Source organism: Alnus glutinosa, chromosome 7 (genome assembly GCF_958979055.1).
Source record: "Alnus glutinosa chromosome 7, dhAlnGlut1.1, whole genome shotgun sequence".
Classification (NCBI taxonomy): Eukaryota; Viridiplantae; Streptophyta; class Magnoliopsida; order Fagales; family Betulaceae; genus Alnus; species Alnus glutinosa.
Genome location: NC_084892.1, coordinates 28677931 through 28750019, shown reverse-complemented (window position 1 = coordinate 28750019; position 72089 = coordinate 28677931). Strand labels below are relative to the sequence as shown.

The window sequence follows — 72089 nt, the reverse complement described above, 5'->3', positions numbered from 1 at the left end:
ACTTGTTTGAACACCTCCAGAATGTCCTCGAACTTTCCTCCCTTCTTTGGCGCGAGAAGTCTATCAGGGAATGGCGCCTTAGGTACGAACGACCTAGGAGGGGTCTCTATGGTCGGAGCTAATGTAGATGGCTCAGCATCTCTCTTCTCTACGCTCATGCTTCCTTGTTCTTCTTGTACAGCAGGGTTCTCCTCTAGGTGAACCACTTGGTTGTCTACTTGTTTCCCTGACCTCAGTGTGACAACGGCTTGCACATGCTCCAGCCCATGCACTGCATTTGATGAACTTTCCTCATGGAACTGTAACTTTGGATTCGGCACAGGCTGACTAGGGAGCTTTCCCTTCTCTCTCTCCCCCAGGTGACTAGCAATTTGCCCGATCTAGGTCTCCATCTTCGCAATAGCTTGAGTGTTCACCATGGTAGCATTCTTCACGTCATTGATGGATTGGCCTGTGAGCTGGATGAAAGCTTTAAGAGTGTCTTCCAAAGAAGACTGTGAAGAAGAGGCAGAGGCTTGAGTAGGGGCTTGGTATGATGGTACTGGCTGGGATGGAAGGCTTTGATGGTGAACCGACTGATGAAATCCAGGGGGGTATTGAGTATGGGATTGGTGAGGAACTCCCTCTTGAGCCATAGGCTGGTTTTGCTTCCAAGAAAAGTTAGGGTGGTTCCGCCACCCTGGATTGTACGATTCGGAGAAAGGTCCATTGGCTTGCTTCCTATAGTCGTTGAAAGTGTTCACTTGCTCTATTGGTGACTCGACAAAAGCCGGTAATGATGGGAAAGTTTGTGCTAAGTGCATGGGACTAGCACAAATGGAACAGCAGTCAACATGGAATGAGTTGGCAGCATTCATGGATTTGCTAACAACTAGGGCTTCGACCTTTTTGGTAAGGGCATCTATCTTCATTTTCAATTCTATGTCCTCCTTAACCTTGTAGATGCCTCCCTTCTTCTGAATGCGAGCAGCTTTATCTCGACAGCTTGAAAAGTCCCACTATTGGGAATTGTTGGATAACTGATCTAAGGTCCTATACGCCTCCTCTCCCGTCAAACTCAGAAATGCGCCTCCATTCATTGACTCGATCATGCTACGATTGGATTGAGTTAATCCTTGATAGAAAAATTTCACCAGTCTCCATTTCTCGTATCCATGTGGAGGGCATTTAATCAGCATATCTTGAAATCTCTCCCAACTCTCAGAAAATTTCTCATCTTCCTCTTGAGTAAATGAGCTTATCTCCTTCCTACACTCATTGACTTTGGACATGGGGAAGAATTTGTTGTAAAACTTGTTTAGCAAGTTTTCCCAAGAAGTGATGGAACCAGGCATGTTTAAATCCAACCATGCTTTGGCCCTATCATGGAGTGAGAAAGGAAATAACCTAAGATGCACAGACTCTTCAGAAAAATTTTGAAATTTGAAGGTGGCACAGATGTCCTTGAATTTCTTCACATGGCTATAAGGATTTTCGAGGTCCAAGCCATGGAATGCAGGTAGGAGTTGGATGAAGTGAGGTTTAAGGTCAAAATGAGTGGCATTGGTTGGGGGTAACACGATACATGAAGGAGAATTTGTTGCAACAGGTGCAAACAAATCCCTAAGTGTCCTAGTATGATCAACGTTTTCTCCCCGATTCCTCTCATTCTCATTTGCATGCAAGTTATCTCCCATCTCAACAGAATTTCTAAGATTTCTCCTAAGAGTTCTTTCAATTTCGGGATCTAAAGGTGTCAAGTCTAGGTTCAATGATCTTCTACCAAGCATACACCAAGCATACACAAATGTTTAACCAAAAGACAAACAAACAAAAATAAAGAAAACAATTTGCTAATGGGAAACAAAGTTCTCCAAAGTACAATCTAGGCTAATTCCCAGGTAGGTGAGGGGGGTCACAACGGACACACTTAAATCCCATGACCAATCCTTGCCAGAATTCACCTTGTCATTGCCCTTAGATAGCTAAGTAGACCCACACTAGCAAGAAATGTTTTTTTTTTTTTTTTGAAATAAAAGAAAAATAACACAACTAAGATAAAATGTAAAGACTAACACAAATGCATACAATTTACACAAAGATAGCAGCAATAGTAAAAATAAGAATACTTACAAATTGGGACCAAAAAGAATTTTTTGGTGAAAATTTCTGCTACTGATCTTATCCAGGGACTGCCTTCTGAGTTGAGGTCGATCGATCGGATGTACTGGTCGATCGATCGAATATTCGAAATTTTTGCAGGGCCATGAACAGAAACAGAAATATAACAGAAAATCTCTTCTTTTTTTTTTTTTTTTGTTAGAACAAAATAAAACAAATTGAGGATAATATAAAACACAAACTACACAGAATTTGAACTAAATTATAATGAACTAAAAGAAAATTAAACAAACAACAAAATACTATTAAACATAAACAAATTATGAACAAAAAAACGAACAAAATGGACTAAAAGAAGTACTGGAACAGAGATACTCACCTAGTTTCGAGCTGCTGCTGTGCAAAAAGTTCGCTCGATCGAAAGTCGATCGATCGAATATATTGTCGATCGATCGTCTTTATTTAATGCAGATGCTAATTCGACCGATCGAAAGTCGATTGATCGAATTTATTTTCGATCGATCGATTCTTCAGGACACCCAGTAAGTTGCAGAAGCTGCAGAACAGATCCGGGAAAAACAAAGAAAGAACTTAGAATGCAGAACAGAAGCTAAACAACAGTAAAATGAAACAAAAAATCTATCTAACTAGTAGAAAAACAAAATCAATCAAACAAAAACCAATTTTTGAACCGATTTCCCCGGCAACGGCGCCAAAAACTTGATGTGTGTTTTAAAGAGTACTCGCAAGTGCACGAATCGTTTGCAATATAGTGTGTGCAAGTGCGAGGTCGAATCCACAGGGAAATGGTCAAGTATTGGTGTCCTGTTTAATCAACCTCATTTTAACCTAATTCCAAAGGTTTGAAGATTGATTCAAGAACAAAAGACTAAATAAAAGAGATTGAATGAAATATGCAAATTAAAAGGAACTAAGGCTAAGGAATCCACCAAACCAAATCCAACAACTCACACTCTTGGTTTCCACTTGAACACCCAAAGAACATTAAGCTTAGGGTGTCATTCAAGTTTCTCAACCATAAACCCGAGAACCATTAAATGAATCCAACACAAAGACAAATCACAAAGAGTACCCGTTGAAATCAAATCATCCAATGTATCATTCAATCACAATGAATATCATCATTCAAACTGATAAAACAGTGTATCCATCGGTTGAAACACATAAAATGTCCTATTTCCACCACTAACCACATTCATTGCAAAAGATAAAGCTTAAAATGAATGGAACTTGAACAACTAAAATGATATATCATTAAATGTGCAAGTGGTACATCAAGATTGTGAGTGTCATCAGTGGAAAGGTTTCATCCTCAACCGTAGTTGAGGTTACTAGCCTTCCATGACTAAGAACACCACAAGAAAATGATGAACAACCATGGAAATAAAAGAAAAGCTTTACAAAGAGAAAGTGTCTGAGAACAAAAGCTACTGAAATACACTACAAAATGCACGAAATTAAACCTATCTATTGTTCTATACTCTACTCTACTCTCTCAACAAGGAGGCATGGCTATGGCTTTTATAGAAGAAAACTAGGGCTAGAAATCCATGTAAAATGACTTCTCTACCCTCCTCTAGGGTTCCTCTGGTGCTAGAGACCAAGAACACGAAACCAGCGTGTTCTGCTGCGAAAATCAGAGGGAGAGCTGCTTTTTGCTTCTGATTGGGTGTTTTGGCGCGCTCTGCAAAAGTAGATTCTGGGCAGTTTCGATCGATCGACTTTTCAGGACCTCCGAATTTCCAGTCATTTCCTTATGAAATTTGCCATTCCTCTCTTATTGTCCTACAGAAACAGAAAACACAAAAACTAGCCAAAACATTAGAAAATAACAAGGCTAAAGGTCTAACTAGTGCAAAGCAAGGGGTCCAAATACACAATATTTGGCACTCATCAAATACCCCCAAACTTACATTTTGCTAGTCCCTTAGCAAAAACAAAATGGAAAACAAAATCAAGCATGAAACATAAGTCCTCTTTCGTAGGAGAAACGATTGCATTTAGCATATGCAACAAGCCTTTTAAACCCCTAGGACTCCCTAGTGGACGAGTGAAGTCTCGTGAGGGTTTGCCAGAAATGATACCCACAAACATTGAAATGCCGTATTGTTAATTGAGCAAAAATCCGCATTAAAACACATGGTTCACACATCATGAGCATGTTTAACAAAATGAATATCACATTATCATGTTATCAAAAATCGATCAACTCATAGATGGAAAATTGAGACAACACATGTTCAAAAGTGTATGGTGTGAATAACATAAAGTCATGGGGTTTCGATTTTCCTCAAAGCACATATATTCAAAAATTTGCAGGACTTCCATCAATTAACCAAGGCTTATCTTACATTCATTATTATTTATTTATTATTTTTGTGTTGGCTGTGCAATGCTTGTCTCCTTTAAGCTTTCTAATTGACCCATGTAGCTAGTGTTGGGCCAATGACTCCCAAACTAGATGATTTTAGGGCACTAGATGTAAAAACATCCCTAAGGGCTTAATTACTCAAGTCAAAAAGGCTACGAAGTCAAACTAGCCAAATAATCATCCAAGCTGAAATTTCATCTTTTTACGCGAACACCCAATGCTTAATGAGGCAAGGGGCCCAGTTACTCAATGAGAAGTCAAATTGGTGATATTATTCTAAGCAAATTTATATATATATATATATATATATATAACAATAAGCCAAGGTTTCATCAACAAGTCATCCTACAAATCTCAAGACACATAAATTTTAATTCAAATCTCATACCCCGCAGAAACAATGCTAATGTGCTTGTGATAAACAATTTAAACATGTCAAGTCTCTCTAATCCAAAAATGAGTCAAAAGATCTCAGATTTTAATGATATGCAAAATTCAACATGTTAAACAAACCAATGAGATGCAAACCATAGTAAGATGTAGCCATGCTCAACTAACAATAAAGTGTATATATATATATATATATATATATATATATATATATATATATATATATATATATATATATATATATATATATATATATATATATATTGAATGAGTATTAACAAGGAAACAAAGCAAGAATTAAATGAAAACAGACATAAATGTCTACCCCACCCCCAAACTAGGACACATTGTCCCCAATGTGGCTAGAGATACAATACCGAAAGGTGATGCAAGTTGGGCACACTGTAAGAGAAGCGCTCCCCCAAACTTGAATGGCAGACACTGTCCTGAAAATCACAACTAAAACACAAGAAATAAAATCAAATGATAAGGAAAAAATGACGAGGGTTGCCTCCTACAAGCGCTAAGTTTTCAGTCTTCAGCCAGACTTTCCATCCTGACGACAATCACTCCGAGTAACTCGGATCCTCTAAATGGGTCGTCTCAACCTCCGAACTCTGTAACTCCAAAAATGGCTTCAGACGTTGCTCGTTCACTTTGAACGTGCTGTCATTTTTTGGATCCTCAATTTCAATGGCCCCATAAGAAAACACTGATCGAACTATGAAAGGGCCTGTCCATCGAGATCGGAGCTTCCCTGGAAACAGATGCAGACGTGAATTGTAAAGAAGGACTTTCTGACCGGGCTCAAAAGATCGTCTCAATATGTTCTGGTCGTGAGCCTTCTTCATCCGTGTTTTGTACATCCTAGCACAGTCATAAGCATCGTTCCTCAGCTCTTCCAATTCATTGAGTTGGAGCTTCCTCTGTGAGCCAGCCTTTGTGAGATCGAAATTCAGCTGCTTAATGGCCTAGTAGGCTCTGTGCTCCAACTCCACAGGCAGATGGCATGCTTTCCCGTACACGATACGGTAAGGCGACATGCCAATCGGTGTCTTAAACGATATTCGGTATACCCATAATGCATCGTTCAACCGGATAGACCAATCTTTCCTTGACGGATTCACCGTCTTCTCTAAAATCCTCTTGATATCTCTGTTTGAAACCTCCACTTGTCCACTCTTCTAAGGGTGATAGGGAGTGGCAACCTTGTGCGTGATGCAATATTTCTTCATCCGGGAAAAAGGAGCAAGCAACAGTTCAAACATCCGAGACAACCATCCAACAATCCGTATGCACGGCCCGGTCCAAACAATTGTTTCAAATGCAAGCAACCAGGACATAGATCTCATCAATGTCCCCGGAGACAGATGGTGAACTTGATCGAATCTGAGCCAAAAGAAGGATCCGAGCATGGAGATGATGATACACCCAAATATGAGGAAGAGGAGTTGGCTGACGCTGATGAAGGAATCCCACTTTCCCGATCCTTAGTAATTCAACGTTTACTCTTGACCCCGAGGCAAGAAGATCAATCTCAAAGGCACAAGATTTTTCGTACTTACTGCACAGTCAACCAAAGGGTATGTGATGTGATTATTGATGGTGGTAGCGGGGAGAATGTAATGTCAAAGGAGATGGTATTGAAGTTGGGTTTGAAAACTGAGAAGCACCCTGCTCCATACAAGATCAGATGGATCAAGCGAGGAACCGAGACACTAGTAACCGAGAGAAGTCGTTTCACATTCTCAATCGGAAAACATTACTCAGATTCGATTTTATGTGATGTAGTGGAGATGGACGCATGCCACTTAATCCTGGGAAGACCTTGGCAATTTGATGTGGATGCCCAGCACCAAGGAAGGGCTAATGTTTACATTATCTTTCGGGATGGTCGGAAGATAATATTTCGACCCTTACAAGAAGTTGAAAATTCAACTCATTCCAAGGGTAAGCCGGTCCTCCTATCCACTAGATCAGAATTTATAGAAGAAGTTAAGGAGGCCCGAGACATCGTAGCATTGGTGACCGAGGGAACTTCGAGTTTCGTCTCACAAGAAGTTCTGGAGATAATGCGACCGATGTTAGAAGAATTCCAAGACATCATGCCTGAAGAGATGCCCGAAGGACTGCCGCCCATGAGAGATATCCAGCATTGTGTTGACTTAGTGCTAGGAGCAAGTCTCCCAAACTTGCCACATTATCGAATGAGCCCAAAGGAGAATGCTATTTTGCAAGAGCAGGTAGAAGGGTTAATTCAGAAGGGACATCTGCGCGACAGTATGAGTCCATGCGCAGTACCAGCCCTACTTGTACCAAAGAAAGATGGAAGTTGGCGAACGTGCGTGGATAGCCGGGCAATAAATAAGATCACAGTCAAGTATCGATTTCCTATTCCCCGAATAAGTGACATGTTTGATATGCTATCTGGGGCTAAGATTTTTTCAAAGATTGACTTGAGGAGTGGATATCACCAAATCCATATACGACTAGGAGATGAATGGAAAACTGCATTCAAGACTAAAGAGGGGCTTTACGAGTGGATGGTGATGCCTTTCGGTCTTTCAAATGCACCAAGCACTTTCATGCGACTCATGAATCAGGTACTAAAACCTTTCATCGGAAATTTTGTCGTTGTCTATTTTGATGATATTCTTATCTATAGTCGCAACCCGATGAATCACATGGATCACATGAGAAAAGTGTTGGAGGTCTTCCGTGAAAATAAGTTGTTTATCAACTTAAAGAAGTGTAGCTTCATGATGGATCAATTAGTCTTCCTCGGATTTGTGGTTAGTGCCGATGGAATCAGAGTGGATGAAGAGAAGGTGAGAGCCATCAGAGAATGGCCTACGCCCAAGACAGTGGGAGAAGTAAGAAGTTTCCATAGGTTAGCAACTTTCTATAGAAGGTTCGTTCGGAATTTCAGCAGTATTGTAGCACCAATCACCGAGTGCATGAAGAAAGGAAAATTCAACTGAGGTCACGAAGCCGAGTGAAGTTTCTCAATCATCAAAGAAAAACTATGCACAGCACCTGTACTTGCCTTACCCGATTTTGACAAATTGTTTGAAGTTGAATGTGATGCATCGGTCATCGGGATATGAGCTGTGTTATCTCAAGAAGGGAAGCCAGTGGAATTTTTTAGTGAAAAGCTCGGAGAAGCAAGACAAAAGTGGTCAACATATGAGTTGGAGCTTTATGCTGTCTTAAGAGCTCTCAAAGTGTGGGAGCACTACCTAATCCAACGAGAGTTTGTCCTCTATACCGATCATCAAGCATTAATTTTCATCAATAGTCAAAAGAATCTGAATCAGATGCATGCTCGGTGGGTTTCTTATATCCAACGGTTCACTTTTTCTCTTAAGCACAAGTCGAGAAAATTGAATCGAGTAGCTGACGCTTTAAGCCGCTGAGCTACCCTACTGATCACCATGAAAGCTAAAGTGACTGGATTCGAGTGCCTAAAGGAGTTATATGAGGAAGATGAAGATTTTGGTGAGACCTGGAAGCGTTGTAAGGCGGGGCAACCAGTTTCTAAGATACACATTCAGGAGGGGTATTTATTTCGTGGGAATCGGCTATGCATTCAGAGGAGTTCCTTACGAGAACAAATAATCCGAGAATTACATGCTGGAGGCTTGGGTGGTCATCTGGGAAGAGACAAGACTATTGTTCTAGTCGAAGAGCGATATTACTGGCCGCAACTGAAGAAAGAAGTAGGTAATTTTGTTCGACGATGCCAAACTTGTCAGGTCGCCAAGGGACAAACTCAAAATACGGGATTATACATGCCTCTACCAATACCGGAAGCACCATGGGAAGATGTATCTATGAATTTTGTATTGGGTCTCCCGAGAACCCAACGAGGAACAGATTTTATAATGGTAATTGTGGATAGATTTTCCAAAATGGCTCACTTTGTTGCTTGTAAGAAAACATCTGATGCTGTTTAAGTGGCCAATCTATTTTTTCGAGAGGTGGTTCGATTGCATGGGATTCCAAAGTCTATCACTTCTGACCGAGACACCAAGTTCTTGTCTCACTTTTGGTGAACATTATGGAGGCGGTTCGACACAGCATTGAACTTCAGTAGCACCAGCCATCTGCAGACAGACGGGCAAACGGAAGTTGTTAATCGAACCCTAGGTAATTTACTTCGTTGTATTGCAGGCGACAAACCGAAGCAGTGGGACCTGGCTTTAGCTCAGGCTGAGTTTGCCTACAACAACATGGTGAATCGATCTACGGGGAAGGCACCATTCGAAGTCGTCTATGGGAGAACTCCAAGACTTGCAGTAGATCTGGCAGCTTTACCTAAGTTACCAGGAGCAAGTGTGGCAGCGGAGCATTTAGCAGAACGAGTGAAAGCTACCCAAGAGGGAGTTCGTCAGTATCTAGAAAAATCCTATGCTAAGTACAAGGCAGCAGCAGACAAGGGTCGGCGATCAAAGATTTTTCAAGAAGGAGATCTTGTGATGGTATATCTACGCAAGGGGCGATTACCGACTAGTGTTTCTGGAAAGCTGAGGAATAAGAACTACGGTCCATGCAAAATACTTAAAAAGATTAACGATAATGCATATGTCATTGATCTTCCCGAGGACTTGGCGATATCTTCAACATTCAAGTGGCAGACATTTTTGAATATTGCCCCTAAGCGGAGTCGGAATTTAACTCGAGGACGAGTTCTTTTCAAGAAGGGGAGACTGATGTAACACATGAAGGTCCCTAGAAGTTTCTAGAATGTCCCTAATAAATAGTTTTTATTTATTTAATTTCCTTTTAGAATAAGGTTTACTTTTACTACTAGGATAAGGTTTACTATTGTTATTAGAATAAGATTTACTATTACTATTAGGATTATGATTACTTTCTCTACAAGTATTTCTCTTCTATAAATAGGTTTGCTTATTATGTAAAAACTCAATCAATTGAAGTTTTATAAAATTAGAGAATTCTCTCTCAAATACTCTGCGGAGTTTTATATTTCTTTTAGCCTGCGAGCTTGTTTTATCTTTTTGGGGTAGAAGACGAAGACGCTTCTCCTTGCAGAATCAAAAACGCTGCTCTTTGATTAGTTACCTTAGTCTTCCGCTACATCATATGTGATAACCTATAAGGTGATGAGTCAAATAGGTTTTTCAGTACTTATTCCAAAGATTGCTTTAAAGGTTTGTAAAGTACTGATATCAATTGAGAGTGGAATTATGAAACTTGGATAGTGGTACTAGATTTGTTCACTAGGTGTTAAAAGAATCAACAACATAAACTTTTAGTGATATCATGTTCATCCTTTATTTCCTTTTCTTTTTGTTTACATCTTGGTCTTGTTTACGGTTTCCAGAAATTTTACACGCTGATGGTACTAGTATGGAAGCATTTGCCATTTTTTTTTTTTTTTCAACTATGTTTTTAGCCCTCCAAAAGCACTTGAAGTATTCCGTCAAAACACTAACGGAATATGTCAAGTGTTTTGACAGAATTTGTCTGCAGGCCTGGGTGATTTAGTTTTATAAATGTATATTTTTAATATATTGATTTTTTTTTAGTAAGAGTGACACGTATCATTTTATTGTTGTTGACGTTGATACTAACAGAATCCATCAAGTATTTTGTCAGAATTTTACTACAATGACTAAATTGTTATTTTTTGCCTACCTTGAAAACTTTTGAATTATTTTTTATTCCGAAGTGAGAAATTTGTAATTTAGGCTAATCACATGGATTGATTTTGCATTTATCTTTTCTTTTCTTATTTAACTTTTTCTTTTTTAAAAAAAAAAAAAAAAAATTGTTTTGTTTTGTTTTTTATTTTTTTTAAGAGAATAGGGATATGATAGAAATATTTCGATAAAAGTAGCATTTTTTGCACACTTTGGTAGTTTGATGGGTCACATCAGTATACTTGAAAATTCATGAGGCTATTCTAAAATCGGATGTTAGTTCAGGAAACTTTTTATATGGTAGAGAAATGTGAAATAAAGGTATAATTTATTTCATCAATAGAAATGATAGCAAATCATATGACCAAAGGACTGCCTTTAGATAAATTCAAAGAATATATAGCAACAATGGGATTGAGATACACCTAAGTGATAGCTACATGGGTTGACGCATAGTCGAAAGGATCCGAGGACGCCTAGAAGAACGATTTTACGCACTTCTGCTCAATGCCGAAATAATTAATGGTCAGCTAAGGACAGATGACACTGACGAGGTACGGATACTACATCTCACATAGATGTAAAATCCATTGAAAGGCATTATGTTGAGATTGGGTAATATCTATGCTTTGAAAGTGTAAAAAGACGCTAATAAGGTGCATCACGGAAAACCTCATGAATGGTAATTTTCTAGGAAGTACTTGATCGAAAATTTAGTGCAAATCGACACATGATTTTGTATATGACTGAAGTTATCAATCGTGGAATGGGTATGGACTATACTCCAAATCAAGAAAAATTGATGTCTTTCGTTTGTAAGATAATGAAATGAAGTCATCCCTAATATGCAGTCAGATAAAAATGACAAAAACGTGCACATGTAGAATCATGTCAAGATATGACGCCAATCTGTAGGTTTTATAGATGGGAGTTAGCATGGATCAAAATTATTACTGTCATGGTATTTATACTTTACTAAGGTTTATCACCAAAATATTATAATCTGATCAAGTGGGAGATGTAAATGTAGGAGTGATCACACCATAATTAATTAGTGTAGTCATCCCACACCTAATAATCCTCGTAGAAGGTAATAACTTTTATGAAATTTATAGAAAGCAATACATATATATATATATATATATCTCTAAGAGCACTAGTTGCAGTTACCCTATAATAGTTCCCTTCTCTATATTTAGGAAAAATTTCATGAAAAATATCAAAAAACCTCCCACAACAGATACCCTATATTTAGATGAGGGGGTTGGGAATGAATAATAATTCTCTATATATACCTGTCTACTATCCATTTCCAATATATTATTTTAATATAAAAGAAGTATAATTAATTGATATAGGAAAGAGAAAAAAGGTAGGAAAGAGAAAAAAAATAATAAAATAAGAATAAAAAATAATATTTAATAGATATAGAAAAATGTAAAAGAATCTATTATAAAGTATTTTTTTATAAACAAATAAAAATTAATTTTATTTTCTAAATATAAAAAAAATAGTTAACATCTGCTCTGCTAGTGCTCCAACATAATCTATCATTTTGTCTTTCTTTTTCTTTGATCCTCCATCGAATTTCTACCGTTCTACGTTAGATTTATAACAATTTTTTTCTAACATTTACGGTATGCTTGACTTTTCAAAAAGCAATCGACGCGTTTTTGGTTAGAAACCTCCGGCCGGTGCTATGTAGTTGCGTCATTTCCACGACCACAAATACAACAATGGTTTGCTTGACCTGGAAAGTCTTCCAATTAACCATTGAACGCATTTTATTTTGAAAAGCTTTAAAAATTATAAATATGATTATTTGACTAAATAGCTTTTTCTCTACCGTTAATTACCTCCGGCTTCATCCAAAAATATAAGTATATAACAAATTAAATTAATGAGAAATATTTTTTAGCAAACTTTCGTGCCATTGAGATCACATAATTTTGAGTGTCACGTCATTTTAATTTTATAATAATTTATTAAATAATATTATTTAAAATTAATTAATTAGCAAAAAAAAAAAATTAACACTAAAATCGTAAAAATAAGCAAATTATATACTTCCTCAGCTTCTTCCTAAATTTTCAACTTTCAGTACTTCCTCAGCTTCTTCTTCTACTTCTTCAATCCTATGGGTCGTCGTCTGCTACTCTCCGCCACCGTACTCACCCTCCTCACCATCTCGTCTCTCTCAGGTGATCACACAAACTCTGAGACTCTTACCCATCACGAAAAAGACAATATTATTCTCTAAATTATATTCCTCCGTTTCCTGCTAACCTCCACTTCGTGTTTTTTCCATTTTTGGTCCTCACAGAGGTCCGCTCTGCTTCCTTCAAGATAGTCAACAACTGCCGGCGCACGATATGGCCGGGACTATTCACCAGCGGCGGCGGCGGGATGGGACAGCTCCCCACCACCGGGTTCGCTCTCAAGAGCGGGGAATCCAAGAACATATCCATTCCCACGCCCTGGTCGGGTCGGATATGGGGTCGGACCTACTGTGGCCGAGACTCTAGTGGCAAGTTCACGTGCCTGACCGGCGACTGTGGATCCGGGGCCTTAGAGTGCGCCGGGGGTACTGGGCCTCAAACACCCTCCACGCTGGCAGAGTTCTCGCTAAACGTCTTGGCAGGGATGGACTTCTACGACGTGAGCGTGGTCGACGGGTTCAACCTCCCAATCCTCATCGTGCCCAAAGGGATAAGCGGTGCACGTGCATGCGGTACTACCGGGTGCTTGGTGGACTTGAACGGCGCGTGCCCTAAGGTGCTCAGCGTGGAGCGTGGAGATGGGAAGGAAGGTGTGGTCGCTTGCAGGAATGAATTCGCCGACGAGTTGTTCAATATTGATCCCAGCGAGGCGTCCTATTATGGGCGGTCGTTGTACTCGCGGTTTTTCAAGTCCGCTTGCCCACGCGCGTTTACTAACCCGTACGAAGATAGGGCTGCCACATTGGCGTGTGCCTCGGCCACCGACTACATTATCATATTCTGCCCCTCACCGAATACCGGTAAAACTACCGAATAACCTTATGGTATGAATTATTTTGTGCTGAAAGTGGGGTTTGTTCAGTCGTTTGTACGGATGCGTGGTTTGCCACGCTGGCACTTCCAAGATATTACCGTCTTGTATGAATAATAAAGTGGATAACGACGTTATGAACATTATTGAAGCGTGAATTTGTTTGGTTAACCATCTAATCTAATGGCTACTAGGTCTTGTGACCTTAATTTGTAAGGTAGTTATGGAATGTTTACATAGTACTCTTAAATCAACTCTCGTTCAAAAATAAAAATAAAATTTGAGAGTGGATTAACACTTTCACATTTGCATAATAAAATAGGCGTTGGTGTGGTATATAATATTATTTATAATATCAAGTCATAGTACTCCTAGACTCTCAAAATTCTCATCTCATTTCTAATTCTAGCTAATTTATAATCGGGTTTAGATGTTGTAAATTCTCAAAATTACGACCTGAAAATGAATTCACGCCTAGAAATTGAAATCCAATGCATAGAGGACTTGAAATTCAAAATTGGGTACCTTAGATGCATGAAGAACAAGAGAAGAAAATGAATGCCGAGGACACAAAGTGCGTGGCAGGTTGGGTCGACCTGATCGATCATGAGAAGTTGCAGGCTTCAGCTCTTGGCTCAGAGTTTCACTCTCCAGAGAGGTACGTGCTAGTGTGCTTGGAAGGAGACGTACAATTCAAGCACGTACGGCTTAAAGACTAAACGATAAATTATTAGGGTTTGTGGTTAATGTTTGGGTTTGAGAAATGTTAGGTCTTTTAAATTCTTTTTAAAAAAAAAATTAGTTCTCAAATGATATGTTAGTTGTTACCATTTTATGTGATTTATCATTTTAGTAAATAGAAGCATAAGATAATGGGATGTACGTATGATGAGCACTTGGTTTTCCATGAGTGTATGTAGAGAATATAATGGGGAGAGTCCGCACACCATTCTCAAAGAGATAGAAATGCTAGAAATTAATTTTTTATCTTGTTTTGTTAATGTATTACTGTTAATTATAGTTAAAAAAATTAAAAAAAAAAAAAAAAAAAAAAAAAAAAAAAAAAGAGACCGGTCATGTCACATTAATAAAATAAGACAAAAATATGATGTATAACATTATTCATTTGAGAAATGTTATTTAGTATACCCCTCCCATTTTCTCATCCCACTGAACTACTATGCCAATACTTTAGCCTACTTCTATGCCTTAATTACCGCCATCTCATTGGGATGGCATACCAATGCCCAGTCAGCCTTACCAAATTGGCCCTTATTTAAAAAAAAAAAAAAAAAAAAAACGAAACTCAAAATCAAGCACTAACACATCAACCCAAGTGAGATTCCTAAATGGCATTTCTATATATATTTTACTAGGATAAGTACACTTTGCTCTTTCTCCCTACAACTATCAACCTAATTATATTAAATGTTTTTTTTATTATTATTATAAGTATATCAACAAAGAAATTACATCAAAGAAAAACATAGCTCTGGACAACCTAACAAAGATCTCCGAATTAACCTCATCAGTTTAGGTAAACAAAAAAAATAAAATAGATTACATTAAATAAATGGCACGACCTTATATGTTCTTGGCACGAAAATCAAGAAAAAGCGATATGGCAAGGCTTACCTTGAATGGCACAACAGAGAGGTACAAGAAAGATCATAAACCTCCGAAGATCCAATAACCTGATTCGTAGCCTAACAAAGAAACAAATGTAGTGGCACACCCAAAGGTGAAGCACTACAGTAAAGAAGACACTAATAAGGTAAAAAATGAAGCTTATGATAGAGATAGGTTTAACCGCCCGAAACAAACTAGAATAAGAGCACTAGTAGCAGTTATCCTATAGTGGTTCCCTTTCCTATATTTAGGAAAAATTTCATGAAAAACATCAAAAAACCTCTCATAGCAGATGCCCTATATTTAGATGAGAGGGTTGGGAATGAATAGTGATTCCCAATGTATACATGTCTACTATTCATTCCCTATGTATTATTTTAATATAAAAGAAGTATAATTAATTGATATAGGGAATATAGAAAAAGTAGGAAAGAGAGAAAAATAATAAAATAAGAGTAAAAAAATAATATTTAATTGATATAGAGAAAGGTAAGGGAATCTATTGTGGGGTATTTTTTTATAGGGAAGCAAAAAGTAGTATTGTTCCCTAAATATAGAAAAAATGGTTGAGAATCTGCTGCTAGTGCTCTAATAAATAAAAACATAAAACAGAACATTGACAGCTGGCGGAGAGGAAGGGGTTGAAGGGTCCTGGCGTGTGAAGGCCAATTGTCAGCGCGTAGGCACATGAAGACCATACGCCTACAGATGTGGTCGGAAGGAAGAGGGCCACCAAGAACAACAAACGACAGTAGCAAGGGAAGGAAATTTGGCTATTAGTTTGAATGAGGTGCCAGCCGTTTTTGCGAGACCGTTTTGGATGAAAATGATGTTTAGCAATAATGATAAAAAAAAAAAAAAAAAAAAAAAAAAAAAAAAAAAGGGGTAATCATGCAACCACCTTACCACCCCACCCAAGCCTCAGCTTGACTCTCCTCTACGAGGACAATTCCATAATTTTGGCCCTTAAGTTAGAATATTTTTGGCAAACAAAACAACTCATATATGCCTAACTAGCAAGCACGTGTGACATTTTTTAATCCAAAACTAATGGTCAAAATTGATACAGGGATAACTTGAAACATTTGGGCAATTTATGAATCTAAATTGCAGTGAGTCATAATTTGAAGGTGTAAGTGCAAATTGAGTGATAATTTTCTTTTTATTATTATTAGTAAATAAAAAGATTACAACTAAGATTAAAACATTAGGGTTGGACAACCCAACAAGAAGCACCAAAACAATAAGAGATCGAAAACAAAAAGTAAAAGATAATACATCAAATGAATGACGCAACTCTTTTGATTTTTGGCACGAACACCAAGAAACGAGACCACCAAAAAATGTGGTCAAACAATGAGTAAATTAGGGCATGACCGTCACAAGACTCTTCAACCTTATTCGAACCCCCTTAAGAAAGGGACTCAGATAGAGGCATGACCCTCGTGATAGCCTTTCAACCTACCCAAACTCCTAAGGGGAACAGAAACAACAAACACACATAAAGAGAGGGAAAGAAATTTAAGAACAACAAGATTACAACAAAAAAGCCTAAAAAAAACAAAAGCAACACAACAAGACAAGCACAGGGTACAAACGAAAGGTTGCTGTCTTTGATCCCACGCTTCGACGCGTGGTGGCCATGCTCCGGATCAAAGTGGCCGGAAGAGAGAATACCACCTTAGGAGACCTGAAGCAAAGGCGGAAGACAACGAAGGAGGTGATAGGAGGCAACACGTGCAGCGAAGGGTTGTCCACACGTTGGCACTTGTACGCCACGCGCCAGTGAGTGGGATCTACTCGTGGGCACGTGTGGGCTATGCGCCAATGCATATTGGTCAGATGGAGACGAGACTGGTGGCGAATGGAAGCGGTGTGGATGAGGAGTAAGGTGGAGTGGCACATCTGAGGGTGGAGCTTCTTGAATTTGATAGATCTGAGTTTGAAAAACCTAAATCCAAAAACTTCAAAGAAGTGGTGGATCCATAGATGAGAACAGCTGGAGGTGGTGGAATCCGAACGATTGGTGGTTGTAGAGGGGCTGGCAGAGCTGGTGTACATATATAAATTGCCATAGGCGATGGATAATACCTCAAAGGAGGCGGACAAGGCTTTCAATGAGGCTGATAAGGTCTCCAAAGATGCAGGTAGGACCTTCAAGGAGGCAGTTAGAGCCTCAAAAAAGGCGGAAAAATTAGGGGAAGGAGGAAGAGGGGAATAGAGGGGAATGGGAAAGGACACTCCCTCCTTTTCAGTAGTCATGGGCCCCGGGGCGTTTGCTTTTTGGTATCAGAAGAGAAAAGAGATCGTTTCATAACTGCGCCTCACCTTTTTAGTCCTTAATTTATTTTGTTATTACTTTATTTACTAAGGGTCCGTTTGAATTTGCGATTTCAAAAAGTGCGATTTAAAATAATGATTTTAAAATGTTCGATTTGAAAAAAGTGATTTTTAAAAACGCAATTAAGCGTTTGGCAAAATCGCAGTTTAGCCTTTAAAATCGCAAATTAGCCTTTTAAAAATATGCATTTTCAAAAAAGCAGCCTCTTAATTACAATTTGAAAAAATAGATTTTCTGCATTTTCAAATCGCAATTTTTAAAAACGCAGTTCCCAAACAATTTATGTTCTGCGATTTGATTTAAAATCGCACTTATTGTCTACGAAATCACAATCCTAAACGCACCCTAAGTTACTAACCAAGTTAATAGAAAGATGGTGCTATCATATAGAAAATGCATAATAAATAGCTTTTTGTCCTTTTTTGTAAGATGTGAGGTTGGTATAGAATTATATCATATTTGAATATATACACCTTTAAAGGTTATCTTAAAAACAGATAATAAAGTAATGAAGTAATGTAGCTTTTTCTCTCCATTCTTCCTGTCTAAGGAAAAAACCAAAAAGCCTTCCCGTTACAGAACCTGTTTAACCAGGGAGGGAGGCCTCGCCTCCCTCCTCCCGGCTGTGTTTTTTGGTCCTCTCAGTCTTTAGGACTGTAGAGTTTTGCTCCCCCCGGTTAAACCGGTGGTGGTTGTGATGCCCCTAGCTCTTTGGGCTATGGTGGATTTGTTTGTCTTTTTTTTTTTTTTTTTTTTTTTTTTTTTTTTTCTTTTTCTTTCTTGTTTTCTTTCTGTGTTGGCAGGATGACTCTTCTTAAGAAGTCTAGGGTGGAGTGAGGCCGATTTTAGTGTCGTCGACGGTGTGTTTCTGGCCGGACTTTCATAGTTTTTTCTCGGATTTTTGAAGCTAGATCTACGCACGTCCATCGACTTCTAGTGGACACGCGCCACCCAGCCGTGGTCCCTGCTGTATTTCGCCCTTGTTGCTGGAAGCTGCGGTCGTGTTGGTCTTCGAAGTTCGGCGCTTGGCCTTCACGCGCCAAGGCGCCTTTGTTCTCTGTCTGCACATGTAGGCCACGCTCTGCTTTTTCAAGCCGTGCTTGGCGGTGACTGGGGTCCCCGGCGACGAATCTCTACTAGGTGCGTCCGGATGCGACGCGTGTCTTACACGCGCCGTCACTCCGGTGAAGCTGCCTCCCTACTCCACTGCCGACGATTTTTTTAGGGTTTTCTGCCATTGTGTTGTGTATTCTCATGTTTCTATGTACAGTTTGCCTATGTGTGGCTCAAATTTTATTGGAATTTTTTATTGTAAGGGGGCTTAATTGTAATTCTAGTGAGATTTGAGATTCCGCTTATACAGCTGTTTTTAAGCCAGATCTTTCTGGCTTAGAGTATGAGGGCTCTGTCCCTCATTTCTCATCTTGTATGCCTTCGGGCTTTTTAATATCAATGGTTAGCACATGCTAATCTGTTCCAAAAAAAAAAAAAATGGGTTTATCTTAAAGATTGCTATAACATGTAGATCCTACATAATTATATGATTTTTTTTTTTTTTTCATAAAAAAGGCTCTTATACAAAACAATTGAATACAAAGTTATGATACTCTAAAATTGGCATAGTCAAAATTAACTTGGCAACTGAAAATACATATCACCTTTATAACTCAAATTATAGTAGTTGATGCAATAGTATTATCAATAAAAGTAATGTTATTCTTTACAACTATTTATCACACACAACACCATTATGTTTTAAGTTGCTAATATGACCTTAATAATTTAACATTTTGTTTCTATAACTATGTTAACAAATATAAATTTTTCTATAGCCCATAGAGGGTCCTCTTAGTTTTTTTATTCTTATATGGTAATTAGACTTTGATTTATAGAATGCATAGTCTATCCAAAATATCCTTTGTATTGTTGTATTTTGAAGTCTTCTACTTATTTTAAAAATGTCCAAAATCATCTAAAATAAGCCATTAAAAGAGGTTCAAGAAATGTCTAAAACACCAAAATAGGTCTATTACTAACAAACGGTTATGCATGAGTTTCAATAACTACTAACTGGCAACTATTTTAAAACCGTTAACAACATAAAGCGAAGTGGTTGTGGTTGACGGTTAGATGCAATAACTGCAAACTGTAACCACTTATACACGTGCCCCTACATTTAGTGACTTATGCATTGGAGGTACTAGGTCTTTCAAAATCGACAATCTCCTTATGATTTTTTCCTTTTTTTCTTATTTTGCAAGAGACCTTCCCCAATCCAGTCATCCAAATATATATATATATATATATATATATATATATACAACCTTTAGAAGTTGTATAATAATCCTTCTTTTCGCAAACAACAAGACCCCCCATCAGTTAGACTTGAACTATAAGTCACTGGTTTTGTTTGGCAAAAGCATGTACAGAACAGAGTAATGGGTAGTTAATTTTAAAATTAGTAAAAAGTGATAATGTGATATAAAATAAAAAGAATTTGTATAAAAAAGTGAAAAAGTTTTGTATTGTAATGAATTTTGTTATTTGAATAGTAATAAAAAATTAATTATTAATGTGATGTAAAAAGTGAAAAAAAAAAAAAAAATTAGAGTGTTTTGATGTTGATTGTTATTAGAAAATGTTAAAAAAGTGAGGAAAATAATGAAAATAGTACTATGCACTACTATGTCTAAAAAAAAAAAGTTGGACTTGGACTATAGATTGTCTTACTTAATAGACCAAGACCAGGGCTAGCTCATTGTATTTTGGAGCCTAAGGCGATAATTTTAAACAATGCATTTTTTTATATAAATATAAATATAATTTATTTAATTTTTATATTATATTTTTTATAGCTTTTGAAATTTAATATAATATTGCTAGTATCAAATTTATATAATTTATTTTGAGTTTCTGTTAATTTATTTATTCTTCTATTTTTTAAAGTTTTTTTATATATTCAAATGCATTTTTTTAGCAAATATTTATAACAAAAATTATTTATAAATAAAATAAATATTATACATGATATAATTTTTTTTTTTTTTTTAAAAAAAGAACATGATTGATCAAACATCTTTCCAACTTCAAGGTATATTAATGGGTAAAATGATATGGGGGTATTTTGGAGAATTCCCAGTCTCTCTTACAGCTGGAACACATAATAAGTGGGCACAAATTACCCACGTCAACACCTGTTATTGCACATGCGCCACGTGGAAACTGAGTCAACATGTTCAAACACCTGAGCATCGTCTAGAAGAGTCCAGGAAAAACCAATTGTTCAGCAAGGCAAGAACCCAGACTTCTCCGGGATCTATCAAAAGCTGGAAGAAGCGAGCTCGTGCTGGTGTTCAGCAAGCGAGCGTAGAGGTGAAGGAGCCAACTGGGTCAGAGAAAATAGGACGAGACCCAGCCCGGGAATTGATTTTTTGTGAGAGAGATAATGAACAGTTTTTTTCTTTTGGTATGTAATGTTGTGTTCTTGAGCCCCTAATTATTAATTTTTCTACGGAAGTTTAAGAGTCTTCAAGTAGAAATAATGAACTTTTTTTTTTTTTTTTTTTTTTTTTTTTTATCAAAATAGTTGTAGAGGCCTATTTTTTTTCTTTTTTCTTTCTTTCTACATACTTATTTATGAGGCATTTTTTTTTTATCAGGGTGGGGCCTTATTCTTTCGTTTGCATAGGCCTTAATTTTTTTTTTTTTTTTTCAACAAACTTATTTTATGGGGCTTCTTCCACTTTGGGCCTTAGGCGGGTCTGAATACTGACTTCAATTTCTAACAATTAAAGAAAGGGGACCCATGAGAAACGTGTGCCTTCTGGAAATGACGAGGAATTGAAGCTATTGAATATTACTGAGGACCTAACCAAAACGCGTTTATTAATTGCTTTTTGAAAAGTCAAGAAGAAACCCACGAATTTCTTAGCCAGCTCCTTAACTATCAACATTTTTCGTTCCAATTGAAGCAAAGCCTTTGCTGCATCTTCTTCTACCTCCTAGTTAGCCTCACGTGACAATTTCGTCTGGTTTTTGGTCTGCCAACACATCAGATACTGTTCATCTTTCTTAATTACTCTCCCCAAGAAGCATTGATTTCATCAAGTACTCTTCAATTTGATGTTGTTTGGGTCTCTCTTGTTGCAGCCTCCAATGAAAATTTCATTCTTTTCATGGCTTTTCTTGATACCCATATGTTCACTTCTCCTCCAGTACTTTTGTATCTTTATGGCGTCTGGTCAATATCTTGGCGATCAGCAATCGTTGATGCTTCAATTGAAGAACAGCCTCCTATTCGACAGTGATCGGTCCACAAAACTGGCGCACTGGAGTCAAAGTAAGGATTGCTGTTTGTGGGAAGGTGTAACCTGCAGGGAGGGGCATGTTATTGGTCTCGACCTTAGCCGTGAATCCATCTCGGGTACACTTGACAATGTCAGTAGCCTCCTCTTCAGTCTTCAATATCTCCAATCTCTTGACTTAAGTTCTAATTCACTAAAAGGAAGTATTCCAATTTCTCTGTTTTCTGTTCCATCATTGCTAGAATTACAACTTTCCAATAACCAATTTTCTGGTCAACTCAAAGAATTCCCCAACGTTTCTTTTACCATGTTGGACACCCTAGATTTGAGTAGCAACAAGTTGGAAGGGCCGATACCCATGTCTGTTTTTGAACTCAAAGGTCTTAAGATCCTCTCACTTTCTTCAAACAACTTTAGCGGCTCCTTGGAGTTTAATGTGATTCAAAAGTTGACAAGTCTTTCATATCTTGATCTTTCATACAACAGCTTATTGATTGAATATGATGAAACTACTCCTTTATCCACCCTTCCCTGGTTATGGACATTAAACTTGGCTTCTAACAAGTTGAAAATGTTCCCTGATTTCTTGAGAAACCAATCTGAATTGATTCATCTAGACCTTTCTCACACCGAGATTCATGGAGAGATACCAAGTTGGATATGGGGACTTCGTAAACTTTACTCATTGAATCTTTCTTACAACTATCTGGAGACTCTAGATTTGCCTTTACTCAACATGTCTTCTGTGAGTATCCTAGACCTTCACTCCAACCTGCTCCAAGGGCAGCTCTCGGTTGTCCCATCACATGCTATATACTTGGATTTCTCAGGGAATAACTTCAGCTCTGTCATACCAGCTAGCATTGGTAACTCCCTTACTTATGCTTATTTTTTCTCTCTTTCGAGTAACAAATTCTATGGGAGTATTCCTGGATCAATATGCAATGCTTCAAATCTTCTTGCTCTAGATTTGTCTGATAATTTATTGAGTGGCACGGTTCCACAATGCTTGATTGAGATGAGTAACACTCTAGGGGTGCTGAATCTAAGGAGAAACAATCTCACCGGCACAATTTCTAATAGGTTTCCAAGCGATTGTGGCTTAGAAACTTTAAATCTTAATGGAAACCAACTAGAAGGAAAGCTACCGAATTCTCTAGCCAATTGCACATCTTTGAAACTTTTAGACCTTGGGCACAACCAATTCGAGGATACCTTCCCTTGTTACTTGAACGACATATCCATGTTGCAAGTCCTTGTTCTGCGATCTAACAAATTTTACGGGCCCATTGATTGTCTAGATCCTAATACCACCTGGTCCATGCTTCAAATTTTAGACCTAGCTTCAAATAATTTTGTTGCTAAGTTTCCAATAAGATACTTTTCTAGCTGGAAGGCAATGATGGGAAATGAAAATAAGACTCGGTCTCAACTTAAGCAACTCCAATTTGAAGGTTTGCCTTTGGATGTTTATTATCAAAATACGGCTACAGTTACTGCCAAAGGTTTACAGATGGAGCTGGTGAAGATCCTAACTATCTTCACCTCACTTGACTTCTCATGTAACAGTTTTTACGGGCCTATACGTGGAGAAATAGGTGAATTCAATTCACTATATGTCCTCAACTTGTCTCATAATGCTTTCACAGGCCAAATCCCACAATCTTTAGGAAATTTGAGTAATCTTGAGTCACTAGACTTGTCAAGCAACAAGCTTACAGGTGAGATTCCATTCCAACTTGCAGAAGGTCTTACTTTTCTATCGGTCCTTAACCTTTCGTTCAATCAACTGGAGGGAAAGATTCCATGGAACAAACAATTTGGTACATTCTTGGAAACTTCCTATGAAGGGAACATAGGATTATGTGGCTTTCCTTTGAAAGAAAAATGCATGAATGAAGAGCCCGGATCTCCACCTCCAAAATCTCAAAAAACTCCTTCGAATTCTGAGAATACAATTGACTGGAACTTCTTAAGTGCTGAACTGGGATTTATTTTTGGCATTGGGATTGTTATTGGGCCTCTTATGTTTTGGAAGAGGTGGAGGATATGCTACTACAAACATGCTGATGATATCATTTTCAAAATGTTCCCTCAGTTTTATATTAAAATGGAAAATCGCCTAAGACGAGGACACAGGAATCAAGGACGGCGGGCACAGAGGAATCAAGGACGAAGGCATTAGTGATAGATATGAGAAGCAATATGGTCAGGTTTGACTTTTGTTTCTTTTTTTCTTTTTTCTTTCAATAAAAGTAAAAATAATAATAATAATAATAATTAAAAAAATAAAATTATATATATATATCATGCAAGTGGATGTGAATGTTGTTTTAAGTGAGTTTGCAATTATCAATCTATATATAATATTGAAATCTTTTTCTGATATTAGATCTGCAGGTGATTTATGAGACGCCTACGGGATGTGGAAGCAAAACTGAGCCATGCTGTCACACTTGCCTTGATCACTTTTTTATGTTTGTATTCACCTTTTATTGTAAGATTTGTATTAAATGAACCTATTTTCATATAAGACTAAATTTACATTTTTATTTTTTTTATTCCTTTTTGTTCTTTTGAAGTTTTCATTGGATTATATCTATATTCTTAATTGAGGACTGAGATTTTTTTATAATTGGAGATTTTTTTTTTTTTTTTTTTTTTTTTTGTTGGATGAATCAAGACTTTTATAACCAAACACAGCAAGAACATCACTCCGATAAAACTGGATACACCCCAAAACAGCATGGAACTACTCACAATAAGTACAATTCTTCAACTGAAACATTAAACAGTAGAAGAATCAAACAACACACAATACATCAAAACAGGACTATAACATGTTAGAAAAGATAAACAAAAACAGAAAAACGAAATGCTCCTAAGGCGCGTTACAATGTCGCTTTATTTAAGAAATTATTTGCCCCCACCAAAAAGGTATGCAAAAAGGTTACAGCAAATATTTCTCCAGGATACAATGGAGCCCAGAAACCTCTGTTTGTTTAATTGCGTTTTGTACAAACGAAAAATTAAACCCGAACACTTTCAAATTTTTCTATTTTAGCAAGAGACAGACAGAGACTTTTTTAATTTTAAATACAGAAGGTATCAGAAAAAGCATTGAAGATAAAAGAAATTTTGTTATTTCTTTTATTAAACACTGTACAACAGTTATTTCTGTATATTTCTGATAACTTGACAACAGTTACTTTTATATAATATTTAACAGACACTTAAATCTGACCATCAGATCAAATAATTGTCTATGATTGATTAATAATAACCATTGGATCGTTATTAATTAATCTCAACCATTAGATCAAATGTGATTTGACCTTACAGTTTATTTATTTGATTGTCCAGTAAATCCAACCACTGGATTTATCTAAGAAGCATTCTATGGTTTAGATTAAACCACTAGATCGATTGATCAGGACCATCCAAAATCGAAAGGTCATGATTAGATCGCTCTGAGCTCCGATGCCAAGTGCGCCATCAAAGCTCCAGTAGCGCCCTACAGCCCACTGCCACGCGCGCGTGTGCGTCCAGTGCTTCGCACCGTACTAGAATATATCAAAGCTCCAATAGCGCCCTACAGCCTACTGCCACGCGCGCGTGTGCGTCCATTGCTTCGCACCGTACTAGAATATACACGTTAGAGTATACACCCAAGCATTACTTTAAATGCTTAAAGTGTGTTAGTTCTTATAAATGCCAACTTCAGTTTCTCTTTTTTCATGTGAGACTATCTTCATTTAATGCTCTTTAACACCTTCCTTTTAAATCATTCCCAAGACACAAAATAAATATATATACATATTAATTTTGAATATACTTTAACATAACATCCACACTTTTGAAAGCCTAACAGAGAGAGGAACTCTTAGACTTTCGGTTAGACATCACTCTAGTCCTAACCTCCCATTTAATACAAGCAACCAAGGCTTCTTCCGACAAGAGAGAATTGCCAAAGCAAAGATCATTTACCAATCTCCACACATGATACACGGCAGCAGCCAAACTAAGTTTGCAAAGGATAACCTGCAACTCTTTTCCCTTCAACTTGTAGTACCAACCCACAATATCATCCCAAATGATACTAGGATTAGAAATCAAACAAGCCTCCATCAAATTTCTCCATATCCTTCGGCTGGCTGAAGCTACATTGGAAAAATAAGTGCTCAATGGATTCTTGATAGTGGAAGCAGAATCTGCATAAGAAGTTCCCCGCAAAGCCCCAACCACACATCCATTTTTTAGTTGCAATAGCCTTCCTAAACACAAGCCACAACATAAAAGCGTGACGAGCTATAGCTAGTGGACACCACACAACCTGCCACCAAGGAACCACATGGAACTTGGTTCTAAGAAGGTTCCAAGTCTCTCCACAAGAGTAAACCCCACTCTTAGACTTCCACACAGGCACATCCACTTCTCCAATCTCAATCCCTAGCTAGAAGCATGATCTGGATATTAACCAGGTCATCCGAGCACAAGTCAAATCCAGTTACCATTATGCAAAACAGAGGACACTCGAGCATCAAGGCCAATTCCAGTATCATAGACCATCGGAAATCCATAAGTATCAATCAACCTTCCAGTAGGGTGCCAAGTATCAAACCAAAGAGAGATATATATAGCATGACCCTTCCCGACTCTAAAGCTCAAGAACTCCTTGGCAACATTCCAGAGTTTAAGTATCGTTTTCCAGCTCCAAGAACCACTCTTAGGAACTGGAATCTGTTGACCTTTTTATCTATTTGTAACGATTATTGAGCCTAACTATACAGAATCTACATGATTAAAAAAAAAAGGGTTAACGGCAATCTACTACTCTATCAATATCGTAATGATATATTAATCAATATACTTATACAATTACTAGGTCATAACAAAATTTAAAATTACACTTAAATATTTATTTAAATATGGTAGAAATTGAATTGTCAAAATACCCTTCATAGTTTTTGAAAGATCTATTACTATTACTTACAAAAAGAATGTAGATCATTGCAATATGTACATTAAAAAAGATAAATAGAACGCTACTTAAATATGATCCAATGGCATTCTATATATTTACAATTTAAAATTTAAAATAATATTAGTAGGATATTTATGTTAACGCATTAAAAATAAAAATCAAGAGGACCAAAAGAGATTTATTATGCATTCCATACGGCATACGATGCCCGGATGGGTGCAATACGTCCTTTAAGTTCATTGGTGGATTAAGTAATAATAAAATATAGGAAAAATTGTTCAATACCTCTTTAACTTCGTCCTATGACAAATAAAGAGTTAATTAAAGGCCTCGTTAGGTATAGGTTTTGGAAACACAATTTTTTTTATAATAATAATAATACACTTTTGTTCAAAACCATTAACAAACATTTAAAACACAAAACAACTTCTTTTTCATTTAAATGAAAAGGAAAAAAAGCAATTACCCATGCAATTGGATTTAAATGTGATGTTTGTAATTATCAAGTTATGCATACTAATGTTCCGTTTGTTTTGGCATAAAATATTTTTTATAAAATACTTTTCGTATTTGTTAGTATTTGGTGCGATCGAAAATATTTTCGATTTAACCAAAAAAAACTTCTTTAGTTTCAAAAAATAATTTTTATTTTTAAATTTCGTAAATCATTTTTCGAGTTTGAGTTTTTCCTTCACAAACCACTGGACCACCATCGAGCTACCCCATACCACCGCTGATCCACCCCAGACCATCGCTGAGCCACCCTTAGACCACCTACAAGCCACCCCCAACCATCATTGAGCAACTCCCGAGTCACCATTGAACCACCACCGAGCCATCCCCATACCATAACCAAGCCACCCCCGAGCCACCGACAGGACTCTACCATGCCACTATCGAAAATCAAATTATTTGGTTAATTTTTTTTTAATTATATTAATATTTTATGTTGAGAATAAAAATTGGTTTTTATAGATTAATATGATTGAATGAAAATATAAATGATATTTGTATTATTTGTACACACCAAACACCGAAAAAAAAAAAATTCAACGAAAAATATTTTCCTGAAAAAATAATTTTCTTAAAAAAAAAAATCTGCAAAAAAACCATATTACACTGAAACGAACATAACCTAAGAAATTTTTTTCTTATATTAGATTTGCAGGTGACTTTCTAAGAACTAAGAAGCCATGGGATGCGAAGGCAAAACTTGCTCGTCTTGTCACACTTGCCTCGGTCCCTATTCACATATGTACCCGACTTTCAGTATAAGATCGATTTATATTGAATGAACATGTTTTTTTTTTTTTTTTTTGCCATACAATAGCCATTTTTTCACTTTTTCTTCTTTTGAAGTTTTCATACTACGTTTGTAGCCTTTCTACAAGGATAATATGGCAGTGTTAAATAGTCTTTAATATATATTTTTTTTAACAAGGCCTAATTCAAGCATCGATGACACTACTACATCAACTTGGTGAGATGGAAGTGAGATAAGAAAGAAGTATGTAGCATTACTCTTATACATATTGCCGATTTACTTTTAGGTTTTACTGCATTTAGAAATGGGGTCGAAAAGAAAATGAAAGTCATTATATATATATATATTCGAAGAAGTTTGTTGAAGCATGCATATTTGTGGGATTCTCATTTTTTTCTAGAATTTTGCCATTTCGGATTCTCATTTCATTTATACTAATCTCCCTAGTTTTTTAATTAGGGATATTAGTATCCAACAAATCTGTTTTGTGATCATGAATTGGGAAAGCGCTATTTGTTAGCAGTGACAGAACTTAAGGGCCTGGCAGGGCCATGGCTCCTCGCTAGCCCCCACCTCAAAAAAAAAATAAATTAAAAAATGTTATTTTATCTTTAAATTTGTTAAAAAAAAAATAATTTAGATTTTTTTTTTTTCTTATTTTGGCTCCTGATTTTTTGTATACCGCCCGGCCCCCTTAGAATTAAACTTCTAGTTCTAACCCTGTTTGTCAGGACGTTGGAAAGTGTTAGTCACATTTGCTTGATACTTTAAAAGGATTAGAATCGATCGTCGCATAAGCTTTGACAGTTTTCCAAGCCACTACTTTTTGCAATGAGATAGGACAATAAAATATTATTTTGGAAAGTAATACACTCCAACTGGTAAAAGCGGTGAACTCTACGTGACAAAATTGTTGGTAAAAGAGATATTAGTATCCGACACAACTATTTTGTAATCATGAATTGGGAAAGCGCCATTTGTCAAGACCTTGGGACATGTTAGTCACATTTACTTAATTCTTTAAAAGGATTGGTCACAATTAAAACTCCATGTAATCACTTATATAGTATAGTTGAAAATAGTATAAACAAAATGTGGGACTTAAAACATCTTTACAATGCTTCTAGTACAATTTAATCTAAGATGTATAATACAATAACGTCACACGCGTTTTTTTTTTTTTTTTTTTTTTGAAACGAATAATTCTTTATTAATAATCTCAAGTCATACAATCAAAAACAATTGAGATCACATAATAGGGATTGGAAATTCCCTACGGATAAATCATAAATGAATGGAGGAATTTTTTCCACCCAAACAATATTTATGACATGATCGGCCGCTTCTCTATCAAGTTGGTGAGCATCTAAGTTAGCATTCGTCACGTGTTATATATAATAATCTTTAAAATAACTCCTAATTAAATATGTATATAAAAAAAATAGTAGTGTTTATATATTGAAATAATGTAGATATAAATACTAAAAAGAATGTAGATCATTTCAATAGGCAAATAAAAATAAATCAAATAGAACTCTACTAAAATATGATCTAATGGCATTCTATATATTTTTTAAATTGAAATTTGTATTACTAGTATATTTATGTTAAAACTAATTCCTAATTATTTTATTTTGAACTTAAATATCTATAAACTTTTATATAAATAATAAATTATCAGTTAAAAAGCTTCATGATGCAGGGTGAAACAAGAATAAATTTGTCGTTTTAGTTTGTTTAGATTATTAGTTTTATTTGAATTTAATTATGGGTTTAGCCCAAATAAATTTACGCTAATTTAGAATCTCACCAAATTAACGAAGATCAAAGAACAAACCAGAGTCTCACTGGCCTTAATAGCGTCTCACCACCAAGAAAGAAGAGATGAGTCACACCTCATAAGAACAAAACTGTTTTCTTAATTTATCATAAACTATCTATTAAAATCGAATATCATGCTTAAATAGGCTCATAGACTAAACCCTAACCTTAACCTTAATATGACTAACTTTAGGCAAAGGGCCAAGCTCATTATTAAATAACAAATAACCTAAGCTAATGTGACTCACTTTTAGGCTAAGCCCAATATTGAACAACAAATTACTTAAAACTTTGGGCTAAGCCCATAATTAAATTCAAATAAAACTAATAATCTAAACAAACTAAAACGACAAATTTATTCTTGTTTCACCCTACATCATTATTCATCATAAACTGTTTATTACAATCGAATATCATGCTTAAATAGGCTCATAGACTAAACCCTAACCTTAACCTTAATATGACTAACTTTGGGCAAAGGGCCAAGCCCATTATTAAATAACAAATAACCTAAGCTAATGTGACTCACTTTTGGGCTAAGCCCAATATTGAACAACAAATAACTTAAAACTTTGGGCTAAGCCCATAATTAAATTCAAATAAAACTAATAATCTAAACAAACTAAAACGACAAATTTATTCTTGTTTCACCCTGCACCATTTCAACTGTGAAGCGCGCAACGCATTAGGGGGCAACATGGGTTTTAACTTTTAATATCCATGGGCGCGATGTTGAAGAGGCGAGACTCATACCCTCTTAGGCAACATATTTATTAGAGCAATTTGTCGGTTAAGTTCGTTGGTTGATAAAGTAATAAATAATAAAGTATGAGTACTGTTATATACCATAAATATTTTATTTTTATCGTAATATAATGACGTAGTAAGTTTTAGTACTCCTTTGATCAATTCTTGTTTATATATATATATATATATATATATATATATATATATATATATATAAGAGTTACTAGACCCTGTCACGTCAACATAGTGGAATATTAGTATCATATATGACATTATTTTATCTACATACATTTTTAATTTTTTAGGTATTGTTTTAAAGATTTTCTTTCTTTCTTTCTTTCTTCTTCTTTTCCTTTTTTTTTTTTTTTTTTTTTTTTTTGAAATTAGAATTTCATTCATCATTCAGAAAAGCAATAATCGGCACTTACAAGGTGTTGGACTGATGAAGGACATTCATCAATCCACACATGATCACAAGACCGATTAACGGCTAGCTTTGCCAATCCATACGCAACCTTATTAGCATCTCTACTTACATATTGGACCTTATGAAACGGAAACTTGTGCAACATGGTGCGTACATCCGTTATCAGCTAAGCATATCTATTCCAAGCCTGAATGTTGCTCACTACTTGCACCACCTGCAGGGAATCCCCCTCAAATAACACTCGTGGACAACCCATCTCCCTCCAAAAGATTCTTATAACACGTGAGATCATTGTATAGTCATATTGATTAATATATCATTTAATATGATAAGGATAGAGTAAGTATATCGTCTTTAAGTTTTTTACGTAAATTCTCAATAATTATATCAATTATTAAAAAAAAAAAAAAAGAAAGGGGTCCCAAACCAAAAACTGATTACAAGCTAGGTTATGATATTTCCAAATTATTTATAACTCAAATTAATGTACACTATATATAATGGATTATTAATTAGCAAGTTTTGACATAGCAGCATTATATATCACATTTACAAAGTCCTTCAATATTCGAGAATCCAGAAATCTATATATATGGTCCGAATGGAACTTAAGATGAAGGAAAAGGACTAACAAAATTTAAAAAAACTAGTTTTATATATATGAAAATAAATCTTACGGTAAAAGCTGATTACAAACATACAATAGTGATCAAGGCATGCAAGTGTGACAGCTTGGATCAGTTTTGCTTCCACATCCCATGGGCTTCATATAAATTCACCTGCAAATCTAATATCAGAAAAGTATTTCAATAATATATATAGATTGACAATTACGAGCTCACTTAAGACAATATTCAAATCCAATTCCATATATGGATAATTTTTTTTTGTTCATTATTTAACTTTATATTGAAATAAAAAAATTAAAAAAAAAAAAAAAAAAAAGGTCGAACCTGACTGCATTGCTCCCCATATCTATCACTAATGCCTCCGTCCTTGATTTCTGTATGCTCGCCGTCCTTGTTTCTTGCGTGCTTGTCTCTGGTAATTTTCTATTCTAATATATAACTGAGGGAACATCTTGAAAAAAATGTCATCAACAAGTTTATAGTAACATATCCTCCACCTCTTCCAAAACATAAGAGGTCCAACAACAATCCCAAAGCCAAAAACAAATCCCAATTCAGCACTTAAGAAGTTCCAGTCAATTGCACTCCCAGAATTCGAATGAGTGTCTTCATATGTTGAAGGTGATGATCTCGGCTCTTCATGTGTACATTTTTTTTTCATAGGAAAGCCACATAATCCTATGTTCCCTTCATAGGAAGTTTCCGGGAATGTAGCAAATTGCTTGATTTGTGGAATCTTTCCCACCAATCGATTGAACGAAAGGTTAAGGACTGATAGGAAAATAAGACCGTTTGCAAGTTGGACAGGAATCTCGCCAGTAAGCTCGTTGCTTGACAAGTCTAATGACTCAAGATAAGTCAACTTTCCTAGAGACTCTGGGATTTGGCCTGTGAAAGCATTATGAGACAAGTTAAGGATATGTAGGGATTTGAGTTCTCCTAATTCTTCAAGTATTGGCCCCTCAAAATTGTTGCATGAAAAGTCAAGGGAGATAAAGATAGTTAAAATCTTCACCAGCTCCATCGGTTGACCTTTGCCGATAACTGTTACAGCATCTTGATAATAAACATTCACAAATAAAGCTTCAAATTTGTGGTGAATAAGCTCAGACTGAGCGTTATTTACATCAGCCACCATTGCCCTCCAGTTAGAAAAGTATTTTGTTGGAAGCCTACCAGTAAAATTGTTTGAAGCTAGGTCTATAATTTGAAGCTTTGGCCAAGTGGCATTAGGCCCTGGACAACCAACTGGCCCATAAAACTCATTAGATCGCAAAACAAGGACACGCAACATGATTATGTTCTTCAAGTAACATGGGAAGGTATCCTTAATGTAGTTGTTCCCAATGTCCAAGACCTCCAACTTTTTGCAGTTGGCCAAAGATTTTGGCAACTTTCCTTCTATTTGGTTTTCATTGAGATCTAAAGTTTGTAAACCACAATTGCTTGGGAACACATCAGAAATTGAGCCAGTGAGATTGTTGCTCCTCAAATTCAGCACCCCTAGAGTTAGATCCTCCATCCCTGATATTGCCTCTCGAGTGTCACTCATCGCAATTAAGCATTCGGGAATCGTGTCACTCAAGAAATTGTTAGACAAATCTAAAACAATAAGATTTGTAGCACTGCATATTGATCCAGGGATACTCCCATGTAACTTATTGCTTGAAAGAGAGAAGAAATAAGCAGAAGTAAGGGAGTTGCCAATGTCAACTGGTATGATAAAGCTGAAATTATTCATCGAGAAATCCAAGTATGTGGCATACGGTGGTACAACCAAGAGTTGCCCCTGAAGTTGGTTGGAGTGAAGGTCCAGGACACTCAAAGAAGATATATGTAGTAGAGGCAAATCCAAAGTCACTAGGTTGTTATAAGAGAGATTCAATGTATAAAGATTAGGAAGCTTCCAAATCCAATTGGGTATCTCTCCGATAATTTGGTTGTCTGAAAGGTCAAGATCTCTTAATTTGGATTGGTTTCTCAAGAAATCAGGAAATGTTTTCAATTTGTTAGAAGCCAAGCTTAATGTGATAATTTGGGGAAAGGAGGACAATGAAGAACCATGTCCAGTATATTCAATCAACAAGTTGTTGTGCGAAAGAGACATCTCCCAAAGATTTCCCAACTGCTGAATCCTGTTAAGTTGCAAGGAGCCGCTAAAGTTGTTCGAAGAAAGTAAGAGTCTCTTAAGACCTCGGAGCTCAAAGATAAACATGGGTATTGGCCCTTTCAAGTTGTTGTAACTCAAATCAAAGGTTTCCAGTAGATAAGAAGAAACATTTGAAAATTCATTGAGTGAACCAGAAAATCGGTTGTTGCGAAGTACTAGTTCCTGCAATGATGGAAGGGAAAATAGAGAAACTGGAATGCTCCCTTCCAGTGAATTATAACTCAAGTCAAGAGTCACCAAATTCAAAAGTTCTTCCCACTGAGTAGAAGCAATCTGACCTGTCAAATTATTCTTAGAAAGGACTATTTGGATCAAATTCTTACTCATGCTGAATGACGGAATTGACCCATTGAAACTATTGAGTGACATGTCCAAATTACGTAATTGGGTAAGGTTTGCCATTGAGTTTGGGATTTCTCCACTGAAATTGCAACCTGCAAGATCTATTAGGGATAACATTTTAAGGTTACCAACAGAAGATGGCAATGTCCCCGCAAACCTTGTGTATCTCAGCAACAGGGTTTTAAGAGATCCATTTAGAGGAAATTCTGGCAAAGAACCTTGAAGTAGTTCATTATCTGTTAAGTCAAGCTTTTGTAGGGTGGGAATTTGGAAAATCTTTTCTGGAAATTTTCCATTTAACCCAGAAGAAGAGAAACACAAGGATGTCAAATTTTTGAAATCTACAAAAAACTCTGGGACTGGACCAGAAAAATTGTTATTATCCAAACGAATAACTGAGAGAGAGTGGAGATTCAGTAAGGAGGAATTAAGAGGCCCTGAAAGATAACAACCTGACATGCTCAACACTCTTAGATTTGGTAGTGAAGATGATAAGGCCTCACACCACTCATACCCTTGAGCTGATATGTTTACCAAATCAAGATAAAGTTCCATAAGCTCTGAAAGGTTTTGAACAAGCATATTTAGATTTGGATTCTCAAGTTTCAGTGCAGGAGGGAAGGGGTAACTGGTAGATAAATCAAGAGTAACCAACCTTGTCAAACGCGAAATTGCAATTGGAATCTGTCCTGCAAAGCCAACATTTGAAAGGTTTAAATAAATCAAATTCGACAACTTGTCAAACTCCGATGGAATCTCAGAATTATCAAAGTTGTTATAAGCCAAACTCAAATTCTGGAGATACAGAAGCCTAAAAAGGCTGCTTGAATTGTCAAGTCCAGCCGAAATGGATTCTTTGGTCAGGTCGAGACCGATAACACGTCCCTCGTTGCATGATACACCTTTCCATGAACAGCAATCGACATATTTATTCCAGTGCACCAGTTTTGTGGATGAAGCAGTGTCAAATACGAGGCTATTCTTCAGTTTGAGCAACAAGGATTGCTGATTGTCAAGACATTTGCCGGACACAGCAGAGATAATAAAGCTGATGGAAAGTAAGCACATCATGGGCATCAAGAAAAGCCATGAAAAGAGTGGACTTCTCATTGGAGGCTGCAATAAGAGATAGCCACACAATAATGAGTTGAGGAGTTAACGAAATTAGCTAGTGATGGGTTGAAGAGAGTAAGACCGAAGAGTACATTACATTCTGAGGTTGTAGGTGATGTGTTGGCCGGCTGACAGAGCGAAAAACACTCAGATTTGGCCACTGAAAGTGTAGAAAAAACAAAGGCTTTGCTTCAACTGAAACGAACAATGGTGAGAGGTGAGAGTTGATCTCCGAGTGTACGAGTGTAAATAAACTGAAATGCTATTTATTATATAGCGGATGGAGACAACATTAATCACTCAAATCTCAATCAGCAATAGCCTTTAACACGAGGTTGGAAACTCAGTACGCGTTTGGTTGAACACAGTAAATGCTTTTGAGTCTTCCCAATGTTGGAAACTGATCATCACTCAAATTGAGGCATGTTATATGCACATTATTTATATGTGAGTTCTACATATTTAATGATTAATTTATAAAAGTGATGTACAAAAAATATACAAGTAAAGTGCAAAAATCATTTCTCTTTGGTTAAAAGTCCTCATCCTGCCGGATCAAACGAGAAGAAATGAACCAACCTCATAAATTTCACTCCCACAAAATTCCAACGTACTCAACACGCACGCGTAGAAAATGGCTTCAGCGTTGGGTTTACGTTACGTGTAGAAAATGGAAATGGATTCAGACTTAATTGGAGGACTTTCAAAGTCGAGCAAACCATTATCGACTTAAAAGCAGCTTTCCAACGTTTCATTCCCTTTTCTACGTGTAGAAAAAATTGCTAAAAAATGACTTGGAATCAGATTTACTTATGTGTAGAAAATATTGTTGTTTCCTAAACTAAGGAAACACGCGAACTTAAAGTTGCACCTTACATCTAGAGAAATAAAAGTAGTTCTCTTAACATTATTTTAATATTTAAAAAAATTATCTTTTCTCTCTCACTTCTCTAGCATTTATTTGAAACAATATTTAAATTTTATCTCTCTCTCTTAACATTTAATTTAAATAATATAGAGAAATGAAAATGGAAGCTATTGTAGAATGTGGAGTGCATTTAAATAGGGAACCAAAAAATTGTATAATTCTCTAAATTGAATAAAAGTTTAAAAGAAAGTTGTTGCTTATGCTCTTATTTGTTAAAGTATATTCGGTTATCCTCAAGTTAGGGATTTGATGAGAATTGTGTTGCCTTCAATGAGAGTTGAAAAATCACTTTCTAAATAAATATTAGATTACCTTGAATTTAGGGATTTGATGATATTTAATCACCTTAAATTAAGATATTTGATTCGGATTATATGAATTCAAAATTTATATATATATATATATATATATATATAAACTCTATAAGTAGATCATTTTGTATTGTAAAATTATCAAGTGATCAATAAGAGTAATAATGTAGCCCTTTAGGCTTACATTGAATGTAGCTTATAGACCAAATCACGTAAAAATCTTATTTTTATTTATTTTTAGGGTTAAATACCTCATATGTGCATGTGGTTAGACCCGAAATTAAATCGTCGCCTCGGTTTCAAAAAGTGTCACAGGTGATACCTGTCGTTAATGAAAAAACTTAGTTGGTACTTTTGTCAGTCCTCTGCCCATTTTTTTAACGGTCATCCACGTCACTCACCTTAAAATGCTAACACATGTCCCTCCTTCCAGGTGGACCACGTATCACATGTGATATTTAAGGTTTCAGTGCCACGTGAGATGAGAAAAAAAAAATAAAAAAAAAAAAGGAAAGAAAAAAGTATTGGAGGTGACTGGCCACCCCCCCCCCCCCCCCCCCCCCCCCCCCCAAATTTCTTAAAAAAAATAAATCATCTACTACAACTCTGTAAGGACTTCTGTAAAGCCACCATAACATGTGGGCTTCTGTGTAAATATGAACACTCCGTTTGAGAAAATTAAAAAGAAAAAGAATGAAAATTTATACAATTAAGAACCATTGGCTTACGTACCGGGTCTGACTTCAACATATCCCCATTCCTCCGATCCTTCTATTCTTAAAGCTACTACTATTGTTCCAAGAAAGAGAGGAGAAAATAACATAAGGGAGAATAACAACACCCCACTTTCCCATTGTTATGGGTTTTTCTTATAGGGAGTTGGATTCATGGATATCATAACCAAACAATGCAGAATTAAGTAAATACTCAATGAAGAAGATGAAGATTATAGATGAATAATTCAATAAGGATAGCTACGGGCACTCAGAGAGGCCCAAGCTCTCCCAAGCACTTAAAGAGGCCTAGACTCTCTCAGGCACTTGGAGATGCCTAAAGAGGCATGCTAAGTAGCCTGAGTTATTAAGGATTTTTTTTTTTCCATATGTTTTTTCACACAGGGCAGGGCGGGTCCCCGGGGTTTTTTAAAGCCCCAATCCGTGTCCCGTCCCGCCCCGCACGGGTTGGACAAAATCCAACCCGTGCCCGCATAAATAACTTCAAAAACTCAGGAAATAGGGGCGGGGCAGGTCCTATGGGTCTTGCTCACCCCTACTCGTTGCCTCCCCCTTCTAGAATACCACATTCCCTAGTACATGCCCAGAAGCCCATTAAAGGCCATATCCCTTGTATTATATCCCCTACATTCTCTCCCCCTTAAGAACACCTTGCTGACAAGGTGTGCTGACAAAGTAGATAACCCTTAAAACACAATATATTACAAAAACCCAAATAAATTGCAACCCAATTAAAGCTATCCAGCAATCTTCCAGAAGGTCCATTGCTCCAGCTAGTCTCCCAACGTATAACTTTTTTTTTTTTTTAACTGCCACGTTTGCCTCGGGATTCTCAACCTCAAATGCCTCCTCATGATTCACGCCTGGACACTGGATAGCTTGCATCACTTCGCCTTCCTCGTGTGTTTCTTCACGTCATTCACACCACTTGGCCTTCCTCACATTTCTTCACTTCATCGATACCATCCCTTTGGTTATGTAGGCATCCTGCTTCATACCCAAAACAATGGAAACATCTCACCCTCCCTCCATTAATGCTCCAAGACTTGTCACGTAATTATTATTATTATTAGGGAAAATTACAGTTTAACCCCCTAAATTACCATCCGTTTTGTATTTAGCCCCACAAACTGCCAACACTCCGATTTCGGCCCCCTAAACTACCAACGACTCCGAAAATGACCACTCTGTTACCTCTTCCCGTCAAAATGGATGGAAAGCCCATCACGTGCTGTGCATGTGACATTTTATGACACAAACTACCAAAAATGCCCATGTCTTCTTGAAATTACGAAATTGCCTTTTAAACAAAACAAGTGTACTGAGTCGTATATCCCTCAACCGCCTCCGATCATCGTCCTGACGAAGACGTCGGCGAAGTTGTCGGCGTCTAGAGTTCCGGTATCTCCGAAAAGGGAGCGTCTGGGCGAGGTATCCTCCACTGAACGAGGGAGAGTCTGGACGATTCCGACATCGCAGGTCGAGAAGATGAGGAAGGAACTCGTTTAACTCATCGAGAAATCCAAGATCAACTCGTCCATTGCATTCCACGTCGTCGTCTTCTTCGTTAGGTTGCTGTGTTGTCTCCAACGGCTACTAGCTTGTTTATCTCTTCTGTTTCACGTCCTTATATGCAGGAATGCTATGTTTTTACGCTAGGCTGATGATGAAACACGCAATAGTGGTGGACTGCTATGAGAAGAATTCTGGGCAACGGGAAACAGAGAATCGGGTTGCTTCGCAGCAGCAGAAAATTACAGCATTGAGGCAGAAGTTTTGTTAGGAAATCCTTATGGCTCTATTCACCTCTGTTTTAGAACATGAAAACAGAGGTGAACAGAGGAGCTTGTCCCGATGAAAAAAAAGAGCAAAAAAAACTTATGTTCTCTTTTATTTATAATAGTTTACACTCTGTATTTTTGGTGCAGAGGATTCATTAGTTTACACTCTGTATTTTCTCTTCCGAAACAAATGGCTCCAGAGCACCTTTTAGCCACCTTTACAAAGTTATGTGCATAGATTCTTGCTACGGCATCTGATGGTATGCTCAATATAGAAGATATTAGTGGACAATCTATTCTGCAAGTACTAATCTAACATGTATTTAATAATTCTGCTGTGGGTGAGCTCATACATTCTTATCATGGAATATGGTGAGAATTATCAAGGTGATCACAAGTGTTAGTGTAAAATCTGCATTTTAATTGAGGGAGCAGGATGCTTTCCAAATTCTTGCCTACAAAGAGATCCGAATCGCGTCCAACCGTGGATCATCATCTAACTCAGCAGATATTGATGAAGAAGGTGGAGATAGTGGAGCATCAGCAGCTGCTGCAAGAGGAAGGGCTGCAACTCAAGCAGTCAGAAAGGGCCTTATCCAAAATACCATCCCCATATTTATAGAGTTGAAACGACTGTTAGAAAGCAAGAACAGCCCCCTCATAGGATCCCTCATGGAATGCCTCAGAATCCTTCTCAAGGACTACAAGAATGAGATCGATGACATATTGGTTACTGATAAGCAGCTTCAGAAATAGCTCATCTATGACATGCAAAAGTATGATTCTGCGAAGGCCAAATCAACTGTTGCAGAGGCTATTGCCAAAATGCAAAAATCAAGTGGCTATCGGTCACCTGATGTTTCTAAGGTAAAATATGCCCAGAATAAGCTGACCGACAAGTTGAAAAATGATTCAAAACTGGCTTCAGCAATGGCATATGCAGCAGCTGCAGCCAAAGCCCGTTCTGTGAATTTGGGACCGACAAGGCATATTCCGATGCATGGCAGAGTATCTAGAGATGACCGAGGACCATGCTGTCGGAAACTTAGTGGGAAGAACTAAAACCTACGTGAACGAGGTGTTGAGAATGGGGGGCAAATCCATTTACGACTTTGCTCTACAAAATACTGGTCGTGGTCTCTGTTTTTTATGAGTGCTTGCTTGTGGATTTTTTTTTGTTTCATTGAATTTCTTTCACTTACGTGCATGGAATTTTTAGAGGCAAAAGCTTGGGTTAGTCGGTTGGTGAGACCCAACTCGAACTCCTCCCATCATAATTTAGAAATAACAGAACCCAACCCCCACTCTCTCACCACCCAAAAAAGCGAGACACACATACACATACAACAAACAGAACTGGCCCACCCATCGGACTAACAATGGCCGGCATTTTGAGAGACAGAATATTGGGATCCTCCAAGAGACACTTACTTGGCGGCTCCAAAAGACACAACGAGTTGTAGAAATTTGTGCAGCACCGGCACCAGCAACAACACCTACCAACCTCGTTGGCGACCTGGGTTTGAACCTCTCGGACTCGGAGCTTCGAGAGACGGCCTACGAGATCCTCGTCTTAGTGTGCCAGAGCACCAATGAGTTCTGTTGGGACACGGCACGAGTGCATCCATAGTCATAGTAGTACAGGCGACGGTAGCCATGGCGGCGTGGCTGTACAGGTGGCGACCTTTACAGGCACTCTTGGTGGACCTAAGGCGTGCATAGCTAGCTAGCCGTTCTCCCACGTCAGCTCAGACAGGGGCATTTTTGGTAGTTTGTGTCATAAAATGTCACATGCACAGCAGGTGATGGATTTTCCATCCATTTTGACGGGAAGAGGTAACAGAGTCGCCATTTTCGGAGTCGGTAGTTTAGGAGGCCAGAATCGGAGTGTTGACAGTTTGTGGGGCTAAATGCAAAAAGGGTGGTAATTTGGGGGGCTAAACTGTAATTTTTCCTTATTATTATTAACGGTTCTTTTCACCCAAAGGTTCAAGCGAACCACATATTAGGTCCCAAAATGCATTATGGCTTAATGTCGGTTTTGAACAAAAGGGTCCCGGCCATCTCGTATGTCCAGGTCAAGGTAGTCCTAACTGAGGCGACGCTCTGGGTTGAAGTGAATACGCTCAAGCTGGTCGTCTCGCTCTTCACGTTGGGATTGTCGGAAAGATACCGATCAAGTGGATATCCCTGTTGCGAGCACCAGGCGGTCAATCCGGATGAATCTAATGCGGGTGGAGGACGGTCTGGACTAGCTCTGTAAGTGTGTTCATCTTCTGGTCAAGCTCTAAGCGAGTGGACAGCTTCTGATCAACATGATTATTGAAGGTCTGCCACTGGACCCAAGCCTCCTAACATTCCTTGACTGATTCCTACAACTGAAAGAGACGAGTGTCGTCGGCCATGGAAGATAACAGCAGAAACAATTCTTTTTGACTCGTAGGACACTCCAGATGGGGAAAAAAAATTCTAGACGATTTGAAAGCCTATTCACAAGATTTTGGGGATTGTAAAAGGACAGGGAAGGAAAATTTCGGGGGGAAAATTTCTAAGAGAAACAAAGACAGTAAGGAAGGAATGGCTCTGATACCAAATGTTATGGGTTTTTCTTATTGGGAGCTAGATTCATGGATATCAAAACCAAACAATGCAAAATTAGGTAAATACTAATGAAGTAGATGAAGATTATAGAGGAATAATTCAATACGAATAGCTACGGACACTCAGACAAGCCTAGTCTCTCTCAAGCACTGGGAGAGGCCTAGACTCTCTCAGGGACTTGGAGAGGCTTAAACTCTCCAAGAATTAACCAACTATAATATTCGATCTTCTTCTTTCTTCTTCTCTCGTTGCCTCCCCCTTAAATAACTTATTTTGTTAGAGCACATGTTAACAGAATTGTACACCTCACTTGATACCTTCTAAAATACCACATTCCCTAGTATAGGCCCAAAAGTAGGCATGTATACGAACCGAGCTTGAGCAAGTAGTGGTTGCCCAAGCTCGGCTCATTTAGAATTTTCATGAGTTAGAGCTCGTGACGAATTTTGATAATGGAGCTAAGCTCGGCTTGACAAGTGTAAAATCATGCCCAGGCTTGAGCTCGAGCTTGCTTTTTTGACGAGCTGAGTGTCTTATGGGGCACTCGGCTCGCCCGACTCGTGAGGAAATATCAGTCGTAGACCATGTGTCATCATGAGTAAAAAGAGAGATACATGAAGAACAAAGAGAGACAGAGCACGCAAACAAGATCTGCAAAGCACAAGAAGCTTTTCCTCATCGCTAAAACTGAAGCAGAAAATAGCATCGCACCATACTCACTGTTCTCCACCACACTCTCTTCCTTCTACCCAGGGGCGGAGGGAGGGTGGTCGAGAGGGGGCACATGCCCCCCCCTCAACCCCCCAAAATTTTCCTTGTCCCCGGTAGAATTTTTTGGGATTCCATAGTTGCCCACCCTGAGCGAATAAGAGGTCAACGTCCAGGAGGAATGGGATTTTTATGACTCGCGCACCCACGTCTCTGTTTGTAATGGCTACGATGATGAAGAAGAGATGGCCATTATTGTCTCAGAAAAGAAAAAGAGAAGCTCAAGCGATAAAGAGAATATTGGTGTCTATCTTGAGGTTACTATTGCGTCAGTAATTTGAATGGTGTAAAATACGTGATGAGACATTACCTTGGGGGAAGGAATCTAATCTTAAACGATGAGTTTAAGATAGAAGTTAAACGGTGCGTTGGGTGCAGGAGTGTTACTATCATCAAGCCACGTGAATAACAAATTGTAGTTAGAACTTAGAAGTTAGATGGGTTTTGGGCCAGTTGTAAAAGCTATTAGAAATTAACAGGCTTTATATGCCCATCTTCATGTCTCTCAATCACCATTTTCATCTATAATTCACCAAAAATTAACTAGAAAATACTAGAGTATTACACTGTTACTATGTTTTTCAATTTTTCTTTTTTACAATATTTTTTCTTCCCTGAAAAGTTTTAGGTATGAATCAAATTTTTGCACTAATTTATTTTTAAATTTATTGTTGAATAATAAAAATGTCTACATTAATTCACAAATTTAAATCTGACGGTCCTTAATATAATGATTCAAATTTCAAAAAAAAATTAAAAATTAAAAACTTAAATCTGACTCATTTAAGCATACAAATTATTAATTATTATTATATTTAAACTATAAATCTAACGGTCCTTACTCTTAATTATTAAATCTGACCGTCCTTAATTATTAATATAAAAAAAAATCTTGTGATTAAATTTCATCATTAAATTATATATTATATAGATACTTATAGATATAATTATATGTTGTATCAAGTAAATGCCTACAAATTATTAATTATATTTAAACAATAATAATAATAATTAATCATTATTTTATACTTAAGCTATAAATATCAAGTATGTATCAAAATTATCTAAGTAACTAGATACTTAATCATTATAATTTATATTAGTTACTTGATGTGAGTTATGATTATGTAGTTATGTAGTTATATTGTTATATTGTTATAAGTTAGTGTTACAACTTATGTGACTATGTCATTATGTGGTTATAATAATTTATTGTTATAGCTTAATTTTTAATTATATATAGTTATGAATTATGATTAATATCATATGATATGAGATTATTTGTAATATGATATAAAAATTATGAATCATACTTAATTACTTATCCAGTTATCCTAACATCCTTGGTATCTAATAATAACATTTATATGATTATTATAATATAATTTAACAATATAAGTATTATCATTATAATTAAGATACATGTGAGATATGACCATAGAATTATTAGATTCTATAATATATAGGAGATACAAAATAAGTATTGTTGATATGACTATTACATTATACATTGTTCCATATGACATAAGATTTAATATCATATAAATTGTTAAATGATACTTAAATTTAATCAAATTAATTGTTAGATCACATCACCTATTGTTATTAGATTATAGTACATTGTTATAACTTAGATCACATTTAATTACACAATAATACAAAATAAGTATTGTTGTTATGATTATTATATTGTATAATAAAGATATAATGTGTCATATCACTTAAGATTTAATATCATATAAATTGTTAGATCACATGTATTTCATATAAATTCTAGTGATGATAATATATATGTAGGATCATATAATCTAATGATATGAATTATAATGATTATACTTAATTTGTAATTATAAGAAACACTTTGATTTTAATGTTAATCACTTGAGTTTGGGATTATACCAATTACATCGTCACTGTAAATGTATAATTATTTGAATAATATAATTAAGTATCAAGATTTTCATTAAATCATATGATTGACAATTTATTGTTAATTCAACAATCATTATATACTTAATTATTAGACTTAGAGTCTTAGTCTCTTAGATCATATAACTATATAAGATATAATCATCTTAATTATCTTTTATCATTAAATTATATATTACATAAATACTTATAGATATAATTAATAATTATATATTGTATAGATTAATTAATGAGTAATATACTAAATGGGTTATTTTTATCAATATATATGCATATATTTATTAATAAATATATACGAGCTGCGCTAATAAGCGAGCCGAACCTTTTTACGAGTATGTTCACGAACTTTAAACGAGCGAGCTGGATTTTATACGGGTATGTATTGTTTAATAATTAAGTATAGTTTCATATCCACGAATAGCTCATTTAATAATCGAGTCGCGCACGAACCAAACTTTATCGAGCCGAGCTCGAGCAAGCTTACGGGTAGCTTTGCTTCATTTACATCCCTACCCATAAGCCCATTAAAAGCCCCAGAAGCCCATTAAAGGCCCTATCCCTTATATTATATCCCTTACACCCATTTAGAAAAAAGCAAAGATGTTAGAGATCGACCTCTCCAATTGATCAAACAAACTTGCAGTAAATGAGAGAATATACGTGCAATTGAAGTGAAGCTTATTTTATCTGTGTCTTGAACATTAATAGAAATACGGGTTGGTTAATACAGAACTTAAAGAGGAATTTACCTTTTGTGTAGAAGAAAGGAAGATGAGAAGATACTGACAGAAAGAACTCAAAGAAGGCTGTGGAAGAGAGTCTAGAGACAAGAGAAAATAGGATAAATAAAGAAGAGAAAAGAGGAATTTTCCTTTTTGTATTCTTTTGTTTAATAATAATCACTAAAAAGTGAAAAGTGGAAGAGTGTAGAGACGAGAACTTAGGGTGCGTTTGGGATTGCGATTTCGTAGACAATAAGTGCGATTTTAAACCAAATCGCAGAACATAGATCATTTGGGAACTGCGTTTTTAAAAATTGCGATTTGAAAACGCAGAAAATCTGCTTTTTCAAATCGCAGATAAGATGATGCTTTTTTGAAAACGCAGAAATTTAAAGGTAAATTCGCGATTTTAAAACTAAACTGCGATTTTGCCAAACGCTTAACTGCGTTTTTAAAAATCACTTTTTTCAAATCGCACATTTTAAAATCGTTATTTTAAATCGCACTTTTTAAAATCGCAAACCCAAACGGACCCTAAGAGAAAAGAGGAGAAATAAAGGCCGTTTGTCTTATTGATAATAATGTTTAAACCGGTATTTAAAATTTGAAAAAGTTTTATGTGAAAGTTGAATCCTTATCAATTTGTCATTTTGTGATATGTGAGTGAGTTTTGCTTCTTTGAATTATGATATTCGTGAATGATGGCTTGGAAGTTGGGAATTGAGAAAGTGGTCCAAGTAGAATTAATGGGTTAATTAAAAAAAAAAAAAAATAGGTGAGGGTAAAGATTATTAAATAGCTTAAATGGTTTGTTCAATGATTATTAAATGTCTTGTTGACGATTTTTTTATTATTATTATTTTAGTTTTTACGTTACACTATTATAAAACACTTATTTTGTATATTTTCTTTTGTTTATTTTTACTTTTTTTGTCAAAACTGAATTGATGCTAATTTCGATTTTATATATTTATTTCATCTTCAATCTTAATATATTTTTTATTTATACTTTAACCCCTACCCCTATTTTAATATATTTGTAATTTCATGCCTTGGTAGCTTGGCCCCTGCCTAAAATACTTTTTGGCTCCGTCCCTGCCAACCACTACCCCATTTTGGCCAAGAGGGGTGGTCAAACCACCCCAATACCAAAATGGGGGTGGCCGCCCACCCCTGATTGGCTTGGGGAAGCTAAGATTCGGCCACCCCCATGTCCCTTCCCCAAGGGCCAACCCTCTTCCTTTTTTTCTTTTTTTTTTCTTTTTCCTTTGGCTTTTTGGGAGTGTCCGAAACAAAGACAATTTTTTGAAACCGAGATAACGGGGTTGTTTGTCAAGGAACAATACATTACAGTACTGTTCATGTACTTTTTTTTTCTTTTTTCTTTTTTTTTTTTCATTTTTTTATACTTTTCACTACTAATCAACATCAAAACATTCCCACTTTTTTCACTATCACATCAATAATTTTTTATTACTATTCAAATAAAAAAATTTACTACAATACAAAACTTTTTCACTTTTTTATACAAATTCTTTTTATTTTATATCACATCATCACTTTTTACTAATTTCAAAAAATAACAACCCACTACTCTGTTATGTTCTGTTTTATAATGTCACTTGCCAAACAAGCCCAACAATTTAATTTTGAATCTAACCACAAATACCTGTGAAATATTTAATCCTTATTTTTATTTTGCTATTTATTTATTTTTTTCATTTGGTTTTGTTTTCTTTCATTATTGTAATTGTGGTTGTGGAAATGAGGCAACTAACTACTGACTACTGACTACTGAGCACCGGAGGTTTCTAGAAAGTCAATAGCTCAAGCCTCATGGTCATGGGCTTTATTTCCCTAACAATATACGTGTCTCTACGTGTTAAATTAGGGAAAAGTTCCTCACGTGCGTAGCCTTTCAAACTTTCACCATATGGTCAATTTCTAGATGGGACGTGTCGTTGCTTTCTTTAATGACAAAATATCTTTAAAAATTGTAATAAAAAAAATGTGGGAATCTCGGGTTTGCATCTTGAGGAACTCGCCCCGATTGAAAACACACTTACTCTCCCCTAACCCACAATTTTTTTTTTTTTTTTAATTGATTGAAAATTAAAATTGATGTGATATAAAGTTGAAATAATTTATATGAAAAAGTGATAAAAAATTTGTATTGTAGTAAATTTTTTATTTTAAAAAAAATAAGAAGGTGTTGATGTGATATAAAAAGTGAAAAAAAGGTAAGTATGTTAAAGTTGATGTTTTTTTGAGAGAAGTGAAGGGGGAGGAGAGAAGAAAGTGGTTTTCAAATGGCCCTCGTTGAAAGCTCAGACCAAGGTTTCTGAAGCAAATGGTAGACACCATTTCCGAGGGGAAGTTTCATAGTACCCTTTCATGTTCAAAGTAGGTTAATTAATGAACAGCTCTACTTATTTGCAAAATTGCAGGTGACTTTATTTGTAGGTGCTTTTATGATTTTAATCTGACTTGAGTTATTGTCTCATTTTAATAGTATTTTCTATTCAAATTTGTAAAAGTGCTTTTACTTTTCTTTTCTTTTTTCTCTTTTGTTCTTTTTTTTTTTTTTTTTTTTTTGTTGTTTCAGTTTCAAACTTTAACATTACTTTTATAACTTCAGCCTCTTTCAGATGATTATTGTTGATCTCAAGTGAGGGTATAGATAAACTTGTCTTATTCTGTACCTCTTTAACTTATGAAACCGTCTTGTGTAGCCTATTGAAAGAACCAATAATTTATTTGTCTCATTTCTTACTTTTTATAAATATTTTAGTACTATTTTAGTTTGTTCTGTGTCTATTGTTAGGAGTCCACTCCTTTTTCTTTTATTGAATCAGCTACTTCTTCTTCCTTTGAGATCAGAAGTACTGGTAAAGATCCCATTTAACATTTTTATTAAATCAATTAAAAAAAAAAAGGCCATGGGATGTGAATAGGGATGTAAATAAACCAGTCCGTTTGACAACACACTCGATACCCGCTCGGTCTAACCCGATTCGAACTCAAGCTCGATAATGTAGAAACTTGATCGTTACTGTAGAAACCCGCTCGATTAGTAAGTGATACATACCCGACTCGCTCGACAAAACTTGATAGGGGCTTGTGAGCTCAGTTTGTTTAAAGTTTGACCAGATCGCTCGTCCGGCTCGTTAGTCTGACTCGTTAGCTCAGTTCATATCTTATATATATATTAGTAAATATAGTATAATATATATAGTATTACATATTAATTATAATACTTTGATAACAATATTTAGTCTGTTAAATTAACATATTAAGTTATTAATAGTTAGTATATAACAATATAACAATATTAAATAGTTAGCATATATATATCACATCACACATGGTTAACAATAATTATATATTATATTTATATTATAGTTACTTAGTTTTATAAAATATATTAGACTTACTATTTGTTCACATTATACATATACCATAGTTTATACTCTCTAGTTATATATAAAAACATATTGTTAATTGGTTACTTATAAACTATAGTTATATACTATATTTTATAATATGTCTTATATAGTTACATATTATATATTAATAAATGTATAGAGGTTATACATAAACTTGGGCTTGAATTCTATTTTGATCACTCATTGAAAAATTTAAAAGTCTACCTGGAGGTCTAGTTGAGCCGAGCTTGTCGAGTAACCCGACTCGTCTCGAATGTCATTTTCAACGAACTTGAGCTTGAGTTCGAGCTCGCCCGAATTTTAAACGAGCCGAGCTTGAATATGCAATTTATAGTTCGGCTCGAATTCGAGCTCGACTATTTAAGCTCGACTTATAAACGAGCCAATCTTGAAATCTTCAAACTCAACTCGGCTCGGCTCGATTACATCCCTATATGTGAAGGCAAAACTTTGCAAGTCTTGTCACACTTGCCTCGGTCACTTTTCTCATTTGCACCCAACTTTTTGTATAAGATTTACATTTGAATGAACCTGTTTTCTTTTTTGCTATACGATAGCCTCTTTCTTTTTCTTTTTTCTTTTTTCACTTTTTGCTCTTTTTGAAGTTTCCTTATTATGTTTATAGCTGGGTTCATATGGCAGTGTTAATCAACCTTTAGATTAATTTTTTTTTTTTTAAACAATGTCTAATCCAAATATTGATAGACACCACCATCTCAGTTTAGTAGGATGAGAGTAAGATAAGAGTGTAGTATATATCATTACTTTTTATACATACTACCAATTTACTTTTAGGTTTTAATGTATTTGGAAATGGAGTAGGGAAGAAAATGAAAGCCATTTTATAGATATATAAATTTGAAGATGATTGTTGAGGCATGAATATTTGTGGGATTCACATTTATTCTAGAATTTTGTCATTTTGGATTCTCATTTATACTAATCTCTTTAGTTTTTTTTAATTATATAGGGATATTAGTGTCCAACAAATCTATTTTGTGATCATGAATTGGGAAAGTGCTATTTGTCAGGACCTTGAGATGTGTTAGTCACATTTGCTTGATACTTTAAAAGGATTAGAATTGGTTGTCGCAGAAGCTTTGGCAACTTTTCAAGTCACTACTTTTTGCAAGTAGGTAGGACTATAAAATATTATTTTGGAAGGTGATACAGTCCAAGTAATAAAAACAGTGAACTCTACGAGACAAACTTGTTGGTAAAAGAGATATTAGTATCCAACATAACTATTTTGTAATCAAGAATTGGGAAAGTGCTATTTGTCAAGACCTTGGGACGTGTTAGTCACGTTTGCTTAATTCTTTAAAAGGATTGGTCACAATTAAAACTCCCTATAATCACTTATATAGTATAGTTGAACATATTATACACAAAATGTAGACTTAAAACATCTTTGCGATGCTTTGCGTACAATTTAATCTAAGATGTATTATTCAATAACCTCACATGTTTTATATAATAATCTTCAAAAAAAAATAACTCCTAATTAAATATGTATATAAAAAAATAGTAGTGTTTATATATTGAAAGAATGTAGACCATTTCAATAGGCAAATAAAAATAAATCAAATAGAACTCTACTAAAATATGATCTAATTGCATTCTATATATATATTTTTTAGGGTTAAATACTCTATTGGTACCTGAGTTTTACGTGATTTTAAATTTAGTACCTCAGTTTTGTTTTGTATCATAGGTGGTACCTGAATTAAGGGTAAAAACCCATTTGGTACCTCTGTTAGATTTTTCGTCTAAATTTTAACGTCTCGCCACGTGTCAACCGCTGAGGTTGACACGTGGCACTACATAAAAAAAAATTAAAAAATAAAAATTGAAATCTTTAAAAAATGATAAAAAAATTAAAAATCAAAAATTGAAATCTTTAAAAAATGATAAAAAATAATAAAATTTTAAAAAATAAAATTAAAAAAAAAAAAAAAAAAAAAGAAGAGGGGTGGCTGAGCCACCCCCCTTGGCCACCATGGGGGTGGCCGGCCACCCCCATTTTGGCCAAGGAGGTGGCCCAGCCACCCCCTTGGTTGGTCTGGTCAGTCTGGGGTGGTTCGGCCACCCCATGGTAGAAAAAAAGAAAAAAAAAATTATGCGTTTTGGCCCTTGGGGGTGGCCGAACCAACCCCATGGGCCACGGGGGTGGTTCAGCCACCCCAGGCCGGCCGGTCTAGGGGTGGCCGAACCACCCCCGTGGCCCATGGGGGTGGTTCGGCCACCCCCAAGGGCAAACCCTCAATTTCTTTTTGGATGGGTTTTGGCCCTTGGGGGTGGCCGAACCACCCCCTAGGGCCACGGGGGTGGTTCGGCCACCCCAGGCCGATCGGTATGGGGGTGGCCGAACCACCCCCGTGGCCCTAGAGGGTGGTTCGGCCACCCTCAAGGGCAAACCCTCAATTTTTTTTGATGGCTTTTGGCCCTTGGGGGTGGCCGAACCACCCCCTAGGGCCATGGGGGTGGTTCGGCCACCCCCATACTGATCGGCCTGGGGTGGCCGAACCACCCCCATGGCCCTAGGGGGTGGTTCGGCCACCCCCAAGGGCCAAAACCCATCCAAAAAGAAATTGAGGGTTTGCCTTTTGGGGTGGCCGAACCACCCCCATGGGCCACGGGGGTGGTTCGGCCACCCCCATACCGATCGGCCTAGGGTGGCCGAACCACCCCTGTGGCCCATGGGGGTGGTTCGGCCACCCCCAAGGGCCAAAACCCATCCAAAAAGAAATTGAGGGTTTGCCCTTGGGGGTGGCCGAACCACCCCCAGACCGGCCGGCCTAGGGTGGCCGAACCATCCCCGTGGCCCATGGGGGTGGTTCGGCCACCCCCAAGGGCCAAAACGCATAATTTTTTTTTCTTTTTTTCTACCATAGGGTGGCCGAACCACCCCATAGGGGGTGGTTCGGCCACCCCAGACTGGCCAGACCAGCCAAGGGGGTGGCTTAGCCACCCCTCTTCTTTTTTCTTTTTTTAATTTTATTTTTTAAAATTTTATTATTTTTTATCATTTTTTAAAGATTTCAATTTTTTATTTTTAATTTTTTATCATTTTTTAAAGATTTCAATTTTAATTTTTTAATTTTTTTTTATGTAGTGTCACGTGTCAACCTCAGCGGTTGACACGTGGCGAGACGTTAAAATTTAGACGGAAAATCTAACAAAGGTACCAAATGGGTTTTTACCCTTAATTCAGGTACCACCTATGATACAAAATAAAACTGAGGTACTAAATTTAAAATCACGTAAAACTCAGGTACCAATAGGGTATTTAACCCTATTTTTTAAATTGAAATTTGTATTACTAGTATGTTTATGTTAAAACTAAATCCTAATTATTTTAATTATGATCTTATCTTTAAAAGTTTATATAAATAATAAATTATCAGTTAAAAAGCTTCAATTGTGAAGCAACGAATTAGGGGGCAACATGGGTTTTAACATCTATGGGCGCAATGTTGAGGAGGCGAGACGCCGAGACTCATATACTCTTAGGCTCTTACATATTTATCAGAGCAATATTTCGGTTAAGTTCGTTGGTAGATGAAGTAGTAAATAAAAAAATATGAGTAATGTTATAAATATACCATAAATATTTCATTTTTTGTCATATTATAATGACGTAGTAAGGTCTAGTAATCATTTGATCAATCCTTGTTATATATATATATATATAAGAGTTACTAGACCCTGTCACGTCAACATTGTTTGGTCATATTGATTAATATATCATTTAATATGATAAGGATAGAGTAAGTATATATGTATATATCGTCTTTAAGTTTTTTTATGTAGATTCTCAAAAATTATATCAATTATTAAAAAAGGGGGGGGGGGGTGGGGGGGGGGGGTCTCAAACCAACAACTGATTACAAGCTAGGTTATGATATTTCCAAATTATTTATAATTCAAATTAATGTACACTATAATGGTTATTAGCAACTTTTGACATAGCAGCATTAATATATCACATTTACAAAGTCCTTCAATATTCAAGAATCCAGAAATATAATATATATATATATATATATATATATATATGAAAATAAATCTTACATGCAGTAAAAGCTGATTACAAACATACAATAGTGATCAAGGCATGCAAGTGTGACAACTTGTGTCAGTTTTGCTTCCACATCCCATGGGCTTCTTATAATAAAGTCACCTGCAAATCTAATATCAGAAAAGTATTTCAATAATATATATAGATTGATAATTACGAGCTCACTTAAGATAACATTCAAATCCAATTCAATATATGGATAATTTTTTTTGTTCATTTAACTTTGTATTGAAATAAAATAAAAAAATTAAAAAAAAAAAAAAAAAAAAAAAAAAAAAGGGTCAAGCGTGAGTGCATTGCTCCCCCAATATTGATCACCGATGCATTCGTCCTTGATTTCTGTGTGCTCGCCATCTTTGTTTCTTGTGTATTTGTCTCTCATGATTCTCTATTCTAATATATAACTGAGGGAACATCTTGAAAAAAAATATCATCAGCAAGTTTATAGTAGCATATATATCCTCCACCTCTTCCAAAACATAAGAGGTCCAACAACAATCCCAAAGCCAAAAACAAATCTCAATTCATCACTTAAGAAGTTCCAGTCAATTGCATTCCCAAAATTCGAATGAGTGTCTTCATATGTTGGAGGTGATGATCTCAGCTCTTCATGTGTGCATTTTCCTCTCATAGGAAAGCCACATAATCCATTGTTCCCGTCATACAAAGTTTCCGAGAATGTATCAAATTGTTTGATCTGTGGAATCTTTCTCACCAATTGATTGAACGAAAGGTTAACGACTGATAGGAAAATAAGACCGTCTGCAAGTTGGACATGAATCTCACCGGTAAGCTTGTTGCTTGACAAGTCCAGTGACTTAAGATAAGTCAATTTTCCTAGAGATTGTGGGATTTGGCCTGTGAAAGAATTATGAAACAAGTTGAAGATATACAGTGATTTGAGTTCTCCTATTTCTTCAAATATTGGCCCCTCAAAATTGTTGCATGAAAAGTCAAGGGAGATGAAGATAGTTAAAATCTTCACCAGCTCCATCGGTTGACCTTTGGCGGTAACTGTTACAACATCTTGATAATAAACATACCCAGACAAAGCTTCAAATTTGTGGTGAATAAGCTCAGACTAGGCTTTATTTACATCAACCACCATTGCCCTCCAGTTAGAAAAGTATTTTGTTGGAAGCCTACTAGTAAAATTGTTTGAAGCTATGTCTTTAATTTGAAGCTTTGGCCAAGTGGCATTACGCCCAGGACAACCAACAGGCCCATAAAATTCATTAGATCGCAAAACAAGGACACGCAACATGATTATGTTCTTCAAGTAGCATGGGAAGGTATCCTTAATGTAATTGTTCCCAATGTCCAAGACCTCCAACTTTTTGCACTTGGCCAAAGATTTTGACAACTTTCCTTCTAGTTGGTTTTCGTTGAGATCTAAAGTTTGTAAACCACAATTGCTTCGGAACACATCAGAAATTGAGCCAGTGAGATTGTTGCTCCTTAAATTCAGCACCCCTAGGGTTAGATCCTCCATCCCTAATATTGCCTCTCGAGTCTCACTCATCTCAATTAAGCATTCAGGAATCGTGTCACTCAAGAAATTGTTAGACAAATCTAAAACAAGAAGATTTGTAGCACTGCATATGATCCAGGGATACTCCCATGTAACTTATTGCTTGAAAAAGAGAAGAAATAAGCATAAGTAAGGGAGTTGCCAATGTCAACTGGTATGATAAAGCTGAAATTATTCGTCGAGAAATCCAAGTATGTGGCATACGGTGGTACAACCAAGAGTTGCCCCTGAAGTTGGTTGGAGTGAAGGTCCAGGACACTCAAAGAAGAAATATTTAGTAGAGGCAAATCCAAAGTCACTAGGTAGTTATAAGAGAGATTCAATGTATAAAGATTAGGAAGCTTCCAAATCCAATTGGGAATCTCTCCTATAATTTGGTTGTCTGAAAGGTCAAGATCTCTTAATTTGGATTGGTTTCTCAAGAAGTCAGGAAATGTTTTCAATTTGGTAGAAGCCAAGCTTAATGTGATCATTTGGGGAAAGGAGGACAATGAAGAACCATGTTCAGTATATTCAATCAACGAGTTGTTGTGCGAAAGAGACATCTTCGAAAGATTTCCCAACTGCTGAATCATGTCAAGTTGCAAGGAGCCGCTAAAGTTGTTCGAAGAAAGTGAGAGTCTCTCAAGACCTCGGAGCTCAAAGATAAACATGGGTATTGGCCCTTTCAAGTTGTTATAACTCAAATCAAAGGTTTCCAGTAGATAAGAAGAAACATTCGAAAATTCATTGAGTGAACCAGAAAATCGGTTGTTGCGAAGTCCTAGTTCCTGCAATGATGGAAGGGAAAATAGAGAAACTGGAATGCTCCCTTCCAATGAATTGTAACTCAAGTCAAGAGTCACCAAATTCAAAAGTTTTTCCCACTGGGTAGAAGCAATTTGACCCGTCAAATTATTATTGGAAATGACTATTTGGATCAAATTCTTACCCATGCTGAATGATGGAATTGACCCATTGAAACTGTTGAGTGACATGTCCAAATAACGCAATTGGGTAAGGTTTCCCATTGAGTTTGGGATTTCTCCACTGAAATTGCAACCTGCAAGATCTATTAGGGATAACATTTTAAGGTTACCAACAGAAGATGGCAATGTCCCCGCAAACCTTGTGTATCTAAGCATCAGGGTTTGAAGAGATCCATTTAAAGGAAATTCTGGCAAAGAACCTTGAAGTAGTCCATTATCTGTTAAGTCAAGCTTTTGTAGGGTGGGAATCTGAAAAATCTTTTTTGGAAATTTTCCATTTAACCCAGAAGAAGAGAAACACAAGGATGTCAAATTTTTGAAATCTACAAAAAATTCTGGAACTGAACTAGAAAAATTGTTAATATCCAAACGAATAACTGAGAGAGAGTGAAGATTCAGTAAGGAGGAATTAAGAGGCCCTGAAAGATAACAACCTGACATGCTCAACACTCTTAGATTTGGTAGTGAAGATGATAAGGCCTCACACCACTCAAACCCTTGAGCTGATATATTTACCCAATCAAGATAAAGTTCCATAAGCTCTGAAAGGTTTTGAACGAGCATATTTAGATTTGGATTCTCAAGTTTTAGTGCAGGAGTTTCGAAGGTGTAACTGATAGATAAATCAAGAGTAACCAACCTTGTCAAACGTGAAATTGCAATTGGAATCTGTCCTGCAAAGCCGACATTTGAAAGGTTTAAATAAATCAAATTCAACAGCTTGTCAAACTCCGATGGAATCTCAGAATTATCAAAGTTGTTATAAGCCAAACTCAAATTCTGGAGATACTGAAGCCTAAAGAGGCTGCTTGAATTGTCAAGTCCAGCCGAAATGGATTCTTTGGTCAGGTCGAGACCGATAACACGTCCCTCGTTGCATGATACACCTTTCCATGAACAGCAATCGACATATTTATTCTAGTGCACCAGTTTTGTGGATAAAGCAGTGTCAAATACGAGGCTATTCTTCAGTTTGAGCAACAAGGATTGCTGATTGTCAAGACATTGGCCTGACACCGCAGAGATAATAAAGCTGATGGAAAGTAAGCACATCATGGGCATCAAGAAAAGCCATGAAAAGAGTGGAGTTCTCATTGGAGGCTGCAATATATAAGAGACACGTACAGATTGATAATGAGTTGAAGAGTATAATGAAATTACTAATGGGTTGAAGAGAGTAAAAACGAAGAGTACATTACATTGTGGGGCTGAAGCTGATGCATGTTTTGGCTGACAGATCGAAAAGCACTCAGATTTGGCAACTGAAAGTGTGGAATAAGAGGTAGCAAAGGTCACTGGGTGTTAAGTGTTAACTGAAACATTATTTAGTACTTTGAGGAAGAAGGAGAGAAAAGTAATCGGCAATAACCTTAGGGGAGCAAAAGCTTCATGTTGGATGAGTTTTAGTGATAATATTTTCTGTGACTCTGAGATTGAGCGAGGAGCTGCTACTTCAACCCGCCAGCCCCCCCCTCCTCCAGAAAGAGTGAGGAGCTGCGCGCTGATGGATGTGATGGCTTAGAGCATTCCTAGCAGCTTCCCTTCTCTTCCTCTTCGTTTTTCCTAAATGTAGGGAATAAAACTACTTTTTGCTTCCCTATCAAAAAAACACCCCACAGCAGCTTCCCTTCATTTTTCCCTATATCATTAAAATATTATTTTGTTACTTTTACTTTAATTAAAAGTAAAAAAAAAAAAGAGATAAAGTAAGAGAGAGATTATATTTTTAGAATAAACAATTGATTAGGATGTGAACAGTGCTTCCCAATGCATTGGGAAGCACTGTAGCAATCATAGGGAACATATAAGGGAAGGGAAACTGCTGTAGGATTGATTTTTTGACTTTTTTAAAATTTTTCCTAAAATGTAGGGAAGGGAACCCATGTAGGGAAGCTGCTAGTAATGCTCTAAGAAGGGAGCCCCATGAGGTTGACGGTTTGCTTGATCTTTCAAAAAGCAATGAACGCATGCTGCCCCATTTCCACAACCCCACTTGCTTGATTTGATTTTAAAGTCTTTCAAAAGTCTAAATGCAGGACCAGGAGAATTACACGCATTATACATGATAGTAGATATTAATGATCTGCATTTGTTATTTATAATTATTCGTTATCTGCACATGCAGACGTGGTTGACAAAATTTACTATACTTTCAAAATATTATGGTTAAAAAAAAAATTAAATCAAACCCAAAACACTAAAAATCAGTCTAATTATTTTTAAAATTATTTAAAATAAGCTCTAATAGACACTCAAAGAATGTTCAAAAGACTCATTACCTAATCTGCACATGCAGACGTGGTTGACAAAATTTACTATACTTTCAAAATATTATGGTTAAAAAAAAAATTAAATCAAACCCAAAACACTAAAAATCAGTCTAATTATTTTTAAAATTATTTAAAATAAGCTCTAATAGACACTCAAAGAATGTTCAAAAGACTCATTACCTAATATGCGAATAGCGGATAATAATCTTATTCAATAACCACAATAACAACGTAAATGCTGTTAGTAAAAATATAATACGAAAAAAAAATAGTTAAAAATGATATTCATATTTTATAAATATATATACAAATATTACAAATAGCCACATTCAAGATATACATTAGCACGCACTTGGGTTGAAGCGCCAAGCGCAATCATGGTTTGCTTAACCTTAAAAGTCTTCCAAAAGTCTCACTTTGAGTGCATTTTGGTTAGAAACTCACTAACAAGTGCAATGATGGTTTCCTTGACTTTAAAAAGTCTTTGAACAAGTCTCTTTGCATAGCGACAAGAACCGAACGCATTTCGGATGGAACCGAATATTCTGCGCTTCCGTGTTCTTATTTTTCTCTTTATTCCAAATGTCATTTCTTTCGGCATTAATAAGTTCATTCCTTCTCCAATTTTTATTCACCTCAATACAACCTTTTTTTTTTCAATTCAATCTTTGTTTTCTTTATATGGCTTGCTCTCTTTTTCACAAAATACTTCTTATCGGGTCAGACTATGATTATAAAGAGTTAAAGAGAGATAATTACAAAATTTGCTATGAAAGAAGAACGATCAACATCACATGGTTGTTCTAAATAGCGTCACAATTTCATCTAGCGTGATCACTTGCAAGGCCACCAAAGTTTTTTCTACGACTATTTTGTTGAACTACCCATCCTCACAAATATTTTTGGAGGTTTAGGATGAGTTGTTCTCTTTCTCAAAAATTCAAGTTGCAAGTGGAAGCTCACGAACCTTATTTTGTCCAAAGAAAAAATGATTTCAAAAGGCTTGATTTTTCTTATCTTTAGAAGATTACCACCACACTTAAAATGCTTGCGGACGGTGTTACATTTGATTTTATGGGCACCTACTTAAAGATTGGATAAGCCACAACAATAGTCTAAAAATGTTTGTTAAAGCAGTAATGGTTTTAATTTTTTCTAAAGATTGCTTAAGGTCACCCAATGATAAAGATATTGCTAGATTGTTCGCGGTTAGCAAAAATCTTGAATTTCCAAGCATGTCAAGGAGCTGACTGCATGCATTAAAAATGAAAAAACTGTCTAACTTCATGAAAAGGTATTCATTTTGATCATATCTACAAACTAACTATTATTTTGAAAGCATTGACTTCATATATTCTTTCGATATGACACGCTTTTTTAAGGTTGCATGAGTCTCATAATGATATAAACGTGCTACAAAGGACATTTATATTTCTAACTTCACTCAAGTGCGTAATCTTCATGTCAACTACACATCAATGGTCATAACTATACAATGGAATACTACATTGTTAATGGCATGTATCAAAAGTAACCAACATTTGTGAAAACAATTTCATCTCCACAAATAAATAAGAGAAAACACTTTGCTACAGCACAAGTGTCAATAATCAATAAGGAAGGATGTGAAGTGTGCACCTTTGGAGTGCTTCAAGCACGATTTGTAATAGTGCGTGGACCTGTATGATTTTTTCACCTTAAGACTCTTGAATATATTATGCTGACATGCATAATTCTACATAACATGATCGTTGAAGATAAGCAAGCTAACGATAGAGCATAAGACTTCGAATATGAACAAACTTAATAAAAGCTACAAGTGAATTTAATGAGTTCATTCAACGTTCTCATTGTATTAAAAATAGGGAAACTCATTCTCAATTCCAATTGGACCTCATCAAGCACTTATGTCAACTACGTAGCATTGTCGCCGACTGCCACCACCGGAAGCAGGAAAAATCAATTTCCTACAATGTCAGGTTAGTAGGCGGAATAGAAAATATTAAAAAATCGGGTTTCCAACCCGACATTTTCGTAGCTAATTTTTGGTACTTAATTAAAATGACATCATTTTATGAGCAAAAAAGGTCCTTTTAAATGCATATATATGCACCGCTTTCTCAAACCCTATCATTTTCACACCCCCTTGGACCTTCGTCTCTCACTCTCAACTTCACCCCTTCACACTGTCATCCCCCTCTCAGCGCCATCGCCATCCTATCTCGCTCTCAACCTAGCTCTCACTCTCTCTTCAAATCTCAAGCTGACCACGACTACCGCCTACCAGTCGAGGTGATGGGTTTTTCATTAGGTTGATTGCTTTTTTCATTTCTCATATGTCGTTTGTCACCATCAGTAACTTGGCAGTGACAATTAATTACAAAAATGCCCTTCATCAGAAAAAGTCCGTGAATTTACCGACTTTCCGACATTGGGCAGGGTGGTAGGCAAAAGTGGTATTCCCGACTCCGAGTTATCTGACACCCACCCCTAGGAAGGGGGGAGGGGGGATATATAAGACAGACAGTAGAACTATCTCATGCCCGTAATATATTCCCCTTCAATGGTCCGGCCATATTTGCCCCAATGTTTCTCCAGAAAGCAGCTAAATTGCCAACATCACAGATATAAATCCTGAATTTGCATTATAAATTATCATACCAAAAAAGCAAAAGGGTCCTGAATTTGCATTTACAGATAAAAACAACCAACATAATCATAAACCACCAATCTACCTCTTGGCGCTCAATATAGCCTGTACTATCCAAATCATAGAGCTTAAATGAAACTGCAGTACAAGAACAAAAATCAGTTCTCAGCAAAGTTATACAAAGAAGCAAAATCTATTTTATACAATACTATACAAGTAGCACTGTGGAACACAACAGACTCCATACTTGGCAATTAAAGGTAAATACATCAAATCCTTACAAACTTACAATCAATCTTGTCTTCTTGTGGAGCATTGAGATGGAAGACGATAAGTGATCTAACAAAGTCTTCGAAATCAAGGGCTCCCTTCCGCTTAACATCAAACAGATCGATCAAAGATCTGCATTTAGAATTACTGCAATCTCAAAACAAACATAATTGATTGAAAGGAGCGCTGTTCATCGCATAACAAATGAAAAAGAAAAAAGAAAAAAGCCATGCAATAAGATTTAAATAGACAACAAATATTCTTTTATTCCATTTTCATCATGGAATATGACATCTATACATGAAAACATACTTAAAATGTCCATGGCTTAACTTTGAAGGAAACATCAATCCCAGACACACTTCACTAGAGCATTGCTGTCCAAACAACTTGGGTGCAGAAGAAACACTACCAACCTTAGCTTTATTTACAAAATGCACAAAAAAAATGAAGGACATCACAATATTACTCACAACAGGATGCAAAAAGAAACAAAGGAAAATCAGGTAAAAGTATAACAAGATAGATAAATTGTAGAAGAAAAGAGGCAATGGTTACAAGCGCAAACATATACACTTTGCTTATCAACCCATCATCAATCACAAAGTCGCTGATGCTCTTGTAAAGCTCAGAAAGTGCTTCAACTTCACTAACACTAACTCATAGAAGGCAAACAGGATGAAAACATTAAAACTAGCAAGAGAGAGTATCGAACAAATAATACACACACTCATTTATATGGACACATACAAATATATGTGTTTGCGTAGAAAACATGGGTGGAAAAATTCTTGTTAGAGGATAAAGATCCTCTGCAGATCAGCACCGTCAGCATCAAGAAGATATCTCCTCCAGCAAGTTACCATTGCAGAACACCACAAGTCACAGCCAAGCCATACCTCTGATCTCTTGCCATTCCTCAACCCATACCACCATGTAATCAGCCTTTAGTTTATCTCTTTGTACTCTGGTTTTTACCCTTTCTAAAGCCTATATATTAGCTTATTTTGTAACCAAACAAATAACGAAATCAGCAAGACGTAGTCTTTAGTTTTACCTTGTGTTCTTCTCTTCTTCTTCTTCCCTTCTCTGTTTTCTCCTCTTTATTTCTATCATGGTATCAGAGCACGAATAGACCAACGCCTTGTCTCTTCGATCCTTCACATGACAACCACAGAACCAGTTCTCCCAAAATCTCCCTTCTCTTCAACGAGATGCCCAGCCCCTAAAACCACAACATTACTCAAGACTCCATCGCTGCACATACCCAGCAAGCCCTCCATTCCTGTACCTGCGTTCTCAATCTGCTTTGCGCCTCAGTCAAACCTTCTCTGCCACCCTCTAAGCTACATCCACCTTCCCATGAATCTTACAAACCCCCAGCAAGGACCCAAACAAAGCTCCATTCCCAAAATCAACCTTCTCGTCCTCCCGTGAGCTTCTGTCAGCTCCTCCAAAACTCCGTCCATACTTGCACAAAACTATCCTATATCTCCTTTTCTTCTTCAGCCCAACATCTTCTTAACATCATCATTTTCAATTTTACATCCGCTCCATCTCTAGAATCAAAAAAAAAAAAAAAAAAAAGGCGCCCAGAAAGATCTCTGCCAAGTTTCCCATCACACACACTCCAAGCACCCACATGTCTCATTCTCGAGTTTCTCTCATGATTTATTTACTAGATGTCAGTCTCCCTCTCTTTATTTTCCAATCACACACGTCACCTAAGTTACAATGGATACGTTTGGAAAATACTGATACAAAACAGAATAATAAATTGTTAATTTTAAAATTAATAAAATGTGATATAAAGAAAAAATATATATATATAAAAAAATTATATTGTAATAATTTTTTATTTGAATAATTATAAAAAAATTATTGACATGATATAAATAATAAAAAAGTTAAAATATTTTGATATTAATTATTACTAAAAAAATGTAAAAAAAAATTTAAAAAAAAAAAAAGAGGTACTCTCATCTGCCACACGTTTCATACCTTCTCATCCTCTCTTTCGTACGTTTGTCATATCATGTCTTTCTTTTTAGTTTTATACACTTTTCCATTGCATTTCAGGTCATCACAATATGATTTTTGTTTCATAATATTGTCTATTATGTTTCACTTTCACTTTCACTTATTTTCTACACTCTTCTAGTTATATGAGATCACTCACAGCAGTTTATCTAAAATTTTATCTAAAATAGCTAACCAAAATCACATTCTCTAATTTAGAGAATCACTTTTCAACCCCTTCTCCATTAGCTTATTTAATCTTCTTCTTTATTTTATAAAATAATCAATTTTAATATTTTTATTCATTTTAATTTAAAATACATCTCCACCACCGGACCAAAGTATGCCGATAGCCCATGAAATTCGACGGCAAGTCGTACGGCTCGCAGGCCAGGAGGAGCACTAGCCCAAGTTCGCGGTGTTCAGGGCGAACCTACGGCGAGCGCATAGGCACCAAACTCACAAGCGCTCAAACCGCTCGGGACCATACCAGAGAGCGCGTTGGACGAGAGGTCGAGCTCCACGAGACCGCCGGAACTACACGCATTGGCAAGCCACGCGGCGATTTTCGCCCTGGAAATTCAAAGCGCATCCCTTCCCGTCTCTTCAACGCCGCCGGACTCCTCTCTCTCGATCTCTCTCACAACTCTCTCTCCGGCCCCATCCCGCCCCAAATCGCTGCCCTCAGAACCCTGAGGATCAGGGACTCCATCACGGCGAGGTAGGGAGGAGCTGCATCGTCTGAGGTTTGATAGGGAAAGGGAGAAGGCAGGAGAAGAGTTGGAGAGGAAGGTAGAAGTTTCGAGAGACTCAAAGTGAGTGAGAGAGAGAGAGAGAGAGAGAGAGAGAGAGAGAGAGAGAGAGAGAGAGAGAGAGAGAGAGAGAGAGAATGAATGAATGAATGAAAAAAAAAAATAATAAAATAATTATAGGTTTGTGAACAGTATCACGCCGCATGTGGCGTGATACTGTTCACAAATGCAGCATTCCTATATTCTGGCGTTAGGCTACATAATCTGATGGAGTTGGCTTTTTGTTGTTTTGCTTGGCTACTTTAACTAAAAGAAGGAAATAGCTACTCTGCTGGGAGTGCTCTGACTTGCTCTTATGTCTTAACTCTCTTTTATTTCATTGATGGTCTCTTTTGTATATTTTACCTAACCTTAGATTTCACTTTTTGTAAGGTGTGTTTCAGGTGTAATCGTTATGGTTAGTTCAACATTAGGAAAAAAAAAATAAAAAATCAGGAAAAAAAAAATCTCTTGCCCATGGTTGGCCCTCTTCTCTTTGGCCCAATTACTAGTTTGTGGCAAATGTTCAAAAGTCCAAGCCTATTTAAGCCTTTGTTGGCTCTTTTCTCTTAGCCCATTGTTAACTCAATTTATTACTTGAGACAATGTTTAAGACCCAAGCTCATTTAAGCTCATTGAAGGCTCTTTTCTTGGCGCATAGTTAGTCCTAATTCTGGCTTTAAGGTATAGTTTGTAAACCCAGGCCAATCTACCAAAAAACAAATAAATAAATAAATAGATGATAAGAAGCAACAGACAAACCGGAGGAAGTTGCTCCCATCAATTTAAGGGGGATGTTAGAGGATAAAGATCCTCTGCAGATCAGTACCGTTAGAATCAAGAAGATATCACCTCTGCAGCAAGTTTCCATTGCAGAACACCGCAAGTCAGAGCCAATCCATACCTTTGATCTCTTGCCATTCCTCAACCCATACCACCATGTAATCAGCCTTTTGTTTATCTCTTTGTACTTTGGTTTTACCCTTTCTTTAAGTCTATATATTAGCTTATTTTGTAACCAAACAAGTAACGAAATCAGCAAGATATAGTCTTTAATTTTACCTTGTGTTTTTCTATTTCTTTTCTTCCGATCCCTTCTCTGTTTTCTCCTTCTCTTTATTTCTGTCAATTCATACTCTTTGAGAATAACATGACAAGGACAACTGCACAAGGTTTACTTATTTTCTATTATATAGCAATTAGCTCCCAATTCATGAGAGTTCTTTTATGCACATCAATCAACGTAAAAACATATGACTGTTCGTTGACTCCCCTTCACTATTTGATAGGGATAAGTACCCTGAACAGAATCAAGATTAATCAATTCGCAATTTATAAACCCAAATTGTTGAGCACATTCGTGAATAAGATCATATGAAAACAAAAGCCTTTAAAGATTTGATAGCAGAAATGACTCAATACACCAGCTACTAGAGTCGAGCTCTATGTCTCTCCTTCCCTAATGACCGGCGTTTTACGTATACATCTCCGTCAATAACCACCACCCAAAAACACAAACTCCAACCTCCATCAAATCTCTGATAAAGCCAAATCACTACTCAAGAGACTCCTGACCAGGCAATGGCAATTATCAATCGGAAACTCAATTCCATTCCTTTCTCAAGACAAATTGTCTAGGTTAATTTAACCCTTTTCACAAAAAATGGCAAGGTCATAAAATTACATATTAAAGGGGAAAAGAGAGAGAGAGAAACAAGATCCCTTACAATTTATTAAAATTGTAGATTCTCAAATTACATAATATAGGCCGTTTTTAGGCATCAAAACACTTTGAAAATGTTACATTTTAAAAATGAGATGTTATCGAGGCGGTCAAAAAAAAAAAAAAAATTCCTCCCAAAAAAAGGTTTTTTTCTTTTCACTTTTGTAGAGACGTTTTTTCTTTTTTTAAAAGAAATAAAAAAGACAATTTTTTGCTCAAAAGCTTCTTTACAACATAAAGAACAAAAACCTGATGAAAATATAATCAATTTTCCACTGTAATATGCCTTATTTTTAATATGTTTTTCAAGTATTTCAATGCTTAAAAACGGTTTAAATTCTGTAATTTGAGTGTGTATAATTTCAAAGAAATTGTAGGGGAGAGAGTGAGAGCGCAAAAAAGAGAGAAATGTTGCTGGAATAGAAAAATGCCAACAAAAGAAATGGTCTGTCTGCATTGCTCACTACCTGGCCTACGGCGAGAAAAAACCGTGCATGGCAAAAGTCCTGTAGCACAGGCGAGTTTAATACATGAGGAATTTTGAGGGGGCCAACTAAAAATTTGTTATGGCTAGTTCCAGAATGCTCTGATTAGCAAGACTGGCCAAATAACTTTTGGGAGAAACTTTACTTATTTATAAGCTTTCATCATTTTAATTTGCAATTACCTCCTTAAAATTTAAAAACTCTCAATTTAATATATCCAACTTTAAAAAGTTTGCCATGCCACCCCGCCTTTAAGATTTTTTATTAAATCCTGACAGATGCCTTAAAAATACTCAAAATACCCATGTTATATATATATATATATATATATATATATACTAAATTTTAGCTAAAAAATTTAAATTTTGTTATTTTAACAAACTACTACTTATAACAAACTCCCTATACCAAACTCTCGAAATATTTCTTTATTTTAACTAAATATTAAATTTTTATTGGTTTTAAGCAATCACTCCTAACAAATGAGGAGAGAGGAAAAATGAAAAATAAAGTGAAATGAGAAAAGAATGCTAAAAAAAATGATTAAAAAAGAAATTTGAATAGTTCATGGAATTTGTGAGCTAAATTTGGAGAGGGTTTCTAACATAACTTATTTTGAGGAAAGAGTAAAGAGCTTGTTGTATGGAGCAAATTTTGGTTTTTCTTTAAAATTTGATGAAACTTTCAAAATAAAGAGCTTGATACGGATGCTCTTGTAGCGGATTTGACTTTTTGCAAGTTGTAGAGGTTTTGTCCTCTAAATGTTATGATGAAGAGCTCGAGTTATTTGTGGTAATATCCCGTAGGACATGGTTCCATTGGAACACAATAGTTCATGGAGAGGAGTTCCTAGATCCCAACATAGTACTGGCGAGGGGGGCGATGGAGTCCTTCTATGAATACAAGAAGGTTATGGCGCTGGAGGGGGATCAGAGACGAAGAGAATCGGGGGTAGATCATCTCAGATGGAAAGCTCACCTAGTTGACATACACAAAGCTAATTGGTATGTGGCGATTGACAAGACAAATGGACGTATGGGACTGGGAGATATAGTGAGGGATTATAAGGGGGATGTGATAGCTGCGAAAAGCTTGACCAAGTTAGGGAAGCTCGAACCAGTTTCAGCTGAACCCTTGGAAGCTCTACATGCCAGAGAGTTTTGCAGAGATTTGGGCCTAATGAAAATTGTTATGGAATGTGATGGGCTACAAATATATAGTCAATATTGTCATGCCAACCAAACGAAATTGGAGGAGATATGGATGAATTGTGGAGGATACTTGAGGAGTGATTAACATATTGCCGGAATGGCAAATTCTTCATGTCAAAAGGGAGGTAAACTTTGCCGCTCATGGTTTAGCTAAAGCGGCAGTTAAACAAGTTATACATCAAGAAGTTTGGATTAAAAAAATTCTTATTTGTATCTTTGATTTTGTTTTATTAGTGCAAACTGCTCTAGTTTTATTAGATGAATAATATATGATTATTTTTTTTTCAAAAGAAAAAAAGTTCAGAGATTCCAATTGTCCCGCAAATTGAATCAGACAATCAATCAAATAGTTCGAAAACAAAACATTCAAATAAATACTACAAAGCTCGTCAAAGCTAGCGGCTGCAGGCGCAGTGCGGTCCTTTTGACAAGGAAGGCAATTTTCTCCGTGCCTCTGCACCCCAAGAGACTAGCCCAATTTCTGACTTTTAACACCGACGACAGGCGATCCTTAGGAGGCGAAGGTGACGAAGGCACCAAGTCATTTTTTGGGGCTGCATCGGTGGGTACAGTTGGTGAAGGTGACCAGTTTACGTTGTCAAGGCCTAAGCCGTCGGGAAAAGAGTTGTTTTCTCCATATAAGGAAAAGGTAAATTTAGCTCCCAATGTTGCCGGGATAATGGATGTGGATGCGAGCGAGCTATCGATCTTTGGACTAACGAGTGTCCTCGAGGAGAAGCGGCGTCAGCTAATTAAGAGTGATTCGTCTTGATCGAGAAAGACCAGTTGAGAAGGCGACTGAAAAAGAGTAAGACAACTGTTAAGGCGAAGGAATCAAGAGCTTTCAATCACGGCCGTACGTTGGGGCGCCTGGAAGTCGAAGGGGGTTGTCTGGACAGAGAGCTCCGGAGCATGGAAGTCCTGCAGGCTGAAAATCGTGATGAAATTGGAGAAAATGAAGCGCAAACTGGAGGATGAATTTGGTCCGGAAATTGTTGCTCCAGGCCGTTTTGAAGAGGACGAACTATCTTCTGCATCGGAGGGGTCATCTTTTGATGAGGAGGGAGAATCTCTTGATGGTAACGACGGCTCTGCATCTCGGTAAGAGTGGCAAATGTTGTCCGTCTCTTTTAAGTTGCTGAAGCTATTGGCTCTCTTTCGGCTCTGTTTCTTAACGAATGTTATGGCCTATGGGTACATTGTGTTACCAAAATGTTTATGTTATATTCTAAGAGTCTAACAGAAAGATCAAGAATTTAACCTACCGTTAAAGATTATCATTTACTTACCGTTGAAGATTATGACTTAGTTACAGTTAAAAACTATTACTTATTTACAGTTGAAGACTGTGACATAATTATAAATTAAAATCTATCACTTAGTTACAGTTTCCTAATTGTTTAAAGAGAAATAAGAGTATATTGTAACCCTTTGCGCTTTATTTTATGGACATAAGTCATAAACCAACTCACGTAAAATCTCTTATCTTCATTTTATTATTTCTGCTATTATCTTTATTTTCTTATGTGATTATCTTTTCTTTTATGATATCAGAGCTATAAGATAACATCAGTTTTTTATCACGTGGATTTATTTTTTTTTTATGCCGACCTTTGAAGTTTTATGGTGAAATCCGACTGTCTCTTAGTGTTTTGTGGTGAGATTCAACCATCCCTTGGTATTTATCAAATGTGATTAGGTGATAGTCTTCAACTATAGTTAAGTCATAGCCTTTAATTGTAAAAGAAGTGATAATCTTCGACTGTAATTTAAATTATTGATCTCCTTGTATACTCTAACATATTCTAGCATCATTCTTCAAATTTGACTGATCTACAATAATACGATTAGTTGTATAAAGAAATTGGTAAAGGCACTTGTCTCTCCTTGACATGATGAATAGTACTGACTTTTGGAAGGAAAAGATTTTAATATTTAATATAAAAAATAATAATGATGGTTAATTTAGATATTGGAAGAAATAAACATACCTCTTAAACTACCACTTACTTGTTATTGTATCCTTCAAATTACCAATATTGTCAATGTACCCCCCTTAAACTACCAAACAATGTCAATGTGCCCCACAATGACAAAAACACCCTTCATAAATTATAAAAAAAAATATTAAAACAAAACAAAAAATATTTTTTTTTTAAAAAAAAGTAAAATTACAAAAAAATAATAAAAAAATGAAAAAGAAAAATTAGTTTTTAGATTTTGTTTTATATATTTTCAGTTTGGGCCACCCCTTAAATTTTCATTTTCTGTTTTTTTTTTATTATTATTATTATTTATTTATTAAAAAAAATCAATCTTTCAAAAAAAAAGTCCTTTTTTAAAAAAATATATTTTTTTTAGTTTTAGTTTTTTTTTCGAATTTATTAAAATATATCTATCTTATCAAAACTTTTTTAGGGTTATTTTATCTTTTTGTTGACTTTAAGGAAGACATTAACATTTTTTAATAGTTTAAGAGAAAACATTAACACAATTGATAATTTGATAGACATATTACCAATAAAATAGTAATTTGAAGAGGATATACATACTTTTTCATTATATATAGTATGCTCATAAGTACAACAGTACGAATCTAGTTTTACAAAGAGTCGACGATTTGTCAATTAGGAAATGTTGCGAACCAATGCACCTGTTCGTCATGAAATCTAGCTAGGTCCAATTGTAACCACAATTTTGAGATCTTTTGAGTGGAAATCTAGGTAGCGATCAACTCATACGTACATTCAGATTTTTATTCGATCTTTTTGCATTTATAATAATGAGCTTTGATCAGCCTCTCTTTTAAATGATAAATGCTTGTTGAAGAGTTTTATGGATTAGAAAACTTCCAGAACTTTTGGAACATGTGCTGTAGCATGCAACTTCTACTTTGCGGGATGAATCTGCAGGTCATCTTAAAATAAATATTATAGGAGATTTTCTCTTCATCAGGATGAGACTGCTAGTTGTATGTATGAGGATTGAGGAGTGACTATTGAAATTGAATATCAGGGGCTGACAACTTGCTCAATGCGTTATTGGATCCATCCAATACTGATTTTAGGTTCTGGACTTGGAATTGGTTGCGTTAGAATTGCTAATGTGATTTCTAAATACACCTGTAATGTGGTAAACGAATAATGATTCCCTTATAACCTTCACACAATTATCATATAACTCCCTCTTACATTGTGTGGGACCCACACAATGTGAGAGGAGTTGTGTGTGAATCACTCCCCAAACTTTATAATGCTTGATGTTCCTTGAGTTACATATTGATCTCACCTTTTCCCTCCTAACATTAGGGGCGGGTAAAAAGTGTAGAATCCGAACCGACCCGCATGAACTGCCCGATCCAACCTGCAAGAGCCGGTTTTTGGTAGCATATTTGCAGGCACGGTTTGCTTTTTTGTAAAACCTTGCAGGGCGGAGTGAGTTTAGAATTTTTTTAACCCCGGGTACCCGCTCTACCCCGTCCCGCACCGCAATAACCCTAAAAGAACAAAAAAATCCTAAACCCCCCTCCCCTCACTTTTTTTTTTTTTTTCCTAGTTTCTTCCCCTCTCTTCTTCGAGTTCTTTCCCTAAGCTGCTCTTCATTTTCTCCTCACCCCTCACTTCTTTCTTCATTTTCTTCACTGCTCTTCATTTTCCCTTCCCTAGTTCTGCATCGGTCTAGCCCACCCCATCAATCTCAAGAGTCTGGCAACTCATATGACTCAAATCTCCTCCGTCTCTTTGCCCTCACAATCAAGCACGGCCGTGGCCACGTCAAGTTCATCCGCTGCTCCAAGTCCAATTGTGGCAAATGCTACCCCAAGGCCAAGGTATTTCTCTGAATTTGTAAATATTTTGGTATAGTTAAGTCCAATCGGCAAAACCTGCCAACCCCCACCCCCTCCCCCGCGCGACCCTGCAGCTACAGTGAACAAATTTGTGGCCACGGGTAGAATTTTTTGCAGGCGGGAGCCAAAATGGCAGAAATTCACCCCACCTCACCCTGTGCCCAGCCCTGCCTAATGTATTCTTTCTTGTCCATTTTTCACTAGATGTTTAATTGCTTTTATTCTTCTCTGGAAATTGAATAAAGGAATATGACTTATTTCTTCAAACATTGATGGGAGAAGAGTTTCCAGCTATCAAAAATCTGGTACGTTCATTGCCAACTAATTTTATGGGTGTCTACTGTACTTTTGCTCTTCTAATGCTTGGACTCCTTTTGGTAGAAATCTAAAGAAGAGTGTTAATCTTCTGAAATTATCTGGATTAATAATTGATATAATCATGTTTTTTGAATTATGTTTCAATTCAGTCGTGATATCCTTCTCTCAATGGTATCATTGTTGTATGCAAAGATTATGGGTAGCTCATGGCTTATCACTTAAGCATCAAATCAAACCCAGCCGGGTACCTTAAGCTAAGAAAAGTCTCCTAATTAATAGATACTACACCAAGTGACCATACATGGTGAGAGTAGCCAACTATTGGGAGCCAAACGGGTGGACAAAATAAATATTATCCATCTTACGTATGGCATGCTTTGTGTTTGTGCTGGATATGTTATTGGCTGCATCAGAAAATTTATTTGTATGTGTTTTTGAGTTACACTAAAGCAGGAAAAGGGATAGCCAGAATTATGGGGATACAGTGCATGAACACTGCGTTTTGGAGAAAACAGAAAAATGATCAATCTGTGCAATAACTTATTTTAGCTTCTTCTCCTAATGACTAATTCTGGTTGCTGTATTTTGCAGGTGGGCTTCTTATTAGGAGGACCCTAGCTGTTCTTGTAACCATGACACTGGCAACGTCCATAGCAGCTAGAGAGGGTATGTTGAAGGTCATGCTCCCCTGTTCACGTTCTTTGAAATTCTTGTAGGGTTGAAGTTTCTCAAGACGATCATTCAGCTCACGTTCTTGCGTGTCCCTTCTGTTTTTGTGCTTTCATCGACTCCTATTAATAGGATCAGATCATTTTTTATTTTGTATGTATTTTTCTATAATATAATTTTTTTTTAGATATTTTTAAACTACTACTCAATTAACAATATTATTTCTAAACTTTTATTTTGAACAATATCTTTTCAAATTATCGAAAATCGCCCAAAAAAAAATAAAAAAATATGGGCTTCAGAAGTGACATTTCAGTGGAGCAGCAAAGGAAACACGGGCGTACGGATACCTGAAGGTGGGTGCCAGGTAAATATGGAGGAACGACAGGTGCTGCAGTCCAGTGGTCTAAATTTGGGCATGAAAGCGGAGACCGCGACTTACACGAAACTTGGAAAGCAGTCGACGCCGCCCTGGTCCACTCTTCCACGTGATATTCAATGGATATGTCCAGAATTTATTAATGTCTTTTGGGATCATGTTTCTTTATTTTATAATAATATAAACATAAAAATAATTTTGATTGTTTTATAATATTTTATATTTCAAATTGTTTGTTAACATTGTTACTTAACTTCTATCAATAATTATTTTTTAAACTTTCAAAACTCTTACTCTAGAATATAATT

At 36.3% G+C, this 72089-nt stretch overlaps 6 protein-coding genes, 1 long non-coding RNA gene and 1 pseudogene across 11 annotated transcripts; 3 read left to right on the top strand and 5 right to left on the bottom strand.

Annotated features, from left to right (window-relative positions):
• The first annotated feature begins 12638 nt into the window (after positions 1–12638).
• Positions 12639–13724, top strand: LOC133873007 (thaumatin-like protein 1). Its single transcript, XM_062310710.1, has 2 exons — positions 12639–12749; positions 12872–13724. The coding sequence occupies exons 1-2, from the start codon at positions 12686–12688 to the stop codon at positions 13582–13584; spliced, it is 777 nt and encodes a 258-aa protein (XP_062166694.1). The 5' UTR covers positions 12639–12685; the 3' UTR covers positions 13585–13724.
• A 7727-nt stretch (positions 13725–21451) lies between these two features.
• On the top strand, positions 21452–24487 carry LOC133873882 (receptor like protein 22-like). Of its 4 annotated transcripts, none has more exons than XM_062311674.1 (2): positions 21452–24060; positions 24253–24487. In XM_062311674.1, the coding sequence occupies exon 1, from the start codon at positions 21671–21673 to the stop codon at positions 24035–24037; it is 2367 nt and encodes a 788-aa protein (XP_062167658.1). In that variant the 5' UTR covers positions 21452–21670; the 3' UTR covers positions 24038–24060; positions 24253–24487. The 4 variants fall into 4 exon arrangements, with proteins under 4 accessions (XP_062167658.1, XP_062167656.1, XP_062167657.1 ...); XM_062311672.1 differs by having other exon boundaries at positions 24245–24487; XM_062311673.1 differs by having other exon boundaries at positions 21452–24065.
• A 7589-nt stretch (positions 24488–32076) lies between these two features.
• On the bottom strand, positions 32077–35304 carry LOC133873435 (receptor-like protein 6). Its single transcript, XM_062311138.1, has one exon. It carries the CDS (start codon positions 35302–35304, stop codon positions 32077–32079), a length of 3228 nt encoding a protein of 1075 aa, XP_062167122.1.
• Positions 35305–53092: 17788 nt separating this feature from the next.
• On the bottom strand, positions 53093–54142 carry LOC133873434 (receptor-like protein 18). Its single transcript, XM_062311137.1, has 2 exons — positions 53797–54142; positions 53093–53703 (listed from the first exon to the last, which is right to left on the bottom strand). The coding sequence occupies exons 1-2, from the start codon at positions 54140–54142 to the stop codon at positions 53093–53095; spliced, it is 957 nt and encodes a 318-aa protein (XP_062167121.1).
• Positions 54143–54222: 80 nt separating this feature from the next.
• On the bottom strand, positions 54223–55713 carry LOC133873433 (receptor-like protein 6). The gene has a single exon (XM_062311136.1). It carries the CDS (start codon positions 55711–55713, stop codon positions 54223–54225), a length of 1491 nt encoding a protein of 496 aa, XP_062167120.1.
• A 77-nt stretch (positions 55714–55790) lies between these two features.
• Positions 55791–56655, bottom strand: LOC133872406 (uncharacterized). 2 transcript variants are annotated; one of them, XR_009901017.1, is made up of 3 exons: positions 56519–56655; positions 56349–56411; positions 55791–56250 (listed from the first exon to the last, which is right to left on the bottom strand). It is a non-coding gene; the product is annotated as an uncharacterized LOC133872406 (long non-coding RNA). The 2 variants fall into 2 exon arrangements; XR_009901016.1 differs by lacking the exon at positions 56519–56655 and having other exon boundaries at positions 56349–56498.
• Positions 56656–57732: 1077 nt separating this feature from the next.
• LOC133873432 (calcineurin B-like protein 1) lies at positions 57733–61622 on the bottom strand (annotated as a pseudogene).
• A 5886-nt stretch (positions 61623–67508) lies between these two features.
• On the top strand, positions 67509–71581 carry LOC133873431 (uncharacterized). Its single transcript, XM_062311135.1, has 4 exons — positions 67509–67669; positions 70160–70397; positions 70661–70720; positions 71325–71581. The coding sequence occupies exons 1-4, from the start codon at positions 67509–67511 to the stop codon at positions 71349–71351; spliced, it is 486 nt and encodes a 161-aa protein (XP_062167119.1). The 3' UTR covers positions 71352–71581.
• The last annotated feature ends 508 nt before the right edge of the window (positions 71582–72089 follow it).

Excerpts from the sequence above, each read along its gene's own strand:
- LOC133873007 (XM_062310710.1), top strand. The coding sequence starts at position 12,686 with ATGGGTCGTCGTCTGCTACTCTCCGCCACCGTACTCACCCTCCTCACC. Across the intron at positions 12,750-12,871 it reads CACCATCTCGTCTCTCTCAG|AGGTCCGCTCTGCTTCCTTC; the intron begins GTGATCACACAA and ends TGGTCCTCACAG.
- LOC133873882 (XM_062311674.1), top strand. The coding sequence starts at position 21,671 with ATGTTGTTTGGGTCTCTCTTGTTGCAGCCTCCAATGAAAATTTCATTC.
- LOC133873435 (XM_062311138.1), bottom strand. The coding sequence starts at position 35,304 with ATGTGCTTACTTTCCATCAGCTTTATTATCTCTGCTGTGTCCGGCAAA.
- LOC133873434 (XM_062311137.1), bottom strand. The coding sequence starts at position 54,142 with ATGGAGGATCTAACCCTAGGGGTGCTGAATTTAAGGAGCAACAATCTC. Across the intron at positions 53,704-53,796 it reads AGCTTCAAACAATTTTACTA|CTTTGTCTGGGTATGTTTAT; the intron begins GTAGGCTTCCAA and ends ACAAATTTGAAG.
- LOC133873433 (XM_062311136.1), bottom strand. The coding sequence starts at position 55,713 with ATGCTCGTTCAAAACCTTTCAGAGCTTATGGAACTTTATCTTGATTGG.
- LOC133873431 (XM_062311135.1), top strand. The coding sequence starts at position 67,509 with ATGAAATTGGAGAAAATGAAGCGCAAACTGGAGGATGAATTTGGTCCG. Across the intron at positions 70,398-70,660 it reads AATGCTACCCCAAGGCCAAG|GAATATGACTTATTTCTTCA; the intron begins GTATTTCTCTGA and ends AATTGAATAAAG. Across the intron at positions 70,721-71,324 it reads TTCCAGCTATCAAAAATCTG|GTGGGCTTCTTATTAGGAGG; the intron begins GTACGTTCATTG and ends TGTATTTTGCAG.